Source organism: Pantherophis guttatus, chromosome 6 (assembly GCF_059756535.1).
Source record: "Pantherophis guttatus breed Tessera chromosome 6, ASM5975653v1, whole genome shotgun sequence".
NCBI classification, from domain to species: Eukaryota; Metazoa; Chordata; class Lepidosauria; order Squamata; family Colubridae; genus Pantherophis; species Pantherophis guttatus.
This window is the reverse complement of record NC_142068.1, coordinates 71,486,434-71,556,022: the sequence shown is the minus strand read 5'-3', so window position 1 is coordinate 71,556,022 and position 69,589 is coordinate 71,486,434. Positions and strand designations below refer to the sequence as shown.

At 40.0% G+C, this 69,589-nt stretch overlaps 1 protein-coding gene and 1 pseudogene across 2 annotated transcripts; both read left to right on the top strand.

Moving 5' to 3' along the window:
- Window positions 1–11,532: 11,532 nt before the first annotated feature.
- On the top strand, window positions 11,533–38,214 carry LOC132709223 (lipase member M-like). Its single transcript, XM_060682285.2, has 10 exons — window positions 11,533–11,700; window positions 15,756–15,864; window positions 17,396–17,489; window positions 18,219–18,417; window positions 19,341–19,450; window positions 20,671–20,807; window positions 33,639–33,785; window positions 34,932–35,003; window positions 36,538–36,603; window positions 37,678–38,214. Exons 1-10 carry the CDS (start codon window positions 11,666–11,668, stop codon window positions 37,909–37,911), a joined length of 1,203 nt encoding a protein of 400 aa, XP_060538268.2. The 5' UTR covers window positions 11,533–11,665; the 3' UTR covers window positions 37,912–38,214.
- Window positions 38,215–47,702: 9,488 nt separating this feature from the next.
- LOC132709213 (lipase member M-like) lies at window positions 47,703–64,249 on the top strand (annotated as a pseudogene). Its single transcript, XR_015728359.1, has 9 exons — window positions 47,703–47,900; window positions 49,401–49,494; window positions 50,079–50,277; window positions 51,773–51,882; window positions 53,336–53,472; window positions 59,047–59,193; window positions 60,355–60,426; window positions 62,293–62,358; window positions 63,714–64,249. The product of XR_015728359.1 is annotated as a lipase member M-like (transcript).
- Window positions 64,250–69,589: the final 5,340 nt, after the last annotated feature.

Sequence of the window (69,589 nt, the reverse complement as noted above, 5' to 3'; positions counted from 1 at the left end):
ATATAGTAAGTTGAGCTCTTAGAATCAATAATCATTGCAGCTGTGACATAGTATAATCCAATACATGTGTCTTCCAAATCTAGAAAGATGACATTGATGGATATATATATAGAAGCTGTTATCTAGTGAAAAGGGACTAAAGCATTTTTAAAAACCATTATGTCCTGATAAGACAGCTCCCTATTTAACCCAACTATAAAAAAATCAAGGATGTCCAGCATAATCAGACTTTCAGTTTTTATGGCCATTCTCAATAAACATAGTTTCAGCCTTCCTATGGAGTTGATTTCCTGGTTTGGTCTACCCAGTGGGGCTGACACAAAATTAAGCACCGTGCTCCAACTGAATTGATGTAGTTTTGAAACTTGATTCACATGGTATTATCAAACTGAGTTATACACATTTTATCAAAAACAAGGTGATGTGACAATACTTTCTTAAACCAGTCCATGTGGCTCCTAATGTCCCCTTTTATTCGTAACCATCTCATGGATTCACAATCTGTTTATACTTCATCTGTTATCTTATATATGTTTTCCAAAATAAATAAATAAAGAAAATAAAAATTGATAGATTCATTTTCAGTTCCATGTGTAAGTGAGATTACGTGGAGGTTGTATTCTAGCTAATACCGTTGTAATATATTGACCAATATTCAGAGCTTGTAGAGCTTGGAGTTTGTATTTTACCATAATGTTCTGAATAAAATAAAAAATTATTTTTAAAAAACAAGAGTTTATTTACTCTGAGTTTTAGGCAGGGGTGAAATCCAGCAGGTTCTGACAGGTTCTGGAGAACCGGTAGTGGAAATTTTAAGTAGTTCAGAGAACTGGCAAATACCACCTCTGGCTGGCCCCAGAGTGAGGTGGGAATGGAATTTTTCCAATATCCATCCCCCAGGAGTGGGGAGGGAATGGGGATTTTGCAGTATCCTTCCCCTGCCACACCTACCAAGCCATGCCCACCAAGCCACACCGCAGCTACCAAGCCACACCCAGAGAACCGGTTGTAAAAAAAATTGGATTTCACCATTGGTTATAGGCCCATAGTCATTAAAGCCATGTGGTACTTAATCAAATGTACCTTCCAACATTGGCTAAGGAAGAGCATTGCATCAGTCTAGGCTGAAAGCTCTTTCCTGGGTCGTCTATTTTAATGAGATATGCAGCTGGTGCCATTGTGGATCTCATACCACCAGCTATGAACAGCTGGAGGTTATTGCCATCATCAGTTTGGTATTCTATGTGTAATAAGTTCTGCTTGTGAAGAGGGAACTTCTGAGTGTAACGCCTCTTGAGGAAATACATGTGGGTCAGATGGCAGACCTTTTCCGTAATATCTCTTCCCACATATGCTTCTGGAGATCCTAGTTTGCTGAGAACAGCATACACAGGCTATTTTGCTGCATTAAATTGTGGGCACAAAACGTTTAGAGATGAGATTAAAGCAAAAGTAATGAATTAAATAAGACTCGGAAATGGAAAATTACAGTTTATACTTAAGGAACAAGTTGAACAGAAATGACACAGAGCATATGATGGAATTCTACATTCTTTTAACTATCAGAAACCCTGTGTCCTTGTCCTCAGGAATGACAGTGGGAAAACCACCCAATTCTCACTGTTACACAGCACCAATCTAGGATCAAGGCAATGCTGAGGTTCTATCATTTACACCTATCTATAATATACCAGGCCTGTCAAACTGGCAGTCCATGGGCCGGATACATCACATGCAGGCCACACCCACCCCAGCTTTTTATTTATATTCATTTTAATCAAAATCTTTCTCTGATATCAACTTTACACACTCATATCTTCCATTCGTCTTCCTCCTGTTGTTGTGGTTGAAGCCTGTCTGGCCTTGCTTTATATAGGCCTAAAGCCTAAGAGTTTTATACAGAGAAACACAGAACTCAGAGAAAAGTGGTACCATACTTCCTCACCGTGAGAAAGATATTTTGCCTTAGCATCACAAAGGCTATGCTATGTTTCAATTTTTTGAGAAAGTTCTCTCAAATATCTCTCTAATATCTATAGAATATTATAGTATTCATTTCATGAATGAGGAGGTCACCTTTTAGAAATGCAGATTTGATAATCCATCCAAGACAGGATATTTTGAAATAAAAGGCAGAATGATAGGATTAGAATAGTGGTGGGTTTCAAAAGTTTTTACTACCGGTTCTGTGGGTGTGGCTTGGTGGGCGTGGCTTGGTGGGCATGGCAGGGGAAGGTTACTGCAAAATCCCCATTTCTTCTGATCAGCTGGGACTTGGGAGGCAGAGAATAGATGGGGCGGGGCCAGTCAGAATTTTTACTACCGGTTCTCCGAATTACTCAAAATTTCCGCTATAGGTTCTCCAGAACTGGTCAGAACCTGCTGAAACCCACCTCTGGATTAGAAGCAGTCCAAATTTCAATCAAACCTGGGAGCTCAGACAAATACCTAGGATTTTCATCTCCTCTTTTGCCTATAGAGCCATCTACAACATCTACATAACCTCTACATGACCCCATAGGAATCTGACAACAGCCAATAGAAGACATGTCCTTGAACAGGAAGCTCAGATACAAAACTCAAAGAAGGTATAAAAAAACCCTCACTCTCAACTCCATTTTGTCAGCTGCCTAAAACCACAAACCCATGTGATTCTGCTTCATCAATAAACCATATTTCCAATCAGCCTTCATGTTTCCAGTGGAGTCCTAGCTTGGAACTGAACCAGATGGATATTTCTTCCCACATTATATTCAAATTTCTTGTCCAAGGTGGTTCTGCTGAATGTGTAGAACTAAAATCCTATGAGAAGCTTCTCTAAATATGTAGACGTTTCTCTTTTAATGTAAGGAGCCACATCAAAAATAATTGCAATGAAACCCAAACTATAAATTGCTTTTCTAAATCCTGTCAAAACGAAGTACATATATTAATATTACAAATGGTGGTTTATAATTAAGCCAACCTATGAAATATGGCACATATTAAAAAGGCGGGACTGAATCCAATACATGACATCTAGGATTCATTAAATAAAAGTTGCAAACACATTTTTTAGTCGTGATTAACAAGAAGACACAGCAAAACCCAGTTTTTGGAAAAGCTGTACATTTGCAAGCAACAGGGTGTAAGAAGGTTTTTTGTGTGTGTGTCATTGGTGGGTTGCTGCTGGTTCGCACCGGTTTGCAAAACAGGTAGTAAACATTTTTAGTAGTTCGGAGAACCGGTAATACCATTGGCTGGCCACGCCCCTGAACTGGTTTCTGGCCTGGTCACCGCTCGCTTACCCCGCCCACCATCATTGCCCTCATGCAGCCTGGGACTCCGCCCTTTGCCAGCCAGGAGCGCTGCCGCCAGTCACTTTTGTGCACCCGGCTGCCTGCCTGCCTTGTCACCGCCACCATGAAGAAAGGGCCCGAAGTTGCGCTGCCTGGGATCCACATGGGCTGCTGCAGGGAGAAGCCAGGTATGGCTGGCTGGACGCTGCCCGGAGCTGAGCTCCAGGCTGGTAGGAGGAGGAATGTTGCCTCTTAGCCAGCTCGAACTGTCTGCTGCCACAGCCTGCCACCATTCCCTCTCCCCTGCCAGCTGCTCCTGCCACTGCCAGGGAAGCGGCTGTGCAAGAACTGCTACTGCCAAGGGCGAGGGGTCAGAGGTGGCAAGGATGGCCGGTCCACGGCTTCCTTGTCTCCCCACCTGAGCAGACTTCTGGCATAGCCCCAGGCCTCCGGAGGGAGGGAGGGAGGGAGGGAAGCCCTGGCCTGCTGCTCCTGCCGCCGCCACCCCCTTGCTCCCAGCAAGAGCAGTTTACATGCTGCTGCTTCTCCGGCAGCACCAGGAGCAATTGCCGGGGCAGAGAGGGCGGGGCAGGCTGTAGTGGCCGGCTGTTCTTGCCGGGTAACAGACAGGCTGCTCCTGGAGCAGGCAGGAGAAGGAGAAGCCACTAGCGGGGAACCGAGCTGCCCCAGGAGGACTGGAGGAGAGCGCAGCTCCTCACTCATGGAGATCCTCCAGCGGGGAAGTAGTCGCGGAAAGTGGTAAGAAATGCACGAGCCAGGAAGCGGTTATGCTCCCTGGCAGGAGAGGGTTGCACGTTCACTCCAGCAAAGGTTTGTGCAACCCTCTCTGGCCAGGGAGCATGACCGCTTCCTGGCCAGCGCACCTCTTACGGGGCCCACTTTTCCACCGGTAGATCTCCATGAGTGAGAAGCTGTACTCTCCTCCGGTCCGGTGGCTCCGCGGACATCGAGGATGGTCTCCATTGACCGCCAGCCGCGTGATCTGTTAAAACCGCCCTGACAGCGCTAAACTGCTGTCCGGTGGTTTGAAAAAACTCTCCTTCAGGAAAAGAAGGAGAGGAGAGCCAGAGGGGGTGGGTAGAGTTCCCCGAAAATCCCTGGATTAATGCCAGGGGCTCGGAGGGTGAGAGCTCCCCAGTTCAGCCCTCCCATTGCTCCGGATCTGTGGTGTCTCTGCTAGCCAGAGCCAGACGTCGCATCCAATTCTGCCGGCAAACAGTGAGTTTTAATGATTACTAAAGAAGCAGACAGAGCGAAGCAAGAGTGCAAGCATTTTAAAAGAAACAGAGCTTAACTCCTGTATACATTGTTGCAAACGGAACTTTCTTGAGCTGGAGGCTGGAGAGGAAGCCTTTGTTATGGGCGGAATGGAAAGTGAAAGTTAAAGGGAAATTGCCTGTTTAGAAATTGCCTCTTCCGCTTGAAGAGAAAATTGCTGGGGACTGAGAAAAGACTGGAGAGAAGATTAACTATTTTGAAAAACTTTGAAATAAATATTGCAAGACTGTTTACAAGACTTTGTGGCTGTAAAAGGAGTAATTCATTTTAAAATAAAATGGCTGCTAAACAATTAAAGCCACCAACTTCTAAAGGGGGAGGAGGTTCCCCTGTAGTGACTCAAAAGCAACAACTTCCGGCTGATACACAGTCATAAGATCTTAAAGAATTTATAATGGGTGCCCTGAACAATCAGGCAGAAATGATGAAAGAATTCTCGGAGGAGTTAAAGAAAATTAAAGATGTGGTGGAAGAAAAACATGATGCAATAAGAGATTACATTGTTTTTGCAGTTTCAGGATTGGCTAATCATATGCTAAAGATTGAGGAGAGAGTACGGGAAGTTGATGAAGCTAATTTGGAGTTAGCAACTAAATTAGGAGAGGTTATGATAAAAACAGAGAAAGTGGATGATGAAATGGTCATGCTACAATATAGATCAATGGAATTTTCCCTGAGACTGAGAGGCTTGAAAGAAAAGAGTGGTGAAAACTTAAAGGACATTTGTTCCAATGCTCTAGCAGAGATGATTTCAGAAAGGCCAGAAGATGTGGCAATTCAAACTGACAAAATCTACAGGGTTAATTCTTGGCTGGCAAAACAAAGGCAGCTGCCAAGAGATGTGGTGATTTATTTTATAACAAGGAAAATTAGAAATGATATCTTGCAAGCTTCTTACAAAAATAAGATTCAAGTGGATGGACAGGAGCTGGTGGTTTTGAAGGAGCTCCCTCCTAAAATGTTAAGAGACAGAAAGCAGTTTGGTTTTTTGGTGAATGAATTAAGAAACCAGCAGGTGCAGTACAGACGGGATGTCCCATTTGGGATAATAGTGACATATGCTGGGCAAAGACATCGCTTAAACACAGTTGGGAAGGCAACAGACTTTTATGCCAATGTTTTAAAGGCTGGACGGCCACCCTCACCAGGGGGTGGTAGAAAGCAATTGGAAATGACACAACAAGAGAAAGATGGAGGGCAAGTACAAATCTACGCTCAAGCTCTAGCTGGAGGATCTAATCTGGAAGAAGATTTATTGTTGAGTGGGGGTCCACCACCAACCCTGGAGCCATTAAAGAAGATAGAGATGCCAAGAGAACAACGACTGACAAGAGCCACTTACAAACAGCAATTGACACAACAGCCTCAGTGGGAGGAGCTAGGCTGAAGACCAAAATGGCGGAGGAGGTTCAGCTGATGCTCTCAAAGCTTGGAGGGCCTAGAGATGGCAAATAAATTTTTATCTTGGAATGTCAACGGCTTAAATTCTCCACAAAAAAGAAAGAAAATATTTCACTACTTGAAGCAATTTCAGAATAATGTTATTTGTTTGCAAGAAACGCATATTAAATTTTCAGATCAAAAGTACTTGATAAATTCGAAATTAGGTACACATTTTGTGGCATCAGCACCAGAGAAGAAAAATGGCCTAGTTATATATGTTAAAAGAGGCCTATCGGCCAATTTAATTGAGGCTGATGCTCAAGGTAGATATATTGCAATTGAATTAACAACACAGAATGGGAAGTTGCTTGTAATTGGAATATATGCACCTAACCAACAGCAAGATAATTTTTAAAATTTTTACATACTAAAATACTACAATGGGATTACAGATCTCTACTTTTAGTGGGTGATTGGAATGGGGTAATAAATACCCAGAAAGATAAAAAAAGTTTATCCAAGATATCTATGCGTGCTAAGCTGCCTAAATCTTTTTTTGATATTTTGGAGGATATGGAGCTGAGAGACATTTGGCAAGAAAGGAACGTATTGGAAAGTGATTTTACTTTTTTTTCAGATAGACATCAATCCTTTTCTAGGATTGACTTTATATTAACTACAAATGATCTTTTTTCTAGGGTGAAGAAGATGAAGATATGTCCAAGAACGTTAACTGATCATAGCCCAGTTTGGGTGGAATTAGAACAGGAAAGAGGGGAAAGGAGGTCTTGGAGGTTAAATGAAAATTTATTTAGATATAAAGATAATTTGAATGAACTTAAAAAACAAATGAAAGAATTTTTTGTTAACAATATGAATAAAGGTACCTTATGGAAATGGTATGGGATGCAAGTAAGGCATATATGAGGGGAACATTAATTTTTTTGAACAATAAATATAGATTAAAACAACAAAGCAGATGGAAAGAGATAGAGGAGGAAATAAAAAAGAAAGAACAATTGCTTATAACTAATCCAGGAGATAAAAAGGCAAAAGATATGATAAACATTTTAAGAGAGCAATTTAATATGTTAATGGCTGGGCAAGTAGCAACCAGTATACAATATGCTAGACATAATACATTCTGTAATGCCAATAAACCTGGGAGATGGCTGGCTTACACAATGAGAAAAAAGCAAAAATCACGTACTATAGACAAGATAGAATTTAGAGGTAAGGAGATTTATCAACAGAATTTAATTAAAAAGGCTTTTTTGGATTTCTATACAAAGTTATATGCTAAAGACTCAATTCAAGATGTTGATATTGATAGATATTTAAAGATAGATATCCCTGAACTAACGCTGGAACAGAGAGAAAGATTGAACCAGCCAATAACTTCTAAGGAAATTGCTGGGGTAATTAAATAATTAAAAATAGTTAAGGCTCCGGGAACAGACGGACCAACAGCTGTTTATTACAAACATTTACAATCTGAAATGTTAGAACCACTTAAAATTCTATTTAATAAAATACAGGTGGGGGAGGAGTACCACCCTCTTGGAAAACAGCTTTTGTTTCACTAATTCCAAAGGAGGATCAAAACTGTATTAAACCTGAGAATTTTAGGCCAATTTCACTTTTGAATACTGACTATAAGATTTTTGCTAAGATATTAGCTAATAGATTAATGCCAGTTATGCAACAAATAATTCATAATGATCAATCAGGGTTCATAAAAGGGAGACAAATGAAATATAATGTTAGACAAATTGTAAATTTACTGGAATATTTGGAAAAAAATAACCAAGTCCCTGCAGCGTTTATATTTTTGGATGCAGAGAAGGCATTCGATCGTTTGAACTGGCAATTTTTGTTCAAAATAATAGAGAAAATGCATTTTTGGGAGTATTTTACACAATCAATTAGAGCGATATACCAGCAGCAAACAGCACAGATAATAGTTAATGGAGGTTTAACAGAGGTTTTTAGAATCGAGAAAGGAACAAGGCAGGGGTGTCCTCTGTCCCCATTGTTATTTATCTTGACTTTGGAAGTGCTACTGAATAAGATACGTGACTCAGAAAAATTGAAGGGTATTGTAATCAGACATCAAGATTATAGATTAAGAGCATTTGCAGATGACTTGGTTGTTACCTTATCTCAACCCAGATTCCATATATATTGGATTTAATTGATCAATATGAGAAAGTATCAGGATTTAAAGTCAATTCATATAAGACAAAGATGATAACTAAAAACATATCTGTACTTGAAAGAGATGAACTAGGAAGAATAATGGGGTTTGAAATAGTTAAAAAGGTTAAATATTTAGGAGTGTATATAGCAGCTTCAAATACAAAATTATACAAAAATAACTATGAAGATCTCTGGCACAAGGTACAGAAGGATATGGAGAATTGGAAAAAATTACAGCTGTCTTTATTGGGAAGAATTGCAGCAATTAAAATGAATGTGTTACCGAGATTTTTATTCTTGTTCCAAATGATACCAGTGCTTAAGAAAGATGAAAATTTGAGAGAATGGCAGAAAGGTGTTGATATTTTTATTTGGGCTGGGAAAAAACCCAGAATAAAGATGAAAATTATACAAGATACACGTGAAAGGGGGGGTCTTAAAATGCCTAATTTAAGATTATATTATGAAGCAGCGGTCTTATCACAAATTAGTGATTGGTTTAATTTAACTGAGGGGAGAATGTTGAATCTGGAAGGTTATGATTTACTATATGGGATATAGTAAATATATATATATTCTTTAATAAAACTTTTTTAATAATAATAAAAAAGAGATCCTCCAGCGGGGAAGTGGTCGCGGAAAGTGGTAAGAAATGCGCGAGCCTGGAAGTGGTCATGCTCCCTGGCAGGAGAGGGTTGCACGTTCACTCCAGCAAAGGTTTGTGCAACCCTCTCTGGCCAGGGAGCATGACCGCTTCCTGGCCAGCGCACCTCTTACGGCGCCCACTTTCCCACCGGTAGATATCCATGAGTGAGAAGCTGCACTCTCCTCCGGTCCTCCTGGGGTGGCTCGCCTCCCCACTGGCAGTTTCTCCTTCTCCTGGCTGCTCCAGGAGCAGCCTGAGACTCTGCTTTCCTTGGCAAAGCACTTCATTATTGCAGGGCAGGGGACATAGGCGGCACCGGGGGATCCGTGCAGCTACTATCCCACCCCTCCTCAGCCTCGGTCATGCACTAGGCTCCAACTCAAGGAGGAGAAGACGGAGGAAGAAGTGGGTGGGGGAAGTCTAAAAGGCAGCTACCTCGAGCAAGCTGCAGCGTTATTACGCAGGGCTCCGAGTGGTTGGAGAAGAGGCAGAAACAGCAGCCAGGGCTGTGCTTTCGTGGGTAAGCAATGCTGCCTCTGCCATGAGGAACTTTGGAGAGAGAGGGCGGGGGCAGGCTGGGGGAGCAGCCTTTCTCTTAGCTGGCCCCTGCCCTTTCTGCATATTTGTATGGGCAAACTCAATATTTACATGATGAAGAACGGTTAAAAATTGGGACAATGGTGCCTTTCACCATTTTGAACCCATCTGGAGCTTTTCCCTTATATATTATGACTACCTTTAACGTAAAACATAACCGACAGAAGGAAACGTGTGAAGTGTGAAGGTAGGTCAACCAGGAGCAGTAAACTTCTTTTGAGCCTCAGTAGAATGGGTGGATGCATTGCATCCTCAATTACAATGAGAAGATACTTTTTGGAAGGAATGTTAATAAATATTTAGCATTCTACTGAACTCAAGTTAATGAATACTCAAGACTTCAGCCCCATTTTCCTTCCTTTCTGTTCTTGCAAAATGGCACACAATTTAGCTAATAATCTCTTCCCTATCTTGATCATATATGTCTGTTAGACTGCAGTTCTTAGAACTAGCATGGTACCTGTTGAATTTCAGTGTAATAAAGCCAGTGAGAGTCACTTCGGCTAGTGCTTAAGACACCAGATAGAAACCCGGAGACGGTGAGTTTAAATCCTGCCTTAGTGATGAAAGCCAGCTGGGTGACCTTGGGCCAGTCACTCTGTCCCAGCCCAACCCACTTCATGAGTTGTTGTAGTGGGGAAAATAGGAGGAGGAGGAAGTATTGGGTAGGTTTGCTGCCTTGAACTATTGGTAAAAATAATAAAGGAGGGATACAAATAAATAAATAACTGAAATTAGTAGATGTGAGTGGTCAGCCACAAAAGCTAATATTTGGCCTATTGCAGTAGTGGGTTCCACTTACCTTTGCTACTGGTTCAGAACTGTGAGTGTGCACACGTGCGCACAAGCTTTCGCTGACGATGTAGTGTTTATTGTGGAACAACCAGAAACAACAGGAACTAAATTGTTAGGGAAAATAGAGGACTATGGAAGAGTGGCTGGTCTCAAAATCAATAAACAAAAAACAAAATATTAACGAAGAATTTGACAAAGGCACAGGAGAAAGAATTAGAGGATAAATTAGGAATACAAATAGCAAAGAAAGTAAAGTATTTGGGAATTTGGCTCACCAATAAAGCAACATCAATTAGAGAGGATAATTATACTAAATTAATAAAACAGATTAAAAAAGATTTGGAGACATGGAGCAAACTACAATTGTTATTCTTAGAGAAAATTGCATATCTTAAAATGAATATACTACCCAGACTGCTATACCTCTTCCAAGTAACTCTGATTTGGCTAGGTAAGGATTTTTTCAAAGACTTCGATAAAATGATAGCAAAGTATATTTGGTAGGGGAAGAAGGCCAGAATTAAAATAAAATGCTTGCTAGATACCCGGGAGAAAGGAGGATTAAGGTTACTGGACTGAAAACTGTACTATAAAGCAGCATCATTAAATTGGATTAGAGACTGGATAGACCTCAAAAACAAGAGAACACTACTTCTAGAAGGATTTGACTTACAACGATGCTGGCATGCATTTCTGTGGGAGGGAAGAGATAACCATCATCAATATTTCCAACAACATATTATTAGAGGATCATTATACAGAATTTGGCAAGAGATCAGAAAAACACATTACAGTAAAATTCCGAGATGGTTATCAACTAGGGAGGTGCTGATTTATCCTAACGCTATGGACACAGAGAAAATGAGAAACTACAAAGAACTACTGAACAATAGAGGGGAATTACATCGAGACAAGAATTGAAAGAACAGGGTATAGACATTGACTGGTGGCCATATTTACAAATAGAATCAAGGTATAAAATGGATCAGGTACAATTCGGATTTCAAAATGAACCAAATGAATTGGATAAAATTTTACAAGGAACGGACGAGAAAATGATAACCAAAATATACAATTACTTATTAAGATATAAATTAAAGGAAGAAGTAGTTAAAGAAAACATGATAATTTGGGCAAAATTTTTTGGGTATAGTATTGAATTGGACAAATGGGAGAAATTATGGACGGTAAATTACAAACTGACAATGTCTATACCCTACAAGGAAAATTTGTTCAAGATGTTCTATTGATGGCACCTCCTGGGTTGAGTCAGAAGACATCAGCCAATAAGGTGTAAATATGAGCAAACAGCTGCTACACTCAGCAGGTTGCTACAGCTGGAAGGTGTGTACAGTTTATTAAAGGAGGTTTCCAGACTTGCTTGTGGGAAGAAAACATACCATTAAGGAGAGGACATTGGTAACTGGTCTGTATCTCATCAGGAATATTATTGTGTGCTGGGTTTGAAATGAGAAGAAGGAAAGAAAAGAAAGCAACATTAATGTAAGTTCTGTCATTGCTTCAATCAAAACATGTTTTTCAGAAAAGCTTATTGATGAAATGGCATTTTCATATGTTGGAAGGAAAATCCACCTGGTTCAGTTCCAAGCTGGGAGAAAGATGCTGCAAATAACATGAAGGCTGATTGGAAAGAGGGTCCACTCATTGATGAAGCAGAATCACCAGCAGCATGTGGTTCTGGGACAGCTGACCACTGGCTGAATAGGTGGATGGATCTTTAGAGGTTTCTGTGACTTTGAAGTTTGAACTGTTCTGGGGGGTTGTGCAATGAAGGGGCTTGTGTCTTTTGCTAAATAGGTTAATCCCATTATGTCCTAAAGGGTCATGTCCTGTTCTTAGAATTTGGGTGGAGGAGAATGTAAATTTTAATCCCATTCCTGGAGGGGAAGTTCTTTTGTTTTGTGAATAGGCTGGCTCAATCTTTCTTAAAATGTGCAGATGAGTCTGTCATCTGCACCTCTGTAACTGTCTGGTTTGGTTCTGCAACCCAACAAGACAGACACAGACTTCAGAGGATAATTAGAACTGCGGAAAAAACAATTACTACCAACCTGCCTATTCTATTCTATTTTTTTCAATCCTTCTTAATGAGCACAAAATATCTGCTGGGAGCTATTAAGAAAGACTGAGTCTTGTTTCTCCGTTTTGCCTTTGGGGAAATATAAGATTCCGCCTTTTAATATCCCCCAAAATATTTCATTCTTCTGGGGAAGGGGCTTCCCATACATATTCCATGTCTAATGGATTTAAGTTGGATCCATGGCTCCTGGATGAATGTTTTTGGGCGGGATTTTATTTAATTACTGATATTTATCTCATGGAATTCCTCCTCTTCCCCTCCCCTCCCAATCTTTCCCAGTTTAACTTTAATCCACATTCATAAAAGAGAATTATTTCTGCATCAAAATCTTTTGAATTTAGTAACATTAAATATGAATTTAAAAATTAAATGAGACACATAGAAATGTGGTAGGTTTGCCACGAATTTCTAAGAAAAAAAATGTTATTTTAAATCTCACATGAGTAATTTTGCTCTGTTTTATTTCACATTTGAAGAAATAATGTATAAAGAAACAGATATTTCTCTACAATTACATCTCAATGGAGCACAATATATAATTATGTCCAGCATTTTTTGTTCAAGAAAATTATTCTCTTTCGAAAATAGAAAAATACATTTTAATAGTGTAGGATTGTGCTCTTTAGGCCAAAGGCAGATAGGATAAAATATCTGTGATCTCTTTTGTGGATACTGTAATGTTTGAGTAATTGCTATATTTTTTGACCATATATATTTGACTGATGTTGAAGGAAAACTAGAACTCTTCCTTCCTTCCTTCCTTCCTTCCTTCCTTCCTTCCTTCCTTCCTTCCTTCCTTCCTTCCTTCCTTCCTTGCTTGCTTCCTGTAGCAATCTCTGGTCTACGTATTTAAGTTTTAGAGCTATTTTGAAAAACTAAAATCATAATACCATTTAAGATATATTTTAAATTTTATTTTATTTTTTAAAATCCCACTTTTATTAGTTTTTATACATTACCTTTATTACTTTATTACTGCTATTTTTTAAATAAATAAATAAATAAATAAATAAATAACTCAAGGTGGCAAACATAATACTTGTTCCTTTCATTGTATCCACAACAACCCTGGACTGGCTCAAAGTAACCCAGCTGGTTTTCATGAGGAAGTGATCTGTCCCTGTCTACACACACACACAAACACAGCCAGCCGAGGGTTAAGAAAGTACTTGGCATGCACACAGGTCGTTATCTCAAACTTGGCAACAATATAAGCACCGTCTGCCAAGAGCTTTACTGCAACAGGTAACATAAAATTACATACACATTGTAAATAGTCCAGCAAAACAATATCCCTTCGGCAGCTTCAGACGTTGTTCAAGTGACTAGCCAGAGTTAGTTTTTGTTCATCACGGAGTTTTACCAGCCACCACCCTCTCTTATATAGTCTCTGGGGTGTGGTCCAGTGACTCAGTTCTAATCCCTAGCATGCCTCCTTAACTGCTGCAACCGTTTATCACGCCTTCGTTGGCGTGCATCCAGGAACGACGGCTCTCCTTCTTCGCTCTCATCAGAGACACCTGGCTCCTGGCTAATCTCCTCTCCCTCGGCCGGCACCTGAGACAGTGCCAGAGGGGAGGGGCCTGGAGAGGGAGGCCTGGCTGACTCCTCTCCCTCATGTTCAGAGCCTTCTTCCTCCGATGAGATAGGCTCAGAGGGCGGGGCCACAACAGGAAGATGCGACTAGAACTCACAGAATCCCAGCTTTTAGCCTGGTGCCTTAACCATCTGATTAAATGAACTAGAGACATATCACAACATTTGGGTCTTTGGAATTTGTTCAGAGACTCCACATGAAGTAAATTCAATCTGGGAGCAGTTCTCAGAACAAAGTGACTTGGGTTCCTCCTGGCATTGATAAGAAGAAACCTTTTCTCTTCTCAATTAAATGACCCAGAGGACTATTTAGGATCCAGTTTATGCAATTAGTATCTTTTGTCCATGGAGTTATGTGTTATTTGAAAAGTTTTCTTTCTCAGATTATTTTTACCAAATACATTTTAGGTGTTATGCTGTACATCAACATGATTTTCTATATATAAAATGATTGCAGAAGATTCTGTAGTAAAAAAATATCTGTAGTCTATTACCATGCTATAATCATTATTATGTTTATATTAAGATTTCATTTTCTTCATCTTCCAAATGTAGCTTCTCTGATGAATACTTAATTATGCAATTATTTTTCAGATGACTTCATTGGTTTCTTCGTTTTGTCCCTGCCCCACATCCTCCGGCCAATTGCAACATCTTAACTGGTTTATATTTAAAGTCATCCCTATACTAAAATGGATAATTGTTTTACATTTTATTCATCCATCCATCCATCCATCCATGGGTGAAATCCAGCAGGTGCTGACAGGTTCTGGAGGATCAGTAGCAGAAATTTTGAGCAGTTCAGAGAACTGGCAAATATTACCTCTGGCTGGCCCCAGAGTGGGGTGGGAATGGAGATTTTACAATATCCTTCCCCATGGAGTGGGATGGGAATGGAGATTTTGCAGTATCCTTGCCCTGCCACACCCACCAAGTCACACCCACCAAGCCACACCACGCCCATAGAATCGGTAGTAAAAGAATTTGGATTTTACCACTGCATCCATCCATCTCTCTCTCTCTCTCTCTCTCTCTCTCTCTCTCTATCTATCTATCTATCTATCTATCTATCTATCTATCTATCTATCTATCTTTTTTACAAATAACTCAAGGCAGAGAACACATCCAACACCCCTTCCTCTTCCTATTTCCCCCACAAAATAGCAACCCAGTTACATCGAGAGAGAGTGTAACTTGCCCCAAATTACCCAGCTGGCTTTCATGGCTAAGGCAGGACTTGAACTGTCAAACTTGATTCCATGAGGGCCACATCAGGGTTGTGTTTGACCTCAGAGAGCCAGGATGTGTGTGGTTAGGGGGGCGTGGCCAGCTTGACATCACTCATGTCAGGGGCTCTGTTTTTGCTGGTAGAGGGCCGGTCCTTTCCTGTTTCCAGGCCAGTCCTGCGGGCCAGATCTAAGCACCCCGTGGGCTGGATCCGGGCTGTGGGTCTTGAGTTTGATACCCCTGCGCTAGAGCAAACTGGCTCTCATTATATTTTGCGATTGTGTGACTATCCATAAATTTATTTAATAAATATATTTACAAGGCTGTAAAGATTACAGGACTTAAAGAATTTAAAAGGAGCACTTTTCAGAGTTTTGCAGCTGTGAAGTACTGGTCTCAAAGTATTATAGTAGCGATTGTCCTTTGGAATTCCTATATGGCTGCTTCAAAGACTGTCCTGTGTTTGAAAGTACAGCCTCACTCCATTTATTGCCTCAGCAGAAATATCTGCAGTTAACCAAATTTCTCATTTAGCATTTTTACATAATGCTTTTTGTTAGGTATATCTAGTATGAATACATATTTCAGAAAAACATGTGTCTTTTCCATTGGTAATTACTCCATTGTTTTATAGATGTTTCATCCTGTGGATGTTGATTGCTCTGATAGCTATACAAGGAAATTTGAGTTCAGAAGAAGTGAATGGCAAAACGTTGATGAATCCTGAATCATTTATGAACATAGTAAGTTGAGCTCTTAGAATCGTAATCAGTACCCATCCAAGTTAGACAGGATGGGCCTGCTTCTACTCCTTTCTTTTAAACACTATCACCTTATAGGATCTAAGAAGTATGTCTTTTCTATGGCAGCCCCTGCCCTATGCAATGCTCTTCTCCCTGAAATTTGGCAGTCTTCTACCCTCCTAACCTTCTGAAAACTTGGTGTTTTCCTCTAGTGAGGAGACTGCAAGTTCAGAACATCCAGATAACAGATACCTCCCTAATTCTCTCAATTCTAAGAAAGAGAAGGAAGTCCAGTACAATCAGATTTACAAGATTCTTTTATTAGAGTGATTCTCAACAACCATAACTCCAGCTTTCCCATGGAGTTGATTTCCCCAACTGATCAAATTAGTGGGACTGACATAAAGGGAAGCACAGTGGTCCCAAGTGAGTGGATGTAGGTTTAAACCTTTAAAGCAGGGGTCTCCAATCTTGGCAACTTTAAGCCTGGTGGACTTCAACTCCCAGAATTCTCCAGCCAGCAAAGCAAAGCAGAACACAAAAGAGGACTAAAATTGTGTCACACTCACTTCCCCAAGTTGAGCTTGACACTTTCCTTCCCCAGGGGAAATTAACAAAAGAAACACTGTTAAATTAATCAAATACCCCATCAGGTATCTCAATCACAAAAGCTCTGAAGGGTATAAAAATCAGCATACTCACCTCCTGGTCAGCCATCTGGCCCGGAACCCAATGTTGTTGTCACTGCGGTCCTCTGGCTTTCCTGCAGCTAGTTTCCAAGTCACTCATTCCGTTCTCATATTGTCCTGGCTTTAGGGAAGGAACTGAAGATGTTCTTCTCACAACATATTAGCAAGCCAAATAAATATTTTATCCAAGAAACAAGGAGGTATGATGATACTTTTTTAACCTATTCGATGCAGTTTTAAAGGTTGAAATTTTCAGGTTCAGTTCCACCCATAAGTAAGATGACATGAAGTTTGCATTTCAGACCATCTTAAATATTCTGCCTCGTGTTAAATATACTTGGTTAAGCAGTCTTGTTGTCTGAGGAGTTAGCAACACTTGAGTGCTTCTGAGCCTTGAAGTTAATTCAGGTTTGGAGGGCAGATTACTAGGCAGACTAAGAAGTCATAAAGCGTCTCAGAAGGAGGCAATGCCAAATTTCTTCTTAATTGCTGCCAGGATTATATGTAGGGTATGGTCAAAAAAAGTCAAGATGGCAGTCACAACAGTCGTTCAAAGCTCTGCTATGCAAGATACATGAAAAAATAGTTGGATCACAGTTGTTGCCCCAAGTGTTGACAAGAAAACTCAATATATCCATATAATCACCAGACGTTGATCTTGACTCAATAATATCTGAATTTTTTTAAAAAAATTAAATTATTTTCCTCATCAATTCAGCCATGATTTAAGTATTTTTCTGATGTAATCATTTCCTAGATAATTTCTGGCTTGTCCCATGTACTGTATGTTCATTGTACCACAATCCATTCTACATTATAGATTTGTCTTTCAATTTTTACAGAGTGAAAGAATCCGATATTGGGGATATTGTTGTGAAGAATACGAGATCCTTACAGAAGATGGCTATTACCTAAATGTGAACAGAATTCCGGGAGGTAAAAAAAAAAAAGCAGAAACAAAAATTTAGGGTCTGGGTACTTCTTGGGAAACAGAGCAAGGGTGTTTATTCACATCCACCCCTCTTCATGTATTCCTTGAAGAAAAACAGTATCGAAATGCCAATCCCATCCAACACAGTTTTATGCAATTCTGATTCTAAAGTTTTTTAATTGTTGGGCCAAATTGTTTAATATATTTTAAACTGCTTTTAAATTTCTGTATTCTATGTTTTTTACCTTTGGCTATTCACAGCCCTGAGTCCTTCGGGAGAAGGGCGGTATATAAATTTAAATATAAATATAAATAAATAAATAAAGGTAAAGGTTCCCCTTGCACATATGTGCTAGTCGTTCTCAACTCTAGGGGGTGGTGCTCATCTCCATTTCAAAGCCAAAGAGCCAGCACTGTCCGAAGATGTGTCTGTGGTCATGTGGCTGGCATGACTAAACGCCAAAGGCCCACGGAACACTGTTACCTTCCCACCAAAGGAGGTCCCTATTTTTCTACTTGCATTTTTTACATGCTTTCGAACTGCTAGGCTGGCAGAAGCTGGGACAAGTAATGGGAGCTCACCTCGTTACGTGGCACTAGGGATTTGAACCACTGAACTGCCAACCTTTCGATCGACAAGCTCAGCGTCTTACCCACTGAGCCACTGTGTCCTTATTCTGATTCTATGAACCTTATTATTAAGAATCTGACATAAGAAATTCTTTTTTTTTCAGGCAATAAGTCTGCTATATTATTAATGCATGCACTAGCTATGGATGGTAGTGTGTGGATATCAAATTTACCCCACCAGAGCCTGGGCTTCATACTAGCAGATGCTGGATATGATGTATGGATTGGAAATAGCAGAGGAAACTTCTGGTCTAGAAGACACAAGCACCTTTCAGTTAACGAAACAGAATTTTGGAATTTCAGGTTAGTATTTAAAATGTAGCTCTTACTGAAGTTGGTTTTCGGTCAATTGATTATTCAACCAATTAATCAATTAAAAGGTCAATTAAAGAATGCCCTGTGCAAATAATCAGAAATTCAGGCAGTTCAAGTGATTATAGGTTTATTGCATGCTAAAGCTCTCTAAGAGAATCTGAATTACTCTGACAGTCAAAGCAAATAGGTGGTAGATAAGAATTGATGTAAATAAAATAAATAAAATTTTATGTAGAGACCTTAACTGTTCCTTTAGTCATCAAGAAACAAATATTTGTAATCTTCGACATACTCTTGTTTGTTTCCATGGCTGGCATCAATGAAGCAGTGACAAGCTTTTGGGCTGAACAGTGTGGTATAGAAAACCAGATCACGACCATTCAGCCCAAAAGCTCTTCATCCTTTTCCTTAACAATTGTTAATTGTGGTTTAATTGGCCAGGAGGAACAAGAGTCAAGGAAGCCTGTATCTTTTCTTGCAGTCTATTACATACGACAGTGATTGCTAACTTACAATTTTATTCAAACTTGTTTGGTTGCAGTTAGCTATTAGTTGACCTAAAAAGCATTTCTATCTTCTCTTCATCCAGATCGATTTGTTATTTGCATATTCTGTTGGTTAAATATACTTGTTAATGATTTGCAAAGGGGAAAGCCATAGCACATGATGGGATGCATTGATAAATAGTTTTTTTCCAAGGCTGGTCATTCAAGTCTCCCAATACTCCCCAATTGATGCTGTAATTGCTCTTCTTTTGTTTCTCTCCACCTTTCCCAGAATTAAAGACTTTTCCAGTTCTTTTCATAATGTGTCCAAAGTAATATACTTTGAGTCTGTACCCCAGGAGAGAACTTTGGGTTGATTAGCACACAACACAATTCATATTTTACATGGCATCTTTACATTTGCAGTTTGCATGAAATGGGCATCTATGATCTTACTGCCATGACAGAGTTTATTCTACATAAAACTGGACAGCAGAAGATTTTTTATGCTGGTCATACTTTGGGATCCGCAATAGGTAAGTTGATGATTTGCCATTCTTTTTACGGGAAGGTTTTCCTGATCTTGGTGATACCTGTAAAATCACTAATCAATTTCAGAGAAAAACTTGTTGCCAGATATATACTATCCCCCAAATTGGTGTCAGAGATATTAATCCAGTGCTGAAATTACTTTTGGCTGCTTGAAGAATGGAGATGCCATCCTAGCAATGACCAAATGGTTTAAGTGTCAATACCACATATGTGCATTTTCCCCATCTTGAGCTGTCTAGAGTTTTACACTCCAAAGCCTAGAACCTAAAAGTCAATTTTTCCTCTGAGAAAAGAGCCAATCCCTAGTTCTTTCCTTTTTCCTGATTTTTTTTCTCCAGATAACTCATGATGCATATATCTTTGCCCAGCCAGTACCATTTTTAATTCAAGGTTGCTAATCCCACAGTCTCTCTCACCATTTAGAAAATTATTAAAGCCAGCTGGAATCCCTTTTTAAATCATGTCACACTTGTGATGACATCAAACTCAGAATGAAAAGTTGATTTCTGAGATGAATTCCTGAATTAAGGGTAGACGGAATAATATATGAATGAGAAGGAATTATATATGAATCAGTTAAACATATATTCTATTGGCACATATGAGGTCAAGAAAGTTAATTTTATGGATTTATTTTATTGGCCTTGCTTTCCAGAGTCTGTTCATCTCCTAATATCTTTTCCTGGGTTTATCAATATTCCTTGGCTTTCTAAGTATTTGCATGGGCATCCTTCAGTCTCAAGAGGGACTGGGGGAGTCCTAGTCATGGGGGAGCCTGCACAATTTATGGCTTCCCAATTCGAGGAAAGAAATCCAGGCAGGGAAATGTTTTGCTTGCCAAAACCAATGGCATATTTTCTCCTTCATTTAGGAAAATATAAAGTTCAGCAAATAATCTTGGCCATTGTGAAGTTAAAATCACTCCCCACTCCCTGTAAAAGCAATTAAAAATATGGAATAAACATATAAGCAATGGTCAGTTGATAATCTAAATCAAGGGATTATAAACTTTGTTGACATCAACCTAGGTAGCTGATGGTTTCAACCATAAATGACTCTATAAAAAACTAAATTGTTGACTTTTACATATTACATGAGGTAGTCCTATGAAGTCTTCATACATTCCATTTTTGCCTGTAAATACAGAATTACTTTCCTCTGCATTTAAAAAGGTGCTAAATTAAAATGTTTTCTGTTTTCACAGCTTACGTTGCATTTTCTGTCCGCCCACACCTGGCTGAGAAAATAAAACTGTTTTTTGCCTTGGGTCCTTCATACACATTACAGAAAGCCATAAGTCCCATATTACAAATACTACGTTTGCCAGAAGTATTAATCAAGGTATGTGCATTAAAGCTGAACCTATCAGCAAAGCCTTGGAAGTCTTCACTAGGGATTTAAGGGTAGGAAAGATTTTCAAGAGCAGAAAGGGAGTGCTTACCATTTTGCTGATATTAATAGTTTTAGATACATTTCTACTGCTGTACTTTAAGATATAATTTAGATTTAATATAATTTTAGTTTTTACATTATAATTTCTTTTTTTAAAAAGTTTTTATTAAATTACATTGTAATACAATACACAAGAGATCGGTTTAACAGTGCTAATATGTATATAAATTGGATACATCCTTTTGTTATAGTGTCTTATGATTTACCCACTTATTTTACTATTTACACTATCCCTTGTCCCTTCTTTATTCGATCTTCTATCCATTTATACCAGAGTCCCCACACCATATAGTATTCTGATTCCTCCTTCTCGTTAATCTCATATGTTAGTTTGCTCATCTCGGCACATTCTAGGATTTTCCGAATTAAATGTTCTTCCAGTGGTGTTCCCTTTTCTTTCCAATGCTGTGCATATGTTAATCTAGCTGCCGTAATGATATGTATAATTAAGCATCTCTTTTTTTTCTCGTACGTCCTCTTTAGTACTCCCAGGAGAAAGGTTTCAGGAGCCAAATCTATATTTTCCTCAATTATTTCTTGGATCCAATTTCGGATCTTTTTCCAATACTTCATCACTTTGGGGCACATCCACCACATATGAAAGAAGGTACCCTGGTGGTAGTCACATTTCCAACAGTTCGGGCTTGTGTTAGGGTAGATTTTGGCTAATCTTGTGGGGGCTAAATGCCATCTATATAGCATTTTATATTGATTTTCTTTAAATGCTACCACTCTTGTCAGTTTGTAATTTCTATTCCAAATTATTTCCCAGTCAGCTAAATTTATACTATGTCCTATATTTTTTGCCCACACAATCGTTTGTTCTTTTACCACCTCTTCTGCTTTATCATATTCTAATAGGTAGTTATATAATTTAGCTAGTACTTTTTTTCCATGCCTATTAATAATTTATCAAATCTGTTTGGACCCGTCTCTATTCCGAATTCCTCTTTGTCTTTTTGGTGCCTAGATCTAATCTGCAAATATGGCCACCAGTCAATGTGGTAAGATTCCCGCAACTGTCTAAAATATCCTTGTACCTAAACATTTTATCAACGCCTAGCACATTGGGGTATATCATAGCTTCCATTGTTGAAAGCCAATTTGGGACCTTCATATATTGTTTTTGCCCAATTTTCTTCCAGGTTTGTAATAAAATGTCCCGTATTTTATGCCTGTGAAAGTATGTTTTCTTCTTCTTTTCCTTATCCCATAAATACGCGTGCCAACCTCTCTGTAGATCGTGCCCGTCCAGGGTTAAAATTCTTTTATTTTCTAAAGTGACCCATTCCCTTATCCACACTAAATTGGCTGCTTTATAATAAATTTCCCATGCTGGGAATCCAAATCCTCCCCTACTTCTATTGTCCTGTAATGATCGAAATGAGATTCTAGGTTTTTTCCCTCCCCAAACAAATTTCCTTGTGATTTTATTCAATTCTAGAAAAAAACTTTTTTTTTAAATTTTTTTTTATTGAGTTTTAAACAGAGATATAAAGACAATACAAAAAATACAAAGACATTACAAAGACAAACAAGTTCCCACCACCAACCTACCCACACCAAACTTTACATATATGTTTTGATCATCATCAGAATATATATTGCTTTATAAGTTAATATATAAGTAATACATTGTCAATTTGGATGTTTTAGATTAGAAATAATCTTGCATCTCCTCTTAATTTATTTATTTCCGGTTTTATTTTTTCTACCCTATTTTCTTTCATCTATATTTGTACTGATTTTCTTTTCTAGCCATTGATACCACTGGTGCCATACAGGATAGAATTCACTTTCTTCTTTATCTTGGAGTTCTAGTGTCAGTCTATCCATTTTGGCACATTCTGTTATCTTCGAGATTAGTTTGTCTTTGGTTGGGAGTTGATCTGATTTCCAATTTTGCGCAAACAGTAACCGTGCTGCTGTCAAGATGTGTATGATGAGGTATTTTGTCTCTTTGTTGTGTTGTGTTGTTATCATTCCAAATAAAAAAAATTCTGGAGTGTTTTCTACTTGTTGGTTTATTATTTCTTCAATAATTTCCTTTGTGTCCTTCCAGTATTGTTGGGCCTTTGTACATTTCCACCAGGCATGGTAGTATGTCCCCTTTTTTGTTTTGCACTTCCAACAGCGTGGGGAGGTGTTTGGATATATTTTGGCTAGTCTGGCTGGTGTTAGGTGCCATCTGTAAAACATTTTTATGAGGTTTTCTTTGTAGGGTATGGCTCTTGTCATTTTGATGTTCTGTTTCCACAATTTCTCCCAGTTTGCCAGTTGAATGTTGTGCCCTATGTCCCTGGCCCATCTTATCATACTTTCTTTTACTGTTTCTTCCAGTAATTTATATCTAAGTAAGTAGTTATATAATTTGGTTATCATTTTTTGTTCTGGGCCTTGTAAAATCTTATCCAATTCATTCAAATTATTCGAGATTCCATATTGCTTTTTGTCTGCTATGTGTCTTGAGTGTATTTGAGTATAGGGCCACCAATCGATATTTATGCCGGAGTTTTGGAGTTGCTGTCTTGAAATGAGTTCGCCTTCATGATTCAGTAAGTCTTGGTACCTCATCATTTTTCCTATTTCGAGAGTGTTCGGGTATATCAATGCTTCCATCGGGGACCACCATTTTGGTATTTTAGTATAGTGAGTTCTCTTAATATCCTGCCAGATCTTGAATAATGAAGCTAGAATTATATGACATTGGAAGTACATGTGTCTTTTATCCGATCCGTCCCATAAGAAAGCGTGCCATCCTCTTATTAAGTCAAAGCCTTCTAAATATAAAGTTCTTTTGTTGTCGAGTTCCATCCATTCTTTAATCCAGGTCAATCCTGATGCCTTATAGTAGAGTTCCCAATCTGGTGTTGCTAGACCTCCTTTGTCCCGTGAATCCTGTAGGGCTTTGATTTTAATTCTGGCCTTCTTTCCCTGCCATATGTAGTTCATTGTTGTTTTGTTGAGGTTCTTAAAGAAATCTCTTCCGGGGTGTATTGGTATCACTTGATATAAATATAGTACTCTTGGTAATATATTCATTTTTATTGAGGCAATTCTGCCCATCAATGAGAGTTGTAATCTACTCCAAATTTCTAAGTCTTTTTTGATTTGTTTTAACAATTTGGTATAATTATCTTCTTTAATTGTAGTTGCTTTTGCTGTCAGCCAAATACCTAGGTATTTTATTTTCTTTACTATTTGAAGTCCTAATTCTTGTTCTAATTTCAACTGTTGTGTTTGGGTCATATTCTTCGTCAATACTTTCGTCTTCTGCTTATTTATTTTGAGGCCCGCAACTTATCAAGGTTAACCGGTGTAGTTTGCAATAGGTCTAATAACTTGGGCAGGGTATTCATTTTTATTGCGGCTATCCGACCTAAAAGAGATAGTTGCAAGTTTCCCCATCTTTCCAAATCTTGTTTAATTTTTTTTAATCAGGGGTATGTAATTATCCTCTTTCAGGGCTGAACATCTTGATGTTATCCAAATTCCTAGATATTTAATTTTTTTAACAATTTGTAGGTCCATTATCTTTTCTACTTCTTCCTTTTGCCTTTCTGTCAAATTCTTAACCAACATTTTAGTTTTGGCTTTGTTTAATTTAAATCCGGACGCCTTTCCATATCTACCTAATTCCTCCAAAATTTTTTTGCCCAATTCCAATGGTTCCTCCACAATCAACACTACATCATCAGCAAAGGCCTGCATTTTATATTCCTCATTCCTAATCTTCAAACCTTTTATTTCATTATTGTTTCTAATCCTGTTTAACAATACTTCCAGGGCCATAATGAATAATAATGGTGATAGTGGACATCCTTGTCTTACCCCCTTCTTTATCTGGAATGATTTAGTCATATCTCCATTTAATATTATGTTCGCCCTTTGTTTATTGTACATTGTCTTTATCATTCTCTCAAAGTTCATTCCAAGTTTCATCATTTTAATTTGTTCAATTATAAACTCCCAATTTAAGTTGTCAAACACTTTTTGGGCATCTAGAAAAACTAATGCCATTTTCTTTTCAGGGTGGGCCTCGTAATATTCTAGAGTATCAATGACTATTCTTATATTATTCCTTATTTGTCTGCTAGGAGGAAGCCGTTCCGATCTGTATGTATCATAACATTTAATATTCTTTTCATTCTTTCAGCCATTATGCTCATGAAAATTTTGTAATCCGAATTTAAAAGGGAAATTGGTCTATAATTTTTTATTTGTTTTGAATCGGTACCTTCTTTTGGTAGCAATGTGATATACGCTTCCCTACACGAATCAGGTGTTTTGGCATCCAATAGCGCCTTGTTGTAAATCTCCAATACTTTTGATAATAATATATCCTCCAGTTTTTTGTATAGTCCGGACCTGGTGATTTATTATTCTTCAATCTGGAAATTGCCATCTTCAATTCCTCTATCATGACCTCTCTATTCAACTCCTCCCTCTCCTCTTCTCCTATCAATACTGGTTCATTTTCTGAAAGATTCTGCATAATCCTTTCTCTAGGAACTTCATCCTCTTTATAGAGTTCTGTATAGATTCACGAGCAATTTCAAGCTTATCCTCTTCTTTATTTTGTAGGTTTCCCTTCTTGTTTTCCAATTGATGAAAACTCCGTTTTTCATTTTCTTTCTTTAATTTGTAGGACAACTATCTGCCGGGTTTGTTGGCATTTTCAAAATAATATTGTATCAATTGTTTTATTTTATAAGCCAAATCCTGGTCTAGTAAATTCAATTTATGTCTTAACATTGTCCAATTCTCTTTTGTCACCTTGTCTCCTGGGTTTTGCTGCAGCTTCTTTTCCACTTTCCCCAGTTCTTCCTGTAGAGCATTTTGAGCCTTCTGCTTTTTTTTTTATTTTTATATACGTTGTATGATATTGTTAAGCCTCTTAAATATGCCTTCATTGGGCCCCATATGTTTGTTCGGGCTGTTTCTTGATTCTCATTTTCTTTGAAAAATAGTTTTAATTCTCCCCTGGTTTTTTCTATGTATTCTTTATCCCTTAGAAGTTGTGTATTTAATCTCCATCTCCTCATCTTTTTCCTCTGTGAAACCCTCCACTTAATTTCTAGGGGGTTGTGGTCTGCCCATATGTTTGGTGTAATTTCTGCAGAATCGATTTCTAATCGCAGTTTTTTGCTAACCCACATCATATCTATTCTAGACCATGATATTTGAGGGTTAGAATAGAAAGTATATTGTCTCTCATCTGGATGTAGGGTCCTCCAGATATCTATTAAGTTCATTTCTTCCATTAGATCAAAAAAGATTTTAGGTAGCTTGTCTCTCTCTCTCTCTCTTTTCTTTTTTTGTCTTTGCCGCTCCTGTGATCTTTATCGGAGTCTGCTATCCCATTAAAATCTCCCACTATACAGATTTTGCTATATTCCATTTTACTTATTCGTTCGTGGAGTTTTTTATAATATTTTCCCTGATTTTTGTTTGGGGCATATATAGCTACCAATAATACTGATGAATTTCCTCTTTTTATATCAATCATCAACGTCCTTCCTTTAGAATCAGCATATTTTTGTTCTGCGGCTATCCCTCCCTTGACGTATATTGCCACCCCCTCTTTTTTTTTCCGCTAGTGAAGACTTTCCCTAGTTTATTATATTCTAAATACGTATCGTCTTGTTTACGTATGTGGACTTCCTGAAGGCATTTTGTTTGGCTAGTTTTGTGAATATTTGTTTTCTCTTTCTACTCTCATTCAATCCATTAACATTAATTGATATTAATTTCCAATCTTCCATTGTAATTCCTAAGCGACCTTAGTTTTTGTTTGCTCGTGTGACTCTTTGAGTTCTTGGTTTCTTTTCTTTTGTGTCCTTACTTTCTTTTTCTTCTGGTTCCTTCTTCTCCAGGTGTCCTTCTTTAGATTCTCATTGGGAGGGAATTTCCTCTTCTGGGAATGCTGCTCCAGTTTCTTCCTTGCTGCTCTGCTCTTCCTCCATCGCTACCAGCTGATCAAGGAAGTCTTGCGCAGTTACTAGACTGTCAATCTTGATTTTTTCCCCTAGCCATGTAATTAACATACCTTCCGGCAGAATCCATCTGAATAAATTACTTCTCTTATTTAATTGTATGGCTAGGAAGCGATAGTCCCTTCTTAGTTCCCTTATCCTCCTGGGGACTTGCTTCAGCGTTGTCACTTCCTTCCCCTTGTATATCATTGGCTCCTCCCTCGTTACATTGTACAGTATATCTCTAACTTTCTTCCTGGCGAACCTGATGTGGACCTCCCTTGGCAACTTATTCCTTCTAGCGTAGTTGGTCTGCACCTGGTAGACTTCATCCAACTCATTTATTATTTGCTGTTTATCTTGTTGTAGGGCTTCTGCAATCAGTTCTGCCATCACTTGCCCCAGATCTTCCTCTTTGCCTTCTGCGATATTTTGAAATCGCAAGTAAAAAGCCGCCCAGTCCATCTCTAACTGAATAATCGAATCCTCTAATTCTCTATTTTGCACCATCAATTTCTGGTCAACTGATTTGAGCTTTTTCTCATTTTGTTCCACCCTTGTTTCCACTTTCTTTATTTTTTGTTCATTATCGTGGATCATTTCTTGTATCTCATTCATCTTATAGTCTAGAGCAGTGGTTCTCAACCTTCCTAATACCATGACCCTTTAATACAGTTCTTCATGTTGTGGTGACCCCCAACCATAAAATTATTTTCGTTGCTATGTGTTTATATGTCAGCGATGGTGAACCTTTTTGGCGTTGCGTGCCAAAAGTCCGAGTGTGCAAACACTCATGCACTCTCACGTGCCAGCACCCATAATGCAATGCAAGGTCTCAGCCTGGCTGGCATTCAGAGTTCATTCTGAAACACAAAACTTTTGAAAGAAAGAAAAACGGAAGTGTTCAAAAAGAGATGTTTATGCCAATATTATGGATAAAAGACATTGATTTCATTTTCTTTTCTTTTTAAAAAAACCTATCATGCCAAGGAACCAGCATGGACCCCATCCACTCTTTCCCAATGAAACAGGATGCCCTCATTTTATAGCCACCTAACATCTTCTCTTTAAAATTCTACAATTTTTTTTTTAACTTTTTAAATAATCCATCCAAAGCTGACAAGCGATCACCTGGCTGAAAAGCAGCAACTGAACCTTTTTCGAATAGGAAACCTCAGTATTTCCTAGGCCCAGAACCTGGGATGCCATACAATGCCATTTTGCCTTTTTTTTCTTTTTTTGCAATCTCTCATTATCGTAGGATCTAAAACTCTCAACTTTTCCCTACTTCCTAATCCTAACTGGTCCCTTCCTCTTCTAAAGCAAGCAAGAACCCAGAAATTTGGTCTCTACATTGTCCTCCGTTTCAAGCAAACCAGAGGAACCCAAGAGAGAATCCCAACCCCAGTTCTTCCCTTCGACATTTGGAGACCCTCAGCCTGCACTCTATCGTCCCCAAACTCATTCACCCACTGACGGTCCCAAGTGGAAGGAAAACGATGGCCAATTGCAGCGGCAACAGCAGGAGCAGCAGCTCTCCTCCCGAAAGCCCAGACAGAAAGAAGGGGTGGAGAATGGACTCTACCACTCAGCAAAGTGGGGGGGAAGGACTAAGAACTTATCCCGGGCAAACTCCTCCCTCTCCCGAAAGGTTACTTTTTATATATATCCTGCACCCAGATCCAACCCAGCAGTTCCATCTGAATCTGTTCCCGGGAAGACGAATCTTCCCACTGCCTTTCAGTAGCCTCCTGACGCCTGCAAAGAAGGCCTTCCCGGCTTCAAGCTCAATGGAAGACACGTATGTTAAAGGTCCAAGGCAGGGTTGGGTTACATCAGCGTTGCTCAACCTTTAGACTCTATCGGTGTTTTCCGATGGTCTTAGGCGACCGCTGTGAAAGGGTCGTTAGACCCCCAAAGGGGTCACGACCCACAGGTTGAGAACCGCTGGTCTAGAGCTTGGATATCCATCTTCAACTCCTCGTGATTGCTGGACATTTTCTCCTGCATTTTCATCATTGTTTCTTGGATTAATGTCAGGTGGATTGCATAGCCTGCATTGTTGGAATAACCATGTATTTTTCTGCTTTAGATAGTCCTTCCATCGATCTTTGAGTTGCAGGCGAGGTCATCGTGATTGTGGGATTAAAGGTCATCTTCTTTCCTGTTTTTAATACTGTTGAAGCAAGGCTTGTCATTTCTTTCAAAATCAGTTTCTCCAATTTATCAAAGTTAATTAGCTGTACTCTTGATGTGCCCTTCTCCGTTTTATTAGTCTATTAGTCACTCTTCTGTTGCTGCTGCCATCAGTTCCTTAGAATGGCCGTGTTTCCTGCCTCCTTCCTCCTCGATTTCTGCCTGGGTCTCCGTCAGTCTAACTCTCCATTAAATCTCTCTGTGACAGCTAGGTGTTTCCCCCCCCGCTTTATTGTTGCTTACAGCATCCCACCGATCTTTCTCTTGCGCCACAGCTCTGTTAAGACACTCTACTTATTCTTCCGTGCCGACCTGTCAGTTCTCTCCGCTTTTCCAGTCGGTTCTCCTTTCCTCTAGTTGCCACTCGGTTCCCTTCTGCAAGTCCTTTTGCCCGACGCGGTCGACCTCACTTCCTCTCCGATTTGGTCTCTCTGGTGATCAGGGAAGATAAAAATCTCCTTGTCTAGCACTGTCTCCTACAATCTTCTTCTTTGCTCCCCGTTTCTTTGCTGGCATATCGTTGCCTCAAGTCCGCCATTAAATGACAGACGCACTCGTGTTGGGATCAACAGAGGCGTCTGGTCGAGCAGGGAGTGTTTGCTCTATGTTTTCCCGCTCGCCTGACTCCCTCTCTCCGGGCTTTGAGCCCCTTGGGGTCCCCAAAGCACGGCGAAAAACAGGGTTGGGGAGCAGAGATCACTCTCCTACAACCATGTTGCCACGAATCACCAACCAGAAGTCCCTCCTTTACATTATAATTTCATATACCAATTTTTTCGGAGTATAAGATGCACCGGAGTATAAGACGCACCTACCTTTTTTGGTGAGGAAAAGAAGAAAAAGAAATCTCCCTCTGCCTCTGAGCAATTTTGCCTCGTTGCAGCAAACAGCAAATAGCCTGCTTTAATTTCAGTTTCGTTTTCAACATAGCTTGATTAGCATAAGGGAAAAAAAATCTGCTCCCAGCAATTTACATCTTTGCAGCAAGCAGCAGAGCCCTGTGCAAAACAGCTGAGAGCAAATCAGCTGAGAGTTGGGAGGCCAATCCAATCGACTTGTGCTAATTAGGCTGTGCTGAAGCTGAAAGGAACTGTTTTTTCTTGCTGTTTGCTTGCAAGGAGGTAACTGCTGCGAGGCAGAGGCCAAAGGGTGGGGGCCAGTGGGTGGGCAGGGCTACATTTGAGATATAAGATGCACCTAAATTTTCACCCCCTTTTAGGGCGGAAAAAGGTGCGTCTTATACTCCAAAAAATACAATATGTTTTATCCTGGATCTCAGTTTTGGATGCTAGTTAGGTTATTTTACAAATGTATTTTAATTCTGTCTTAAATATTAATACAGTTTACTCTGAGTCCAACTTCTGCCTTGACAGACCTCTAGAGAGCAAGAGGAGGAGGCAGGGGAACAGCGCTCCCCAATCCTGCACAAGGGAGGCTGGCCCTTCTAGAAAGGGAATCTCTGTTTCCAACTGTGTGTGGTAAGGATGCTGGCTTGTTGGGGCAGCCCTCCCTCACGTAGCTCTGCCACCCCCTCCTTCTCCTCTCCAGAGATCTGCAGGGGAGAAATATCTGGAGAGCAAGGTGCAGCCTCCATGTTGGTCACTTCTGCCTCTCCAAGCCACCCCAATTAAACATATATTATATAAATTAAAAGACAGCCAAAAGGAAAACATAGTTAAATCACTAATTGTAGGTCTTCACACATTTTCCGGAAAAACCACCATTATTGATGTTAGGAAGGAAGAGCAAACCTTATTAAGAAACTCTTAGCAGGAAGGGAATTGAAGGTCTCGTTCTTTCTAATCTGCCTTCGCTTCAAGTCTTTAGTTCTCATTATTTTATTATTATGTATTTAAGTAGAAGGTCAAAGGCCTCCTTAGCTCAAGATACTCACCTTAAAACCAGAATCCAGAAGAATTTAGTTAATCCACAGTGCCTGCCTATGAAGAATGAAGATAAATTTTGGGCCCTGACAGCATGCAGGTGTCAAGTCAGAATATTAATTGCGCACTTTCCTTTCCTGTCTCACAGCTCAATCCTGACATCCTTTAATTTTCAGACACATCTTTTTCTCACAGCTCCTTAAATACCCCACAAATATACTGTAATTAGCAGGAAAAATCAATCTAGCACTTCTGAATTCTTTCCCCCAGGGGGAAAGGGAAGTTCACAGTTTGCCGGCTGCTAGCAAATATGTCAAAGAACATAGTTATTGCTACTAGAGGCAAGAATAAATAATGGAGCAATTTTTCAGCCCTCTCCTGTTACTGCATCCTCCTACCTCCAGAAAGTGGCCTGGGATTCCACAATGGGCTAGGCCAGGGGTGTCAAACTCAAGGCCTGCGGGCTGGATCTGGCCTGCAGGGTGCTTAGAACTGGCCCATAGGATTGCCCTGGAAACAGTGAAGGACCGACCTGTGGTGACTCTGCCAGCAAAAATAGAACTCGGGAGGGCCACAGCTCCATTTCCACTGGGAGACGGTTGCAGGAGGCCTCACACCTGAAAACAGAACTTGGGAGCCCATTTTCCCTGGCAGAGCACTCAGGCCACCACAGGTTCCTCCGACACGAGTGACATCGACCTGGCCATGCTCACCCTGGCTACGCCCACCCCAGCCCCTCAAGGTCAAACAAAACCCTGATGTGGCCCTCAATGAAATTGAGTTTGACACCCCTGCTGCCTAGTTTGCAGCCAGGTGTTCAGTACAGACCTTAGCAATGTGATTTTAATAGCCAGAAAGGGATAGGAAAACCTGAGGAAAACTTGGCAATTAATAAACCATGGTAGACTATGCTTGTTTTGCCTTATTTTCCTATTTCCCTCCCTAGCAGCAGCCCATCGATTTTAGAACTGCATGGCTACAAAGATAGAGGCCTTCAGGCTTCCAATCCCTGCTGATAGAGAAACCCTCCTGCATTTCGGCGACAGTCAAGCCATACGCCGCAACCAAAAGAAAAACCCAAATCCAGCAGGCCAGAAGGCAGCCCAGCAACCGGCCTTCTGTTCCTTCTTCTTGGTCTAAGATGCAGTTGCGGCTGGGGTGGGTGGATGTGGCAGAGGCCGCCCCCTCGCTGTCTCCAGGGCAGCCCCACGGTCCACATCTAAATACCCTGTGGGCTGGATCTGGCTCGTGGGCTTTGAGTTTGACATGTCTGATATATAGACCAATACCAACTTTTAGTTAGCTGTACTAATAGGAAGGATTATTACCTGTACTAATAAGAAGGATGAAAGAAGAAAGAACAACTTTCAGAGCTGCTTCATTTTGGCACTGACAGCAATATTTGCAAACCTTGCAGTGCAAATTCTTCTCTGCAGTTTTTAGAAGGATACCCTGAGTTTATTCTAAGGTACGGGATCATTTGAAGCAGGGGTGGGTTCTACTTACTTTTACCACCGGTTCGCAATGCATGAGCAGATCGCTTATGATGACATCTGGGATGGTGGGCGGGCCTCCCGCCGGTTTTACTACTAGTTCTTGCGAAGTGGTCCGAACTGGGGGCAACCCACCACTGATTTGAAGGCATCAGGGATTTCAAGTTTGTCTTCAATGTCCAGTTTTATTGTCTCATCTACTTGATTCCATTTTTGACCTTGTGCACATGATACTCCTCTTGAATTTTGCTTTTAACATGAGCAACTTTTATTTCTGTTAGGTTTATTTATTATAAAGACCACACAAAATTGTTTTATTTATGCAAAATTAACCCCCTGTGTTGTTCTTCTGCCTATAAATTTACAACTCTTATTTAATCTATTATTTCTATCTTTATGTTCTATTTTTATGTTCCCATTCCTATATTTGTAGCACTGAGTTTTCTTATCATAACTGTTTCTTAGTTCTTTAAAGCAGCCGTTTCAAGCTGTGGCCCACATGCCGCATACAATCCTGGACAGCTAATAAAGCAGTCTCATAAAATTGTAAACTTTAAACATTATTATGTGCAAAAGAGCCATGGTGGGGCAGTGGTTATAATGCAGTATTGCAGGTTAATTCTGCTGACTGCCTGCAGTTCGATTCTTACCGGCTCAAGGTTGACTCGGCCTTCTATGCTTCCAAGGTTGATAAAATGTGAATTGTTAGGGGCAATATGCTGACTCTGTAAACCACTTAGAAAGGACTGTGAAGTGGTGTATAAGTTTAAGTGCTATTTATATATATTAACTATATTATACATTATATATGTGGCCCTTTTGACTCAATGTGGCCCAGGCAATTGAAAAGGTTGGACATGCCTTTTTTGAATCGTTCCTTTTCCCTTCACCCAGGTGGTGAGTTTATTCTTCCATAATTTCTAATATATAGAACTTTATAGCAAATTCATATTTTTTAAAAAAAAATAAACTAAAGAACAAGGCCAAATTCTTTTATAAATCTGAAAATTGGAAAAATAATTGAAATGGGAAGCATCTCCAAAACTTATTTACATAGCCTGCAGCTGTTTTCTTAATTTAAGGATTTTAGAATATTAAGATTCTTAATTTGCCAGTTTGTTTAAGAAATCCATTGGAAAGATTCACAGGAAAAAGGATTCCTTGGTTTTGCAGCTCATATTTGGGAAGAAGGAATTAGTTCTGCTGAATCCACGCCAGAGAACAGCTCTGGCTCAACAGTGTAGACGGCAACCGGCTGATGAACTCTGCAGACAAGCACTTTCTCTAGTTGCTGGATTTAATCTGAAGAATTTAAATAAGGTATTTAAATGAAGTTTTTCAAAATGTTAAAGAAAATGAAGCTTTTTAAAGAATGGCCCCACACTTATATAGTTAAAGAGTGAAATAGTCCAAGATAAAGAGTTTGCAAGACAAAATACATTTCCTAAAAAAAGTTCCCACAAGACTTAAATGAGGGACGCTGGCAAAAATGTTGCAGGATATTTGATAACTGTGTTGTCCAGCACCACACGGGATGTGTCTTCAGTCTTTAATAAAGGGCATCCTTTTGATGTCTTTCAGTTTCATAATTCTATGATTCTATTAATTTAATCCTAGCCTGGAAGCTCAATTTGCATTGGGAAAGTATGCAAGGGTATGTGAATGTGTGGAGCTTTTGGATTCAGATTCTCAACAATATAGATATACATTTGCAAGTATTTCTATGATCTGAGTCTCTGGATGAAAACAACATTAAAAAACAATGCCAATGGTGCTGATAATTCTTTGGTGTGTCATACTTTAAAACACATTGCATTTAAACAGTGAAAGGTAAATAACAACATAATCTTCCTATTTCATCTGGATATCTATTCCTCCCTCCCTCCCTTCCTGTTGTATGAAATTACTCAGTGATTAGCTCAAGATTAGCCTAGATCCGTGATGGCGAACCTATGGCATGCATATCTGTGGGCATGTGAACATTGCCCTAGCTCAGCTCCAGCGTGCATGCATGCTTCCAACACTGCCCCTCCCTTCCCAGGAGTCTCCATGCGGCCCATTTTGGATGCCAGGTAAGTACAGGGCTCGCGTGGAGGCTCTGGGAGGGGCATTTCTGGCCTCTGGAGGGCCTCTGGGGGTGGGGAGGCCATTTTTTCCTCCCCAGGCTCCAAAAAAGCTTCTGGAGCCTGGGGAGGGCGAAAAATGGGCCTACCAGGTCCATTTTTGCCATCACGTGCCAAAAGTGGGGGGAGTGTGGCGGGGTCACACGTGCATGGGCGGGCGGGCATGGGGGGCATTGAATTATGGGTGTGGGCACATGCGTGCATGACCCCCCCACGCTTCCCCCACTTTTGGCACATGACGACAAAAAGGCCTAGATGCTTCTCATCTTTTACGCAGTACAGTTCATAGAAGCCTTTTGCAGTATAAAATTCTTCTAAACAGTCTTTTCTTTACTGTTTCTAGAGCCGTTCTGATGTGTATATTTCACATTTCCCAGATTATACTTCGGTAAAACTCATAATCCACTTGAGCCAGGTAAGGCTCATTTTGATGATTGAATTCAACAAATCTTTCATCTTTTAATAAAAAATCCCCATGGTCAGGTAAAAATAATTATAAAATAGTCTGTTGAGAACTCCAATAAGAATAAGACAAAACCAAGGTAAGTAAATACCTTTAACTGCTGGTTAAACCAGTTCAGCAAATTCTTAATTGAAGACAGCATTTGCTTAATGACGGAAAACGTCTTTCAAAAATATTGCACATCTCAGTCCTTCTAAAAGGCTGTTAATTAAGAAAAGAAATACTTGAACATAAACCTTTTTGACATTTATATTGTATTGCGTTTTACTAATCTGAGTGAAATGTTAATATATATTGCTAGTGCATGTATGATATGCCATACGCTAAACAATGAACACATTTTGTCTAATCCAAAGGTGAATGGGTTTTCTTTAGATAACTGGATGCCACATTGATTTTTAAGTTATCTTGAGTATCAAAAAAAGATGGGGAGAGGGTGAATGCATGATCAAAGCCTTAATGTATGTATAAAAAGGGGAAAAGGGGAAGGAGTTTAACCTTTTTGACTCACCCATCTATCTGGAGATGTCCATGGATGCATATGGCTTACATGCCAAAGTCTGTACAAATATGATTTGTTCATGATAACTACTTGGAAATGGTTTTTTTTAAAAAAATTAAACTTTAGAAAGATCTTTTAAGGCAACCATTCCAGAATGCTTTGGAGTGAAAACCTGAGCTTTTCATTGGCCATTTTGTAGTTGGGAAAGTAGAACCTATGAGTTGAGTTGTAAGATATAAGATTTATGAAAAAAATGTCCTCCATTGTTAACATAAACAAAATGGCTGACAGTGGCTTTGGTAAGGCACATGGTGTTCTACCGGTAGTCCTCAATTTACGACCACAGTTGAGCCCAACATTTATGTTGCTAAGTGAGAAATTTGTTAAGTGAGTTTTGTCACATTTTACGACTTTTCTTGCCATATTTGTTAAGTGAATCACTTCAGTTGTTCAGTTAGTAACATGGCTGTTAAGTGAAATCTGGCTTCCCCATTGACTTTGCTTTGTCAGAAGGTTGCAAAAGGGGATCCCATGACCATAGGACACAGCAACCGTCATAAATATGAGTCAATTGTCAAGCATCCGAATATAGATCATGTGACCATGAGGAAGCTGCAATGGTCATAAGTGTGAAAAACTGTCACAAGTCACTTTTTTCAGTGCCATTGTAACTTCGAACAGTCACTAAGCAAACTGTTGTAAGTCAAGGACTACCTGTAGTTAGGTCCAAGATTTTAACATCCAGTTCTGACTAGTTTTGTTTTTTTATTTTTTGCTGGCTGTATGACAATAAACAACTTCATGGAAATGATAAAAACTGTGAGTTGTCTCGATGTCTTCTCATTGGAGTTAACTCCCCTTAAATGGTAACGAAACATGATTGGAGGATTTCTGCATCATTTTTGTCTTTACACTTCATTATTATTTTTATAATAGAAAAATATAGTTCCTTATGTCTCTGTTGTGTTTTCTTTCTTATTCCAGTTAATGAAAAGTGGGCTTTTCAGATATTTTGACTATGGCTTGAAGAACATAGATATCTATAACCAGGTTGGTGGTGCTGGATTTTGACACTTCTTTAATGTAGGGTTTGTTGCATTTTTTCATGGGAAAGAAGACAAATAATGAACATTTGATTCCTAAATCTCATACTATAATGATTGCTTTCTGCCAAGCTACCAGATTATTCTGTGAAATACTTTTATCCTGGGTAACTAAAAATAAGGTATAAATAATTGAAAGTATTTTTGATTTGAAAACTTCCTATTGTTTTGGAAAATCCCCATAAGTAAAAAATTTCTGTTTATTGGAAAGCAATAGACACGTGTTTTCAGGAAAGTAGTTGGGATAGAAGTGGAAGGATATGGGGAGGACATTACACCTGCTTCTTCTGCTTTAGAGTGAAGAATTTCTGGAATGATGGCATTTAGCATTGAACTGAAGTCCTCAAAAAGGACCCATACACAGGTCCCCAGGGACTCAAGATCATATTGACAGCCTCATCTGTTGATCAATTTGCTCAGTAGCAAACTGCAAGGGTGTGTGTGTGTCTAACAGCAGATCCATGATGACTTTCAAAATGGGCCACCACTAACCTCTCAAAGGACTTCATGACTATAGATGTCAGATGGCCTATAGTCATTCAGCTCCCTGACGCAGGGTTTGTTAGGAACTGGGATGATGATAGAAGGGACAAAACCCATCTCCAGTGATTTATTAAACAGCTGTTTGAAGATGGGGGCTAATTGTTCAGCACAGGCTTTCAAGGAAGAAGGAGTCACTCTGTCTGGGCCTGTTGCTTTTCCGATCTTTTGTCTAGGACATAGAACTCACACATTTTTTTCTGAGATCACTATAGGTGGGGTGCCCACAAGGGTGGAGATAGGTGTAGGGAAATTAAGAAGCATTCCTATATTCTCTGCAGGGCTTTGGGCATTTTTAAAATATAAGTACAATATGGATATAGCCTGCAGTAAGTACAGTGCAGAATACAAAATTTTAAAAGTGGTTGAGTCAGAGACGATATAACAAAGAGGACTAAATAGAAATGGGGATTCCCGCCCTTGTATTGAATTTTCTTCTAGGAGAATTTCTAATTTTCTCATGCTGTTTTCTTTTCCTCAGACAACTCCACCGTTCTACAGCATAGAGGCCATCACTGTGCCAGTTGCTATGTGGACTGGAGGACAAGATTGGATTTGCCGGCCAATGGAAATTGCACAGTTACGCTTTCGAACAACTAATGTTGTCTATTATAAGGAGTTCCCTGATTGGACTCACTGGGATTTTATTTGGGGCATTGATGCTCACCAACGTGCATACAAGGTAATCCTTGGCCTGATGGAGAAATATCAATGAAGCCACCTGGAATTAAAATTCCACTGTTCTCATTGTACCTGTGGAAGTGCCAGACACTCAAGTGTTTTTTGTTTCCTGAGTTTACGTTGACTGTCTTTATTGTTCATTTGATTTGTGTTTAAATTTGCTTATCCTTCTGTTTTATTTATGAACCATGGTGTGTTTCTTTCCTACTGAAGAATTAAGTCTAGATCCTACTGCTAACTTAATGTAGATCCTAAAGTTATAAACAATGTAACTTTCTAAGCTTTTAACTTGTAGGCGGGTTTGCAAGTTTTCTTAAATAAATAAGTCTGATCTGAACACTGGCATAATGTGTGCTTCATTCATCGGCTTAGTCAGTAGTTAATAGAAAGATTCCCATAATATAGGATGATTCCAATAGTAATTCCATACCATATATGCCAAGGTCTCTCTCCCAAATGATGTAAAGGCATATTTACTTATCCAGTGGAACTTCTCTTTGTGTTCCTCATTTTTTGCCTCTCCATAATGCTGCAGATTTTCTTTACAGGAGTTAGGCATCTCCTAACTTTCCATGGGAAACTGGGAGACTGTCAAAGGATAAAGAAAGCATCCATATGAAATGCTCCCCAGAAAACTAGACTAAAATTAAAAGCTGATACAATGGGAGCTGATATTTTATATTGAATCGGATTATCTTGACTGTCATTATTCAACTGATTAATGTTCAAATTTGGTTACTACTATAATAAAAGGGATTCATTTGATAGGGAGGTCTTGCTGTTGGATTAAGTCAGAAGATATTTGTCAAGAGGATGTAGAGCAGGGGTGTTAAACTCAAGGCCCATGTGCCAGGTCCGGACCACGGGGTGCTTAAAACTGGCCCATGGGGCCACCCTGGAAACAGTGAAGGAGCGGTCCGCAGTGCCTCTACCAGCAAAAATGGAGCTTGGGTGAGCCACGGGTGGCCCTCCCGAGCTCCATTTTCATTGGCAGAGGTTTGCAGGATGCCTTCACAGCTGAAAATGGAGCTTGGAGCCCATTTTTGCTGGCAGAGTGCTCGGGCCACCACAGGCACCCTTGACACAAGTGATGACAAGTTTTCTGGAATATTAGTCCTTTTGATTGAGTATGCCTGTATGAGGTCAGTCACCATAATCTATGTTTTTCTCCAGAGCTAATTATTCCATTGTTTTATACCTGTTCCAACATGTAGATGTTGACAGCTACACAAAAAATTGTGAGTTCAGAAGAGCTGAACAGTTAAACATTGATGAATCCTGAATCATTTATGAATATAGTAAGTTGAGCTCTTAGAATCAATAATCATTGCAGCTGTGACATAGTGTAATCCAATACATGTGTCTTCCAAATCTAGAAAGAAGACATTGATGTATATATATATAGAAGCTGTAATCTAGTGAAAAGGGACTAAAGCATTTTTAAAAACCAGAATGTCCTGATAAGACAGCTCCCTATTTAACCCAACTATAAAAAAATTAAGGACGTCCAGCATAATCAGACTTTCAGTTTTTATGGCCATTCTCAATAAACATAGTTTCAGCCTTCCTATGGAGTTGATTTCCTGGTTTGGTCTACCCAGTGGGGCTGACACAAAATTAAGCACCGTGCTCCAATTGAATTGACATAGTTTTGAAACTTGATTCACATGGTATTATCAAACTGAGTTATACACATTTTATCAAAAACAAGGTGATGTGACAATACTTTCTTAAACCATTCCATGTGGCTCCTAATGTCCCCTTTTATTCGTAACCATCTCATGGATTCACAATCTGTTTATACTTCATCTGTTATCTTATATATGTTTTCCAAAATAAATAAAGAAAGAAAATAAAAATTGATAGATTCATTTTCAGTTCCATGTGTAAGTGAGATTACGTGGAAGTTGTATTCTAGCTAATACCGTTGTAATATATTGACCAATATTCAGAGCTTGTAGAGCTTGGAGTTTGTATTTTACCATAACGTTCTGAATAAAATAAAAAATTATTTTTAAAAAACAAGAGTTTATTTACTCTGAGTTTTAGGCAGGGGTGAAATCCAGCAGGTTCTGACAGGTTCTGGAGAACCGGTAGTGGAAATTTTAAGTAGTTCAGAGAACCGGCAAATACCACCTCTGGCTGGCCCCAGAGTGAGGTGGGAATGGAATTTTTCCAATATCCATCCCCCAGGAGTGGGGAGGGAATGGGGATTTTGCAGTATCCTTCCCCTGCCACACCTACCAAGCCATGCCCACCAAGCCACACCACAGCTACCAAGCCACACCCAGAGAACCGGTTGTAAAAAAAATTGGATTTCACCATTGGTTATAGGCCCATAGTCATTAAAGCCATGTGGTACTTAATCAAATGTACCTTCCAACATTGGCTAAGGAAGAGCATTGCATCAGTCTAGGCTGAAAGCTCTTTCCTGGGTCGTCTATTTTAATGAGATATGCAGCTGGTGCCATTGTGGATCTCATACCACCAGCTATGAACAGCTGGAGGTTATTGCCATCATCAGTTTGGTATTCTATGTGTAATAAGTTCTGCTTGTGAAGAGGGAACTTCTCCTGAGTGTAACGCCTCTTGAGGAAATACATGTGGGTCAGATGGCAGACCTTTTCCGTAATATCTCTTCCCACATATGCTTCTGGAGATCCTAGTTTGCTGAGAACAGCCTACACAGGCTATTTTGCTGCATTAAATTGTGGGCACTTAACATTTAGAGATGAGATTAAAGCAAAAGTAATGAATTAAATAAGACTCGGAAATGGAAAATTACAGTTTATACTTAAGTAACAAGTTGAACAGAAATGACACAGAGCATAAGATGGAATTCTACATTCTTTTAACTATCAGAAACCCTGTGTCCTTGTCCTCAGGAATGACAGTGGGAAAACCACCCAATTCTCACTGTTACACAGCACCAATCTAGGATCAAGGCAATGCTAAGGTTCCATCATTTACACCTATCTATAATATACCAGGCCTGTCAAACTGGCAGTCCATGGGCCGGATACATCACATGCAGGCCACACCCACCCCAGCTTTTTATTTATATTCATTTTAATCAAAATCTTTCTCTGATATCAACTTTACACACTCATATCTTCCATTCGTCTTCCTCCTGTTGTTGGGGTTGAAGCCTGTCTGGCCTTGCTTTATATAGTCCTAAAGCCTAAGAGTTTTATACAGAGAAACACAGAACCCAGAGAAAAGTGGTACCATACTTCCTCACCGTGAGAAAGATATTTTGCCTTAGCATCACAAAGGCTATGCTATGTTTCAATTTTTTGAGAAAGTTCTCTCAAATATCTCTCTAATATCTATAGAATATTATAGTATTTATTTCCTATGAGAAGCTTCTCTAAATATGTAGACGTTTCTCTTTTAATGCAAGGAGCCACATCAAAGATAATTGCAATGAAACCCAAACTATAAATTGCTTGTCTAAATCCTGTCAAAACGAAGTGCATATATTAATATTACAGATGGTAGTTTATAATTAAGACAACTTATGAAATATGGCACATATTAAAAAGGCGGGTCTGATTTCAATATATGACATATAGCATTTGTTAAATAAAAGTTGCAAACACATTTTTTAGTCGTGATTAACAAAAAGACACAGCAAAACCCAGTTTTCGGAAAAGCTGTACATTGGCAAGCAACAGGATGTGAGAAGGTTTTTTGTGTGTGTGTCAGTGGGTTGCTGCTGGTTTGCACCGGTTCGCAAGAATTGGTAGTAAAAATTTTTAGTAGTTTGGAGAACTGGTAATAACATTGGCTGGCTACGCCCCCGAACCGGTTCCCGGCCTGGTCGCCGCTCGCTTACCCCGCCCACCATCATTGCCCACATGCAGCCCTAGGACTCCGCCCTTTGTCAGCCAGGAGTGCTGCAGCCAGTCACTTCTGTGCACCCGGCTGCCTGCCTGCCTTGTCACCGCCACCATGAGGAAAGGCCCCGAAGTTGCGCTGCCTGGGATCCACATGGGCTGCCGCAGGGAGAAGCCAGGTATGGGTGGCTGGATGCCGCCCGGAGCTAGCTTGAGGCTGGCAGGAGGAGGAATGTTGCCTCTTAGCCGGCTCGAACTGTCTGCTGCTGCAGCCTGCCGCCATCCCCTCTCCCCTGCAAGCTGCTCCTGCCACTGCCAGGGAAGCGACTGTGTGAGAACTGCTGCCGCCAAGGGCGAGGGGGCAGCGGCCGGTCTTGGGCTTCCTTGTCTCCCCACCCAAGCAGACTTCTGGCATAGCCCCAGGCCTCCGGAGGGATGGAGGGAGGGAGGGAGAGAGGGAGGGAAGCCCTGGCCTGCTGCTCCAGCCGCCACCACCCCCTTGCCACCAGCAAGAGTGGTTCTCGTGCTGCCGCTTCTCCGGCAGCACCAGGAGCAACTGCCGGGGCAGAGAGGGCGGGGCAGGCTGTGGTGGCCGGCTGTTCTTGCCAGCTAACAAACAGGCTGCTCCTGGAGCAGGCAGGAGAAGGAGAAGCTACTAGCGGGGAGGCGAGCTGCCCCAGCAGGACTGGAGAAAAGTGCAGCTCCTCACTCATGGAGATCCACCAGTGGGGAAGTGGTCATGGAAAGCGGTAAGAAATGTGCAAGCCAGGAAGCGGTCATGCTCCCTGGCCGGAGAGGGTTGTACGTTCACTCAGCAAAGGTTTGTGCAACCCTCTCCGGCCAAGGAGCATGACCGCTTCCTTCGCCAGTGCACCTCTTACCGCGCCCACTTTTCCACAGGTAGAGCTCCATGAGTGAGAAGCTGCACTCTTCTCTGGTCCTCCTGGGGCAGCTTGCCTCCCCGCTGACAGCTTCTCCTTCTCCTGGCTGCTCCAAGAGCAGCATGAGACTCTGCTTTTCTTGGCAAAGCGCTTCATTAGGGCAGGGGACATGGGCGGCACCGGGGAATCCAAAAGACTGTTTGTATCTGAATTGAATTGTATTGAATAAGAAGGAGACATCATTGATTGCTGTTCTCAGTAAACATGGAGTGGCTCATACTGGTGAGGGGCAAAGCAGAAAGTGCAGATCTGCCCACCCTATGCTACTATAATAAAAAGAAACCATTTGATAGGGAAGTCCTCCTATTGGGTTGAGTCAGAAGACATCAGCCAATAAGGTGTAAATATGAGCAAACAGCTGCTACACTCAGCAGGTTGCTACAGCTGGAAGGTGTGTACAGTTTATTAAAGGAGGTTTCCAGACTTGCTTGTGGGAAGAAAACATACCATTAAGGAGAGGACATTGGTAACTGGTCTGTATCTCATCAGGAATATTATTGTGTGCTGGGTTTGAAATGAGAAGAGGGAAAGAAAAGAAAGCAACATTAATGTAAGTTCTGTCATTGCTTCAATCAAAATATGTTTTTCAAAAAGCTTATTGATGAAATGGCATTTTCATATGTTGGAGGGAAAATCCACGTGTTTCAGTTCCAAGCTGGGAGAAAGATGCTGCAAATAACATGAAGGCTGATTGGAAAGAGGGTCCACTCATTGATGAAGCAGTATCACCAGCAGCATGTGGTTCTGGGACAGCTGACCAAATGGCTGAATAGGCGGATGGATCTTTATAGGTTTCTGTGACTTTGAAGTTTGAACTGTTCTGGGGGGTTGTGCAATGAAGGGGCTTGTGTCTTTTGCTAAATAGGTTAATCCCATTATGTCCTAAAGGGTCATGTCCTGTTCTTAGAATTTGGGTGGAGAAGAATGTAAATTTTAATCCCATTCCTGGAGGTGAAGTTCTTTTGTTTTGTGAATAGGCTGGCTCAATCTTTCTTAAGAGGTGCAGATGAGTCTGTCATCTGCACCTCTGTAACTGTCTGGTTTGGTTCTGCAACCCAACAAGACAGACACAGACTTCAGAGGATAATTAGAACTGCAGAAAAAACAATTACTATCAACCTGCCTATTCTATTCTATTTTATTCAATCTTTTTTAATGAGCACAAAATATTTGCTGGGAGCTATTAAGAAAGACTGAGTTTGCCTTCTGTTTTTAAGAGCATGTTTCTCCATTTTGCCTTTGGGGAAATATAATATTCTGCCTTTTAATATCCCCCAAAATATTTCATTTTTCTGGGGGAGGGGCTTCCCACACATATTCCATGTCTAATGGATTTAAGTTGGATCCATGGCTCCTAGATGAATGTTTTTTGGGCGGGATTTTATTTAATTAAATCTTTCCCAGTTTAATTTTAATCCACATTCATAAAAGAGAATTATTTCTGTATCAAAATCTTTTGAATTTAGTAACATTAAATAGGAATTTAAAAATTAAATGAGACACATAGAAATGTGGTAGGTTTGCCACGAATTTCTAAAAAAAAAATGTTATTTTAAATCTCACATGAGTAATTTTGCTCTGTTTTATTTCACATTTGAAGAAATATATTTCTCTACAATTACATCTCAATGGAGCACAATATATAATTATGTCCAGCATTTTTTGTTCAAGAAAATTATTCTCTTTCAAAAATAGAAAAATACATTTTAATAGTGTAGGATTGTGCTCTTTAGGCCAAAGGCAGATAGGATAAAATATCTGTGATCACTTTTGTGGATACTGTAATGTTTGAGTAATTGCTACATTTTTTGACCATATATATTTGACTGATGCTGAAGGAAAACTAGAACTCTTCCTTCCTTCCTTCCTTCCTTCCTTCCTTCCTTCCTTCCTTCCTTCCTTCCTTCCTTCCTTCCTTCCTTCCTTCCTTCCTTGCTTCCTGTAGCAATCTCTGGTCTACGTATTTAAGTTTTAGAGCTATTTTGAAAAACTAAAATCATAATACCATTTAAGATATATTTTAAATTTTATTTTATTTTTTAAAATCCCACTTTTATTAGTTTTTATACATTACCTTTATTACTGCTATTTTTAAATAAATAAATAAATAACTCAAGGTGGCATAATACTTGTTCCTCTTATTGTATCCACAACAACAATCCTGGACTGGCTCAAAGTAACCCAGCTGGTTTTCATGCGGAAGATGGGACTAGAACTCACAGAATCCCAGCTTTTAGCCTGGTGCCTTAACCATCAGATTAAATGAACTAGAGACATATCACAACATTTGGGTCTTTGGAATTTGCCCAGAGACTCCACATGAAGTAAATTCAATCTGGGAACAGTTCTCAGAACAAAGTGACTTGGGTTCCTCCTGGCATTGATAAGAAGAAACCTTTTCTCTTCTCAATGAAATGACCAAGAGGACTATTTAGGATCCAGTTTATGCAATTAGTATCTTTTGTCCATGGAGTTGTTGGAAGAAATCTCCTTCTAGGGGAAAAAGACACTTGAAACACTGCTTGGAAAGATGGTTTAATGGTGGTCAGGATCACATGGCTTGAGTTCCTGAACAGAAAAAGGGGCAGATACAGCGAGTTTTTCAGGTTTTATGCTCTCTCTGGCTTCAAACTTCCTGGGGCCCAGAAAGAGTATTCTGATTGTTTGTCAGAGTCCCAGGGGGTGGGGGTCTTGCTGGCTGATGGTCACATGTGCTTCCCAGGTCACATGTGGTGAGTTTCTGCTGCTATTGTGTAGAGGGCTAATCCTATCTTTGTTGGATCTTTGGCAATTCCTACTATGGCTCTGCCTGAAGGAGGCAGATCTTTCTTATGTAGAATAGACTCACCCAGGCCTTAATGGCCCATTGACAAAGGGTGGGGGGCAGGAAGGTGGGAGCTGCTTCAAAATATGCTTATCCATTTCTCATCCAGGGAAATATAATATTCTGCCTTTTTCATATTTCCTAAAATATTTCACTCTTCCAGGAAAGGGGTGGGTGCTAACTTCCTACAGAGTGATGTGTTATTTGAAGTTTTCTTTCTCAGATTATTTTTACCAAATGCATTTTAGGTGTTACGCTGTACATCAATATGATTTTCTATATATAAAATGATTGCAGAAGATTCTGTAGTAAAAAAATATCTGCAGTCTATTACCATGCTATAGTCATTATTATGTTTATATTAAGATTTCATTTTCTTCATCTTCCAAATGTAGCTTCTCTGATGTATACTTAATTATGCAATTATTTTTCAGGTGACTTCATTGGTTTCTTCATTTTGTCCCTGCCCCACATCCTCCGGCCAATTGCAACATCTTAACTGGTTTATATTTAAAGTCATGCCTATACTAAAATGGATAATTGTTTTACATTTTATTCATCTATCCATCCATCCATCAATCCATCCATCCATCCATCCATGGGTGAAATCCAGCAGGTGCTTACAGGTTCTGGAGGATCGGTAGCAGAAATTCTGAGCAGTTCAGAGAACTGACAAATATCACCTCTGGCTGGCCCCAGAGTGGGGTGGGAATGGAGATTTTATAATATCCTTCCCCCTGGAGTGGTGTTCTGTCCCCAACCCCACGCACACACACCAACAGACATTCAGGAGTTAAAGACCAAACCAGCCGGCAAAATCCTTTTCCTTAAGATAACGGAACTTGGCAACAACCTAGTGGCTGCCTGCCAAGAGTTTATTATTTACAAAGAGGAGAGATAACTTCTCCCCACTTCTGATACATCAAAGGAAAGCAGCTCAATAATTACGGAATACTTCAGCAAAGTCTTAAAGCAAAAGTCCGGCAATGCAGAATGGCGTGGAAGCTTTCAGCTTTGTTCGTCATAAGGTTTGACTGGCCACCACGCTCCCTTTTATATCCTGTGAGGTGTGGTCCAGTGACTCAGCCTAATCTCGGGCACGCCTTTTCTTCTGTTGCGCATGCTTATCTCTGCGACGCTGGCGTGGGTCCAGCCAAGACTCATTACCCTCATCACTGTCCATCTGTGGCTGCGTGGACGTGCTTGGCCCTGCCCTATCTCTTGTTCTTCAGTGGACACCGAAGGCATTGCCAGAGAGGAGGGTCCTGGAGAGGGAGGCCTTGCCAACTCCTCCCCTTCACTCTCGGAGTCCTCTCCTGCTGATGACACAGGCTCAGGTAACGGAGCCACAATAAGTGGGATGGGAATGGAGATTTTGCAGTATCCTTGCCCTGCCACGCCCACCAAGCCATGCCCACCAAGCCACACCACGCCCGTAGAACCGATAGTAAAAGAATTTGGATTTCACCACTGCATCCATCCATCTATCTATCTATCTATCTATCTATCTATCTATCTATCTATCTATCTATTATCTATCTGTTTTACAAATAATTCAAGGCAGAGCACACATCCAAAACACCTTCTTCTTCCTATTTCCCCCACAAAATAGCAACCCAGTTACATTGAGAGAGAGTGTAACTTGCCTCAAATTACCCAGCTGGCTTTCATGGCTAAGGCAGGACTTGAACTGTCAAACTTGATTCCATGAGGGCCACATCAGGGTTGTGTTTGACCTCAGAGGGCCAGGATGTGTGTGGTCAAGGGGGCGTGGCCGGCTTGACATCATTCATGACAGGGGCTCTGTTTTCTCTGGTAGAGGGCCGGTCCTTTCCTGTTTCCAGGCCAGTCACGCGGGCCGGATCTAAGCACCCCGTGGGCTGGATCTGGCCTGTGGACCTTGAGTTTGATACCCCTGCGCTAGAGCAAACTGGCTCTCATTATATTTTGCGATTGTGTGACTATCCATAAATTTACTTAATAAATATATTTACAAGGCTGTAAAGATTACAGGACTTAAAGAATTTAAAAGGAGCACTTTTCAGAGTTTTGCAGCTGTGAAGCACTGGTCTCAAAGTATTATAGTAGCGATTGTCCTTTGGAATTCCTATATGGCTGCTTCAAAGACTGTCCTGTGTTTGAAAGTACAGCCTCACTCCATTTATTGCCCCAGCAGAAATATCTGCAGTTAACCAAATTTCTCATTTAGCATTTTTACATAATGCTTTTTGTTAGGTATATCTAGTATGAATACATATTTCAGAAAAACATGTGTCTTTTTCCATTGGTAATTACTCCATTGTTTTATAGATGTTTTATCCTGTGGATGTTGATTGCTCTGATAGCTATACAAGGAAATTTGAGTTCAGAAGAAGTGAATGGCAAAACGTTGATGAATCCTGAATCATTTATGAACATAGTAAGTTGAGCTCTTAGAATCGTAATCAGTACCCATCCAAGCATGTTAGACAGGATGGGCCTGCTTCTACTCCTTTCTTTTAAACACTATCACCTTATAGGATCTAAGAAGTATGTCTTTTCTATGGCAGGCACCTCTGCCCTATGCAATGCTCTTCTCCCTGAAATTTGGCAGTCTTCTACCCTCCTAACCTTCTGAAAACTTGGTGTTTTCCTCTAGTGAGGAGACTGCAAGTTCAGAACATCCAGATAACAGATACCTCCCTAATTCCCTCAATTCTAAGAAAGAGAAGGAAGTCCAGTACAATCAGATTTACAAGATTCTTTTATTAGAGTGATTCTCAACAACCATAACTCCAGCTTTCCCATGGAGTTGATTTCCCCAACTGATCAAATTAGTGGGACTGACACAAAGGGAAGCACAGTGGTCCCAAGCAGGGGTCTCCAATCTTGGCAACTTTAAGCCTGGTGGACTTCAACTCCCAGAATTCTCCAGCCAGCAAAGCAAAGCAGAACACAAAAGAGGACTAAAATTGTGTCACACTCCCTTCCCCAAGTTGAGCTTGACACTTTCCTTCCCCAGGGGAAATTACCAAAAGAAACACTGTTAAATTAATCAAATACCCCATCAGGTATCTCAATCACAAAAGCTCAGAAAGGTATAAAAATCAGCATACTCACCTCCTGGTCAGCCATCTGGCCCGGAACCCAATGTTGTTGTCACTGCGGTCCTCTGGCTTTCCTGCAGCTAGTTTCCGAGTCACTCATTCCGTTCTCATATTGTCCTGGCTTTAGGGAAGGAACTGAAGATGTTCTTCTCACAACATATTAGCAAGCCAAATAAATATTTTATCCAAGAAACAAGGAGGTGTGATGATTCTTTTTTAACCTATTCGATGCAGTTTTAAAGGTTGAAATTTTCAGGTTCAGTTCCACCCATAAGTAAGATGACATGAAGCTTGCATTCCAGACCATCTTAAATATTCTGCCTTGTGTTAAATATACTTGGTTAAGCAGTCTTGTTGTCTGAGGAGTTAGCAACACTTGAGTGCTTCTGGGCCTTGAAGTTAATTCAGGTTTGGAGGGCAGATTACTAGGCAGACTAAGAAATCATAAAGCGTCTCAGAAGGAGGCAATGCCAAATTTCTTCTTAATTGCTGCCAGGATTATATGTAGGATATGGTCAAAAAAAGTCAAGATGGCAGTCACAACAGTGGTTCAAAGCTCTGCTATGCAAGATACATGAAAAAATAGTTTGATCACAGTTGTGGCCCCAAGTATTGACAAGAAAACTCAATATAATCACCAGACGTTGATCTTGACTCAATAATATCTGATTTTTTTTTTTTTTTTAAATTATTTTCCTCATCAATTCAGCCATGATTTAAGTATTTTTCTGATGTAATCATTTCCTAGATAATTTCTGGCTTGTCCCATGTACTGTATGTTCATTGTACAACAATCCATTCTACATTATAGATTTGTCTTTCAATCTTTACAGAGTGAAAGAATCAGATATTGGGGATATTGTTGTGAAGAATACGAGATCCTTACAGAAGATGGCTATTACCTAAATGTGAACAGAATTCTGGGAGGTAAAAAAAAAAAAAAAAAGCAGAAATAAAAATTTAGGGTCTGGGTACTTCTTGGGAAACAGAGCAGGGGTGTTTATTCACATCAACCTCTCTTCATGTATTCCTTGAAGAAAAACAGTATCGAAATGTCATTTCCCATCCAACACAGTTTTATACAATTCTGATTCTAAAGGTAATGGTAAAGGTTCCCCTCGCACATATGTGCTAGTCGTTCCCAACTCTAGGGGGCGGTGCTCATCTCCGTTTCAAAGCCGAAGAACCAGCACTGTCCGAAGACATCTCTGTGGTCATGTGGCCGGATGACTAAACACCAAAGGTGCACGGAACACTGTTACCTTCCCACCAAAGGAGGTCCCTATTTTTCTACTTGCATGTTTACGTGCTTTCAAACTGCTAGGTTGGCAGAAGCTGGGACAAGTAATGGGAGCTCACCTCATTACGTGGCACTAGGGATTTGAACCGCTGAACTGCCAACCTTTCGATTGACAAGCTCAGCGTCTTACCCACTGAGCCACCGTGTCCCTATTCTGATTCTATGAACCTTATTATTAAGAATCTGACATAAGAAATTCTTTCTTTTTCAGGCAATAAGTCTGCTATATTATTAATGCATGCACTAATTATGGAGGGTAGTGTGTGGATATCAAATTTGCCCCACCAGAGCCTGGGCTTCATACTAGCAGATGCTGGATATGATGTATGGATTGGAAATAGCAGAGGAAACTTCTGGTCTAGAAGACACAAGCACCTTTCAGTTAACAAAACAGAATTTTGGAATTTCAGGTTAGTATTTAAAATGTAGCTCTTACTGAATTTGGTTATCGGTCAATTGATTATTCAACCAATTAATCAATTCAAAGGTCAATTAAAGAATGCCCTGGGCTCAGACTAGTCGTCTCCTACAATGAATCTATTGAGACAGTGACCTAGTGACTGCTTTCCATTAGTTCTCCAAAAGGCAGACCAGTTTCTAGTTGACCTCAGAATTTACAGCAAGATATTGAGTAACCTTCTGCAAAACTTCATATTGGTGTTTAATGGCACATGGAGCAAAATAGAATTTTGTGTGATGCCATAAATGAGGGTTCCCATCTTACTTTCTTGATCTGGGCTAGCAGGACACAATACCAAATGTCATATTCAATGACTAATCCCATCAAACATTCCATGATCAATTGTGTTGCAATCTCTTGAGAGGTCCAGGACACCTTCACTCCTTTCATCCATTTTCTAGTGTTAGAGAAGGTAATAGTAACTCTACCACGACCATATCCCAGCTTAAAAAGCTTGTTAAATAGAGAACCAGATCATTGGTAATATTCTGGATGAATGCCATCTTCTCAATCAATAGTTCCAGAAAATGCATCTTTGAAACTGAGCAGATTTGGTGATTCTAAGGGATAATTTAATGATATTAAGGGATAATAATAGGGGCGTGCATAAACGCACCAGCGGGCCTACGTCCCTGTCCTACTGTCCCCCATTTATCCATATCCATTTCCTGTATTCATAATCATGTTTATACTTATATCTGTTATCTTATACATGCTTGACAAATAATAAAATAAAATAAATAAAATTTTATATAGAGACCTTAACTGTTCCTTTAGTCATCAAGAAACAAATATTTGTAATCTTCAACATACTCTTGTTTGTTTCCATGGCTGGCATCAATGAAGCGGTGACAAGCTTTTGGGCTGAACAGTGTGGTATAGAAAATCATGACCATTCAGCCCAAAAGTTCTTCATCCTTTTCCTTAACAATGGGTTAATTGTGGTTTAATTGGCCAGGAGGAACAAGAGTCAAGGAAGCCTGTATCTTTTCTTGCAGTCTATTACATACGACAGTGATTGCTAACTTACAATTTTATTCAAACTTGTTTGGTTGCAGTTAGCTATTAGTTGACCTAAAAAGCATTTCTATCTTCTCTTCATCCAGATCGATTTGTTATTTGCATATTCTGTTGGTTAAATATACTTGTTAATGATTTGCAAAGGGGAAAGCCATAGCACATGATGGGATGCATTGATAAATAGTTTTTTCCCAAGATGATCTGTGTTCAGGCTGGTCATTCAAGTCTCCCAATACTCCCCAATTGATGCTATAATTGCTCTTCTTTTGTTTCTCTCCACCTTTCCCAGAATTAAAGACTTTTCCAGTTCTTTGCATAAGTAGTATACAAATTAATATACTTTGAGTCTGTACCCCAGGAGAGAACTTTGGGTTGATTAGCACACAACACAATTTATATTTTACATGGCATCTTTACATTTGCAGTTTGCATGAAATGGGCATCTATGATCTTACTGCCATGACAGAGTTTATTCTACATAAAACTGGACAGCAGAAGATTTTTTATGCTGGTCATTCTGTGGGATCCGCAATAGGTAAGTTGATGATTTGCCATTCTTTTTACCGGAAGGTTTTCCTGATCTTGGTGATCACTAATCAATTTCAGAGAAAAACTTGTTGCCAGATATATACTATCCCCCAAATTGGCATCAGAGAGATTGATCCAGTGCTGAAATTACTTTTGGCTGCTTGAAGAATGGAGATGCCATCCTAGCAATGACCAAATGGTTTAAGTGTCAATACCACATATGTGCATTTTCTCCATCTTGAGCTGTCTAGAGTTTTACACTCTAGAGCCTAGAACCTAAAAGTCCATTTTTCCTCTGAGAAAAGAGCCAATCCCTAGTTCTTTCCTTTTTCATGATTTTTTTCTCCAGATAACTCATGATGCATATATCTTTGCCCAGCCAGTACCATTTTTAATTCAAGATTGCTAATCCCACAGTCTCTCTCACCATTCCAGCCAGCTGGAATCCCTTTTTAGATCATGTCACACTTGTGATGACATCAAACTCAGAATGAAAAGTTGAAGTCTCCTTCCCCACCCTCATTGATTTCTGAGATGAATTCCTGAATCGAGGGTAGAAGGAATAATATATGAATGAGAAGGAATTATATATGAATGAGTTAAACATATATTCTATTGGTACATATGAGGTCAGACATGAGAGCTTTCCATGAGGTGATACAAATTACAAAAACAATGATGTGAAATAACAAAGAAAGCATTTCATGGACCTAGTTATTTTCAAGAAAGTTAATTTTATGGATTTATTTTATATTGGCCTTGCTTTCCAGAGTCTATGTTCATCTCCTAATATCTTTTCCCGGGTTTACCAATATTCCTTGGCTTTCTAAGTATTTTCACGGAGGAACCTGCACAATTTATGGTTTCCCAATTCCATAGGAAAGAAATCCAGGGAGATGTTTTGCTTGCCAAAACCAATGCCATACTTTCTCCTTCATTTAGGAAAATATAAAGTTCAGTGAATAATCTCGAAGTAATAGTAACAGAGTTGGAAGGGACCTTGGAGGTAATCTAGTCCAACCCCCTGCTCACGCAGGAGACCTATACTAGGGATTCAGACCGCTGACCTTTCTAATCAACAAGCTCAGCGTCTTAGCCACTGAGCCACCTAGGGAGCCGCCGCTCTTGGCCATTGTCTTTCAGACTAGCTCAGAGTATTATTGTGAAGCTAAAACCACCATGTGCTCCCTGTAAAAACAATTAAAAATATGGAATAAACTTATAAGCAATGTTCAGTTGATAACCTAAACCAAGGGATTATAAACTTTATTGACATCAACCTAGGTAGCTGATGGTTTCAACCATAAAGGACTCTATAAAAAACTAAATTGTTGGCTTTTACATATTACATGAGATAGTCCTATGAAGTCTTCATATATTCCATTTTTGCTTGTAAATACAGAATTACTTTCCTCTGCATTTAAAAAGGTGCTAAACTAAAATATTTTGTGTTTTCACAGCTTATGTTGCATTTTCTGTCCGCCCACACCTGGCTGAGAAAATAAAACTGTTTTTTGCCTTGGGTCCTGCATACACATTTCAGAAAGCCATAAGTCCCCTAGTACAAATACTACGTTTGCCAGAAGTATTAATCAAGGTATGTGCATTAAAGCTGAACCTATCAGCAAAGCCTTGGAAGTATTCACTAGGGACTTAAGGGTCGGAAAGACTTTCAAGAGCAGAAAAGGAGTGCTTACCACTTTGCTAATATTAATAGTTTTAGATACCGTATATATCTAAATATATGCTAGTATAAGATGCTCCGGACTATAAGAAGCACCTACCTTTTTTGGTGAGGAAAACAAGAAAAAGAAATCTGCTCTGCCTCCCAGCAATTTTGCCAGGTTGCAGCAAACAGCAAATAGCCTGTTTTACTTTCATTTTTGTTTTCAGAATAGCTTAATTAGCACAAGAAAAAAAAATCTGCTCCCAGAAATTTACCTCTTTGCAGCAAGCAGCAGAGGCCCGCACAGCAATAGGCAATGGCAATCCCTGCAGCCAGAAACAGTTGAGAGTTGGGAGGCCAATCCAACGGACAATCAACTTGTGCTAATTAGGCTGTGCTGAAGCTGAAATGGGCTGTTTCTTCCTGCTGCTTGCTGCAAGGAGGTAAATTGCTGGGAGGCAGAGGCCAAAGGGTGGGGACCAATGGGTGGGTGGGGCTACATTTGGTGTATAAGACGCGCCCAAATTTTCACCCCCTTTTAGGGGGGAAAAAGGTGCGTCTTATACTCTGAAAAATACGGTACATTTCTATTGCTGTACTTTAAGATATAATTTAGATTTAATATAATTTTAGTGTTTACATTATAATTTCATACATGTTGTATTCTGGATCTCAGTTATTAGATGCTAGTTAGGTTATTTTACAAATGTATTTTAATTCTGTCTTAAATTTTAATACAATACAGTTAATCCTCAATTTATGATCACAATTGATCCCAAATTTTTGGTTGCTAAGAAGGACAATGGTTAAATGAGTTTTGTCCCATTGTACGACCTTTCTTGCCCCAATTGTTAAGTGAATCCCTGCACTATGTCTACCCTCAGCCATGTAGACTTACTGGTTGATTTTGGTTTGTTGGGAAACATGGACACAGGAGAGGTGGGATATAATTCAAACAAATAAAAAAGGAAGAATTTATTTGATTGAATTATATAATGACTGGCATGGTTTGATTTAGAATAGCAAGTACACATTTGTTTACAGCCTTGTCCCAAAATGTGCATTTTAATGTTTGGAACTGGAACTAGAATAACAGAATAATAAAAATGGGAAGGGACCTTAGAAGTTTTCTAGTCCAACCCTCTGCTTAAGCAGGAAACCTTGTACCATTTCAGACAAATTGTTGTCCAATCTCTTTTTAAAAACCTCTAGTGTTGGAACACTCACAATTTCTGGATGCAAGTCATTCCACTGCTTGATTGTTTTAACTGTAAGGAAATTTCTGCTTGATTAAGTTTCCATCCATTTCATCTTATTTTGCCTTGAGACTGAGAGCCAGTCTGGTATAGTGGTTAAGGCACCAAGCTAGAAACTGAGAGACGTGTGTTGTAGTGGTCCTACCTCAGGTTCAAAGATAGGTGATAACCTTGGGCCAGTCCCTCTTTCTCAGTCCTGGAAAGGATGCAATGGCAAATCACTTGCAAAATCTTGCCAGGAAAACTGTTGGGAGTTCTCCAAGTCAAAATTGACTTTATGGAATAACAGAAACTACTAGAGACTCTTATGCTAGAATCTTTTGGGATATAAATTCCAGACTTTGTAAGGAGGTGAAAAATTTAAGAGAATTGCAGAACTTCAACAAAAACTGCACTGCGTTACATGGCTTAGTCTGGAGTGGGCGTATCAGACTGTATAATATAGACTAGGAGTGTCAAACTTAATTTCATTGAGGGCCACATCAGCATTATGGTTGCCCTCAAAGGGTCAGTTGCATGTAAGACTATGATGACTCACAGCGGCCAGGTGGGCATGGCTGGGTGGGTGTGGCTGGCTTGATGCTCATTGGGCTCCCCTCACTAGGCACAGCTGACTCAGGACGGCTGGGTCGGGATGGAACAAGTCGCACCAGCTAACTCGACGTGGGGACAATTTGGTGCCCCACAAGCTCTTCGCCTCCCCAAACTGCTGGCAGCCAAGCATGTGTGCATACACACACACACACACACACACACACACACACACACACACACAAACACACACCCCGCATTCCAAGTTTGGGGACTTTTATCCACAGAGGAAGGCGAGGGCCCTCTCCCCAAGCCTAGGCATGATTGGCAGTTTGCAAGCTCAGATGTGGATAAATGTTTCCAAGCTTGGAATGGTGTGTGTGTATGTGTTTGTATGAAGGTGTGTGCACAGCATGCCAAAAGAGATGTTCTTCTCCCAATCATAGACATCGTTGGTGTTTTCCTGTCCGGTGTGCCCCCCCCCCACCCCCAGCAAAGCAGGGGGCAGAGAAGGATGCTTCTGTGTATGGAAGTGCGGAGGAGAAAGTGTGCAGGAAGCAGTTTCCTCTGAGTCCAACTTCTGCATTGACAGACCTCTAGAGAGCAAGAGGAGGAGGCAGGGGAAAAGCACTCCCCGATCCTGCACGAGAGAGGCTGGCCCTTCTGGAAAGGGAAGCCCTGTTTCCAGTTGTGTGTGGTAAGGATGCTGGTTTGTTGGGGCAGCCTTCCCTCAAACAGCTCTGCCAGCCCCTCCTCCTATCCAGAGATCTGCAGGGGAGAAATATCTGGAGAGCAAGGCACAGCCTCCATATTGGTCACTTCTGCCTCTCCAAGCCACCCCAATTAAACATATATTATATAAATTAAAAGACAGCCAAAAGGAAAACATGGTTAAATCACTAATTGCAGCTCTTCACACATTATCTGGAAAAACCACCTTTATTGATGTTAGGAAGGAAGAGCAAACCTTATTAAGAAACTCTTAGCAGGAAGGGAATTGAAGGTCTCGTTCTTTCTAATCTGCCTTCGCTTCAAGTCTTTAGTTCTCATTATTTTATTATTATGTATTTAAGAAGAAGGTCAAAGGCCTCCTTAGCTCAAGATACTCACCTTAAAACCAGAATCCAGAAGAACTTATTTAATCCACAATACCTGCCTATGAAGAATGAAGATAAATTTTGGGCCCTGAGAGCATGCAGGTGTCAGGTCAGAATATTAATGGCACACTTCTCACAGCTCAATCCTGAAATCCTTTAATTTTCAGACACATCTTTTTCTCACAGCTCCTTAAATACCCCACAAATATACTGTAATTAGCAGGAGAAATCAATCTAGCACTTCTGAATTCTTTGGGGGGGGGGAAGGGAAGTTCACAGTTTGCCGGCTGCTAGCAAATATGTCAAAGAACATAGTTATTGCTACTAGAGGCAAGAATACAGAGCAATTTTGCAGCTGTCTCCTGTTACTACATCCTCTTACCTCCAGAATGTGGCCTGGGATTGCACAATGGGCTAGGCCAGGCGTGTCAAACTCAAGGCCTGTGGGCTGGATCTGGCCTGCGGGGTGCTTAGATCTGGCCCTGGATTGCCCTGGAAACAGTGAAGGACCGACCTGTGGTGACTCTGCCAGCAAAAATAGAACTCGGGAGGGCCACAGGCAGCTCCATTTTCACTGGCAGAGGGTTGCAGGAGGCCGTCATACCCGAAAACAGAATTTGGGAGCCCATTTTTGTTGGCAGAGCGCTCAGGCCACCACAGGTATCTCCAACACGAGTGACATCGAGCTGGCCATGCTCACCCTGGCTATGCCCCCCCTCCCCCCCAAGGTCAAACACAATCCTGATGTGGCCCTCAATGAAATCGAGTTTGACACCCCTGCTGACTAGTTTGCAGCCAGGTGTTCGGTACAGACCTTAGCAATGTGATTTTAATAGCCCAGGAAGGGATAGGAAAACCTGAGGAAAACTTGGCAATCAATAAACCATGGTGGACTATGCTTGTTCTGCCCTATTTTGATTCTCCTCCCTAGCAGCAGCCCATCGATTTTAGAACTGCATGGCCACAAAGATAGAGGCCTTCAGCCTCCCAAACTCTGCTGATAGAGAAACCCTCTTGCATTTCAGCGACAGTCAACCAAAAGAAAAACCCAAATCCAGCAGGCCAAAAGATAGCCGAGCCACCGGCTTTCTGTTCCTTCTTCTTGGTCTAAGATGCAATTGCTGCTCCAGGCTGGGGTGGGCTGAGATGGCAGGGGCCGCCACCTTGCTGTCTCCAGGGCAGCCCCGCGGGCCACATCTAAAAACCTCGCGGGTTATATCTGGCCCGTGGGCTTTGAGTTTCACATGTCTGATTATAGACTAATAGCAATGTTTAGTTACCTGTACTAATAAGAAGGATGAAAGAAGAAAGAACAACTTTCAGAGCTGCTTCATTTTGGCACTGACAGCCATATTTGCAAACCTTGCAGTGCAAATTCTTCTCTGCAGTGTTTAGAAAGATACCCTGAGTTTATTCTAAGGTACGGCATCATTTGAAGCAGGGGTGGGTTCTACTTACTTTTACCACCGGTTCGCAATGCATGAGCAGATCGCTGATGACGACATCTGGGGCTGTGGGCGGGCCTCTCGCCGGTTTTACTACTAGTTCTTGTGAAGTGGTCCGAACTGGGGGCAACCCACCACTGATTTGAAGGCATCAGGGATTTCAAGTTTGTCTTCAATGTCCAGTTTTATTGTCTCATCTACTTGATTCCATTTTTGACCTTGTGCACATGATACTCCTCTTGAATTTTGCTTTTAACATGAGCAACTTTTATTTCTGTTAGGTTTATTTATTATAAAGACCACACAAAATTGTTTTATTTATGCAAAATTAAACTCCTGTGTTGTTCTTCTGCCTATACGTTTACAGCTATTACTATTCTTATTTAATCTATTATTTCTATCTTCTATTTTTATGTTCCCATTCCTATATTTGTAGCACTGAGTTTTCTTACCATAACTGTTTCTTAGTTCTTTAAAGCAGCTGTTTCAAGCCGTGGCCCACATGCCGCATACGATCCTGGACAGCTAATAAAGCAGTCTCATAAAATTGTAAACTTTAAACATTATTATGTGCAAAAGAGCCATGGTGGGGCAGAGGTTATAATGCAGTATTGCAGGCTAATTCTGCTGACTGCCTGCAGTTCGATTCTTACTGGCTGAAGGTTGATTTGGCCTTCCATGCTTCCAAGGTTGGTAAAATGAGAATTGTTAGGGGCAATATGCTGACTCTGTAAACCACTTAGAGAGGACTGTGAAGTGGTGTATAAGTTTAAGTGCTATTTATATATATTAACTATATTATACATTATATATGTGGCCCTTTTGACTCAATGTGGCCCAGGCAATTGAAAAGGTTGGACATACCTTTTTTAAATCATTCCTTTTTCCTTCACCCAGGTGGAGAGTTTATTCTTCCATAATTTCTAATATATAGCACTTTATAGCAAATTCATATTTTTTTAACAAAAGTAAACTAAAGAATAAGGCCAAATTCTTTTATAAATCTGAAAATTGGAAAAATAATTGAAATGGGAAGAATCTCCAAAACTTATTTACATAGCCTGCAGCTGTTTTCTTAATTTAAGGATTTTAGAATATTAAGATTCTTAATTTGCCAGTTTGTTTAAGAAATCCATTGGAAAGATTCACAGGAAAAAGGATTCCTTGGTTTTGCAGCTCATATTTGGGAAGAAGGAATTTGTTCTGCTGAATCCACGCCAGAGAACAGCTCTGGCCCAACAATGCAGACGGCAACCGGCTGATGAACTCTGCAGACAAGCACTTTCTCTAATGGCTGGATTTAATCTGAAGAATTTAAATAAGGTATTTAAATGAAGTTTTTCAAAATGTTAAAGAAAATGAAGCTTTTTAAAGGATGTCCCCACACTTATATAGTTAAAGAGTGAAATAGTCCAAGATAAAGAGTTTGCAAGACAAAATACATTTCCTAAAAAAAGTTCCCACAAGACTTAAATGAGGGACGCTGGCAAAAATGTTGCAGGAGGTTTGACAACTGTGTTGTCCAGCACCACACAGGATGTGTCTTCAGTCTTTAATAAAGGGCATCCTTTTGATGTCTTTCAGTTTCATAATTCTATGATTCTATTAATTTAATCCTAGCCTGGAAGCTCAATTTGCATTGGGAAAGTATGCAAGGGTATGTGAATGTGTGGAGCTTTTGATTCAGATTCTCAACAATATAGATATACATTTGCAAGTATTTCTATGATCTGAGTCTCTGGATGAAAACAAAATTAAAAAATAATGCCAATGGTGCTGATCGTTCTTTGGTGTGTCATACTTTAAAACACATTGCATTTAAACAGTGAAAGGTAAATAACAACATAATCTTCATATTTCATCTGGATATCGATTCCTCCCTCCCTCCCTTCCTGTTGTATGAAATTACTCAGTGATTAGCTCAAGATTAGCTTAGATCCGTGATGGCGAACCTATGGCACGCATATCTGTGGGCATGTGAACATTGCCCTAGCTCAGCTCCAGTGTGCATGCATGCTTCCAACACTGCCCCTCCCCTCCCAGGAGTCTCCATGCGGCCCATATTGGATGCCAGCTAAGTACAGGGCTCGCGTGGAGGCTCTGGGAGGGCATTTCTGGCCTCTGGAGGGCCTCCGGGGGTGGGGAGGCCATTTTCTCCCTCCCCAGGCTCCAAGAAAGCTTCTGGAGCCTGGGGAGGGCGAAAAATGGGCCTACCAGGTTCATTTTTGCCATCACGTGCCAAAAGTGGGGGGAGTGTGTAGGGGGGGCACACGTGCATGGGCGGGAGGGCATGGGGGGCATTGAATTATGCGTGTGGGCACGTGTGTGCATGACCCCCCCACGCTCCCCCCACTTTTGGCACGTGACGGCAAAAAGGTTAGCCATCACTGGCTTAGATGCTTCTCATCTTTTACGCAGTACAGTTCATAGAAGCCTTTTGCAGTATAAAATTCTTCTAAGCAGTCTTTTCTTTACTGTTTCTAGAGCCGTTCTGATGTGTATATTTCACATTTCCCAGATTATACTTCGGTAAAACACATAATCCACTTGAGCCAGGTAAGGCTCATTTTGATGATTGAATTCAACAAACGTCATCTTTTAATAAAAAAAATCCCCATGGTCAGGTAAAAATAACCATAAAGTAGTCTGTTGAGAACTCCAATAAGAATAAGACAAAACCAAGGTAAGTAAATACCTTTAATTGCTGGTTAAATCAGTTCAGCAAATTCTTAATTGAAGACAGCATTTGCTTAATGATGGAAAACGTCTTTCAAAAATATTGCACATCTCAGTCCTTCTAAAAGGCTGTTAATTAAGAAAAGAAATACTTGAAAATAGACCTTTTTGACATTTATATTGTATTGTGTTTTACTAATCTAAGCGAAATGTTAATATATATTGCTAGTCCATGTATGATATGCCATACGCTAAACAATAAACACATTTTGTCTAATCCAAAGGTGAATGGGTTTTCTTTAGATACCTAGATGCCACATTGATTTTTAAGTTATCTTGAGTATCAAAGATAGATGGGAGAGGGTGAATGCATGATCAAAGCCTTAATGTATGTAAAAAAGGGGGGAAAGGGGAAGGAGTTTAACCTTTTTGACTCACCCATCTATCTGGAGATGTCCATGGATGCATATGGCTTACATGCCAAAGCCTGTACATGATTTGTTCATGATAACTACCATGTTTCGCCAAAAATAAGACCCTGTCTTATATTTTCCTGAACTTCGAAATAAGCGCTTTGCCTTATTTTCGGAGAGGTCTTATTATTTTGGGGCACGTGGAGGAAACCAGAGGAAATGGCAGGGACTGGCTGTGCATGCGTTTAAATATTTTTGGGGAGGGCTTATTTCAAGGGGGGGTGGGGCTTATTTTATTGCATGCTCTCAAAAGTCCGATTGGGCTATTATCTGGGGATGTCTTCTTTTAGAGGAAACAGGGTACTTGGAAATGTTTGTTTTTTTATTAAATAAAATTTTAGAAACATCTTTTAAGGCAGATAATACTCTGCATGTCCAAAACATAGCAAACATCAAGGCTAAATATTAGGTGTAAATAACTGTGTATAAAGTAATGGGTCAACCATTCCAGAATGCTTTGGAGTGAAAACCTGAACTTTTCATTGGCCATTTTGTAGTTGGGAAAGTAGAACCTATGAGTTGAGTTGTAAGATATAAGATTTATGAAAAAAAATATCCACCATTTTTAACATAAACAAAATGGCTGACAGTGGCTTTGGTAAGACACATAGTGTTCTACCGGTAGTCCTCAATTTACGACCACAGTTGAGCCCAACATTTATGTTGCTAAGTGAGAAATTTGTTAAGTGAGGTTTGTCCCATTTTACGACTTTTCTTGCTATATTTGTTAAGCGAATCACTGCAGTTGTTCAGTTAGTAACATGGCTGTTAAGTGAAATCTGGCTTCCCCATTGACTTTGCTTTGTCAGAAGGTTACAAAAGGGGATCCCATGACCACAGGACACAACAACCATCATAAATATGAGTCAATTTTCAAGCATCCGAATAAAGATCATGTGACCATGGGGAAGCTGCAATGGTCATAAGTGTGAAAAACTGTCACAGGTCACTTTTTTCAGTGCCGTTGTAACTTCAAACAGTCACTAAGCAAACTGTTGTAAGTCAAGGACTACCTGTAGTTAGGTCCAAGACCTTAACATTTAGTTCTGACTGTTTTTTTTTTTTTTTGGTGGCTGTATGACAATAAACAACTTCATGGAAATGATAAAAACTGTGAGTTGTCTCGATGTCTTCTCATTGGAGTTAACTCCCCTTAAATGAAACATGATTGGAGGATGTTCTGTGTTATTTTTGTCTTTACACTTCATTATTATTTTTATAATAGAAAAATATAGTTCCTTATGTCTCTGTTGTGTTTTCTTTCTTATTCCAGTTTATTAAAAGTGGGCTTTTCAGATATTTTGACTATGGCTCGAAGAACATAGATATCTATAACCAGGTTGGTGGTGCTGGATTTTGACACTTCTTTAATGTAGGGTTTGTTGCATTTTTTCATGGGAAAGAAGACAAATAATGAACATTTGATTCCTAAATCTCATAATATAATGATTGCTTTCTGCCAAGCTACCAGATTATTCTGTGAAATACTTTTATCCTGGGTAACTAAAAATAAAATCTAACTAATTGAAAGTATTTTTGATTTGAAAACTTCCTATTGTTTTGGAAAATCCCCATAAGTAAAAATTTTCTGTTTATTGGAAAGCAATAGACACGTGTTTTCAGGAAAGTAGTTGGGATAGAAGTGGAAGGATATGGGGAGGACATTACACCTGCTTCTTCTGCTTTAGAGTGGAGAATTTCTGGAATGATGGCATTTAGCATTGAACTGAAGTCCTCAAAAAGGACCCATGCACAGGTCCCCAGGGATTCAAGATCATATTGACAGCCTCATCTGTTGATCAATTTGCTCAGTAGGCAAACTGCAAGGGTGTGTGTGTGTCTAACAGCAGATCCATGATGACTTTCAAAGTGGGCCACCACTAACCTCTCAAAGGACTTCATGACTATAGATGTCAGATGGCCTATAGTCATTCAGCTCCCTGACGCAGGGTTTGTTAGGAACTGGGATGATGATAGAAGGGACAAAACCCATCTCCAGTGATTTATTAAACAGCTGTTTGAAGATGGGGGCTAATTGTTCAGCACAGGCTTTCAAGCAAGAAGGAGTCACTCTGTCTGGGCCTGTTGCTTTTCCGATCTTTTGTCTAGGACATAGAACTCACACATTTTTTTCTGAGATCACTACAGGTGGGGTGCCCACAAGGGTGGAGATAGGTGTAGGGAAATTAAGAAGCGTTCCTATATTCTCTGCAGGGCTTTGAGCATTATTAAAATATAAGTACAATATGGATATAGCCTGCAGTAAGTACAGTACAGAATACAAAATTTAAAAAGTGGTTGAGTCAGAGACGATATAACAAAGAGGACTAAATAGAAATGGGTATGCAGAAAATATACAGTACCTGTGCTCTTTTTTTCTTTTTTCTTTTTCTTTTAATTACGCTTGTCCATAGTCATTTTCTATAAGACATCTTACTAAAAGGAATGGATGTCTCTGAATGCCTGATATCTTGAGGAGCACCTGCCTGAGTTTTTGCATTTTGGCACAATCTATTGCAAAACAAGGAATGCACTGAAAGAATCTATGACACTTCACTACCCTGATTCAGAATTTCTTTGGGCTCCTTGGGATACTTCTTGTACAGAAGAAGTCCTTTAGTTCAATTCCCGACCTTGTATTGAATTTTGTTCTAGGAGAATTTCTAATTTCTTCCGCTGTTTTCTTTTTCTCAGACAACTCCACCATTCTACAGGATAGAGGCCATCACTGTGCCAGTTGCTATGTGGACTGGAGGACAAGATTGGGTTTGCCGGCCAATGGAAATTGCACAATTACGCTTTCGAACAACTAATGTTGTCTATTATAAGGAGATTCCTGATTGGTCTCACTGGGATTTTATTTGGGGCATTGATGCTCCCCAACGTGCATACAAGGTAATCCTTGGCCTGATGGAGAAATATCGATGAAGCCATCTGGAATTCCACGGTTCTCATTGTACCTGTGGAAGTGCCAGACACTCAAGTGTTTTTTGTTTCCTGAGTTTACGTTGACTGTCTTTATTGTTCATTTGATTTGTGTTCAAATTTGCTTATCCTTCTGTTTTATTTATGAACCATGGTGTGTTTCTTTCCTACTGAAGAATTAAGTCTAGATCCTACTGCTAACTTAATGTAGATCCTAAAGTTATAAACAATGTAACTTCCTAGGCTTTTAACTTGTAGGCGGGTTTGCAAGTTTTCTTAAATAAATAAATCCGATCTGAACACTGGCATAATATGTGCTACATTCATCGGCTTAGTCAGTAGTTAATAGAAAGATTCCCATAATATAGGATGATTTCAATAGTAATTCCATACCATACGTGCCAAGGTCTCTCTCCCAAATGATGTAAAGGCATATTTACTTATCCAGTGGAACTTCTCTTTGTATTCCTCATTTTTTGCCTCTCCATAATGCTGCAGATTTTCTTTACAGGAGTTAGGCATCTCCTAACTTTCCATGGGAAACTGGGAGACTGTCAAAGGATAAAGAAAGCATCCATATGAAAAGCTCCCCAGAAAACTAGACTAAAATTAAAAGCTGATACAATGGGAGCTGATATTTTATATTGAATCGGATTACCTTGACTGTCATTATTCAACTGATTAATGTTCAAATTTGGTTACTACTATAATAAAAGGGATTCATTTGATAGGGAGGTCTCGCTGTTGGATTAAGTCAGAAGATATTCGTCAAGAGGATGTATAGCAGGGGTGTTAAACTCAAGGCCCACGGGCCAGATCCGGACCACGGGTGCTTAAAACTGGCCCATGTGGCCACCCTAGAAACAGTGAAGGAGCAGTCTGCAGTGCCTCTGCCTGTGAAAACGGAGCTTGGGTGAGCCACGGGTGACCCTCCTGAACTCCATTTTCATTGGCAGAGGTTTGCAGGATGCCTTCACAACTGAAAATGGAGCTTGGAGCCCATTTTTGCTGGCAGAATGCTCAGGCCACCACAGGCACCCTTGACACAAGTGATGACAAGCTGGCCACACCCACCCTCGCCATGCCCACCCTGGTCCCCCAAGGTCAAGCACAACCCTGATGTGGCCCTCAGTGAAAACGGGTTTGATACCCCTGATGTAGAGAGAGAGCACCAAGGATCCCACCATGTATCATCAAAATAAGCATTGCAAAGTAATCACTTATACAATGTGAAGTACTTTCAAAAGAATCCACAATTCTCTGGCATAACTAAGGAAGAGAAGATTTAATTACGTAATTCCAAGCCTTTTCCCTGATGCTCTATTCACATCAGTACATTTGCCATATTGAAAGCAGAAGTATACTGATGTTTAAAGAACAGGCATCTCCAGTCTTAAATTACCTGAAGCTTTGTTTTGTTCCTTCACTAGAGGCAGTAGCTTTATTCTTTTATAATTATTGGATTGATTCAATTTTACTTTTTTTAAAAAAATAATTGTATAATATTGTTTGACCTTGAGTTTCTACCGGAAGAAAAGTGGAAAAAAATGAAGTTAGGAAGATTATTAGTGTATGTATTATTGGGAATTAAAAGCTGACATAAATCTCAACCTGAATCCCATCACTGAGGGAGCAGAAATAACTAATGCTGGGATAATTAAAACAAACATTTTATATCTTTAGTAGAATGATCAGCTGTACGAAAATCTGCATGCGATGAAAAAAATGAAGTTAAGAAGATATATAATAATGGAGTTTTCTGGAATATTAGTCCTTTTGATTGAGTATGCCTGGTATTAGGTCAGGCACCATAATCTATGTTTTTTCCAGAGCTAATTATTCCATTGTTTTATACCTCTTCCACCATGTGGATGTTGACAGCTACACAAGAAATTGTGAGTTCAGAAGAGCTGAACAGTTAAACATTGATGAATCCTGGGTGTCCTCCTGGATACGCAGCTGTCTTTAGAGGAACATCTGACGGCGGTAGCCAGGGGGACCTTTTGTCAGGTTCGCCTGATCCGCCAGTTGTGGCCCTTTCTTGATCGGGATTCCCTGTGCACAGTCACTCATGCCCTCGTCACCTCGCGCCTGGACTACTGCAACGCTCTCTACATGGGGCTCCCCTTGAGGAGCACTTGGAGGCTCCAACTGGTCCAGAATGCAGCCGCGCGGGTAATTACGGGAGCTGCCGGGCGCTCCCACATAACACCGCTCCTGCGTGAGCTGCACTGGCTCCCAGTGGTCTTCTGGGTGCGCTTCAAGGTGTTGGTCACCACCTTTAAAGCACTCCATGGCATAGGACCACAGTTATCTTCGAGACTGCCTGCTGCTACCGATGACCTCCCACCGACCTGTGCGCTCCCACAGAGAGGGCCTCCTCGGGGTGCCATCAGCCAAACAATGTAGGCTGGTGACCCTCAGGGGGAGGGCCTTCTCTGTGGGGGCACCTACCCTCTGGAATCAGCTTCCCCCAGAGATAAGGAGAATTCAAGACCTCGGTGCCTTCCGCCATGCCCTTAAAACTTTCTTTTTCCAGCAAGCCGGGCTGGCTTGACATAACATATTTTTTAAACATTTTTAACTGGTTTGTCATTTTAAATTGGGGCCAAATTAATATATATTCTTTTAATTGTTTTTAATGTTTGTATTGTATGTTTTTAGCTGGCTGTACTCTCCCTGAGTCCCTCGGGAGAAGGTGCGGTATATAAATTCGAAATAAAATAAATAAAATAAATAAATAAATCCTGAATCATTTATGAATATAGTAAGTTGATCTCTTAGAATCAATAATCATTGCAGCTGTGACATAATGTAATCCAATACATGTGTCTTCCAAATCTAGAAAGATGACATTGATGGATATATAGAAGCTGTTGTCTAGGAAAAAGGGGCTAAAGCATTTTTAAAGACCAGAATGTCCTGATAAAAGACATCTCACTATTTAACCCAACTATAAAAAAATCAAGGACGTCCAGCATAATCAGACTTTCAAGATTCAGTTATGGCCATTCTCAATAAACTTAGTTTCAGCCTTCCTATAGAGTTGATTTCCTGGTTTGGTCTACCCAGTGGGGCTGACACAAAATTAAGCACAGTGCAACTGAATTGACATAGTTTTGAAACTTGATTCACATGGTATTATCAAACTGAGTTATACACATTTTATCAAAAAAAAAGGTGATGTAACGATATTTTCTTAAACCATTCCATGTGGCTCCTAATGTTCCCTTTTATTCATAACCATCTCATATATTCACAATAATGTTTATACTTTATCTGTTATCTTATATATGCTTGACAAAATAAATAAAATAAATAAAAATTGATAGATTCATTTTCAGTTCCATGTGTAAGTGAGATTATGTGGCGGTTGTATTCTAGACTATCTTAAATATTCTGCTTCATGCTAAATATTCTTGGCTAAGCCTAATATCATTACCTAAGCAGGTACTGCTTGAGTGCTTCTGGGTCTTGAAGTTAAACCAAGTTTGGAAGGTAGATTAAATGTTTTTTAATCTACGAGTTCAAATTGAAAACTTTGAATTTGTAGATTAAAGTTCAATATCCGCAAAGAGGATATCCAGATTCAAACACCTGCAGCCAAACCAGACTCTCAGTTAGATGGATTGGAATCTAAATTGCTGCTAACAGATTTAAAGGAGAAGGACCTTCATTTGGAAACTACCGGTTCATTGGAGAAGGCTGAAAGAAACATGGTTTCTACAGATTTGGAGTGAATAGAATTGATGAGGGATGAACTGAACTTCTAAAAAGAAGATTGAAGGTGATTGGGAATGGACCTACTATATCTAACTGGAAAACATTTTGGACTGGACTTTCTTGGGAAGATAGATCAACAAAAGAGGTTTATGACTCTGGGGAATATGATACACATATTGGGAAAGTTCCTAACCAAAATCATAAGACAAAATTTTATTATTAAGAATCAAATGAAGATATTTAATCCTAGATGGATCAGAGATAATGATAGTGGTGATATATAGTAGGTAAGAAGTTGTTATCGACCCAAAGGTGTTTTTTTCAAGTAGCAATTGGATTTTCTAGTTTTTCTTTGAAGACATTTTGCTACTCTCATCCAAGAAGCTTCTTCAGCTCAGAAAGTCCAGTTGCCTCTTAAAAAAAGCACCTTTGGGACAACCATGGATGACTGAGAATCTCCATAGACAAGTTGTTGTAGACTTTCTACCAGTTAAATACAATAATGGATTGTTAACGGATGGCTTTGAAGTTTAATTTTGCTGTTAACTACCTTGGTTTTATACATTGTAGATAAACGACAGGTTGAATTGGTTGCAAATAGATGTAGAAGTTAATAAATTTTGGGCCTGCTTCCCAAAGGGTGGGGGGAGCTAATACCGTTGTAATATATTAATCAATATTCAGATAGGAAGGGCAATATAACTTTCTGCCTGGGTTTAGAACAAAGACCCGGCCATTTTGAATTACCTCAGAAGAGAGAAGCATGCTTTCAGAACAGGAGGACAGAACTACCATCATTTTACACTAGGAAATGGGATAGATTATGAAATACTTGGATGAACCTCACCTTGACTCCCCTTGATAGTAAGTCTATGGTTTCTGAAGGATTCCCAAATAAATATAATCTGCATGAAAACCTGTTTGCTAGAGTTTATCTGCCTATTCCCAGTGGAGCCAGAGGCCTGGGGAACAGAACATTTATATTTGTTTTTGTCTTTTGTTTTTTAATGCATATGTTTTTCCTTTTTAAAATATTTTGTCTATTTTTGTATTGTCTTTGTAAAATTTCTTTTCCTTTTTTCTTGGAGTTTGTATTTTACCATAACCTTCTGAATAAAATAAAAATTTATTTTTTAAAAAACAAGAGTTTATTTACTCTGAGTTATAGGCAGGGGTGAAATCCAGCAGGTTCTGACAGGTTCTGGAGAACTGGTAGTGGAAATTTTGAGTAGTTCAGAGAACTGGCAAATACCACCTCTGGCTGGCCCCAGAGTGGGGTGGGAATGGAGTTTCTGTAATATCCTTCTCCCAGGAGTGGGGAGGGAATGAGGATTTTGCAGTATGCTTCCCCTGCTACACCCACCAAGCCATGCCCACCAAGCCACACCACACACACCAAGCCATACCCAGAGAACCGGTAGTAAAAAAAATTGGATTTCACCACTGGTTATAGGCCCATAGTCATAAAAGCCATGTGGTACCTAATCAAATGTACCTTCCAACATTGGCTAAGGGAGAGCATTGCATCAGTCTAGGCTGAAAGCTCTTTTCTGGGTCATCTATTTTAATGAGATATGCAGCTGGTGCCATTGTGGATCTCATACCACCAGCTATGAACAGCTGGAGGTTATTGCCATCATCAGTTTGGTATTCTATGTGTAATAAGTTCTGCTTGTGAAGAGGGAACTTCTCCTGAGTGTAACGCCTCTTGAGGAAATACATGTGGGTCAGATGGCAGACCTTTTCCGTAATATCTCTTCCCACATATGCTTCTGGAGATCCTAGTTTGCTGAGAACAGCCTACACAGGCTATTTTGCTGCATTAAATTGTGGGCACAAAACATCTAGAGATGAGATTAAAGCAAAAGTAATGAATTAAATAAGCCTCGGGAATGGAAAATTACAGTTTATACTTAAGTAAC

Excerpts from the sequence above, each read along its gene's own strand:
- LOC132709223 (XM_060682285.2), top strand. The coding sequence starts at position 11,666 with ATGAGAAGAAGGAAAGAAAAGAAAGCAACATTAAT. Across the intron at positions 17,490-18,218 it reads TGTGAACAGAATTCCGGGAG|GCAATAAGTCTGCTATATTA; the intron begins GTAAAAAAAAAA and ends TTTTTTTTTCAG. Across the intron at positions 20,808-33,638 it reads TGCCAGAAGTATTAATCAAG|CTCATATTTGGGAAGAAGGA; the intron begins GTATGTGCATTA and ends TTGGTTTTGCAG.